A 72,089-nucleotide genomic window follows, 5' to 3' on the forward strand; every position below is an offset into this window, starting at 1 on the left:
AAATTATTAAAATAAAGTTACACTATTATAATTCCTCGAAACTGAGATATTTCATTGCCATGAGCTGGCAGCTGCAAGATTTTAAAATTCCTACAGCTGCTTGTACACTCCAGACCTAGGCAATTTTAAAGTAGTCTGTAATAGTTGCCAAATACAGACTGCTGTCAAAAGCCTCCAATAGTCTGTAAGCAGCTGGTGGCTCAGGACATTCAAATTGTTGTTTCTTAAAATGAAATGAGAGGAGCTGTTTTCTAATACTTAAAAGCCAATTATTGGCCCAAAGTGAAGCTATACTTTTTATATTTTCCATAGGTTGCCTTTCTTTAGCGACACATCTAGGCTTTCCTTCAACAGGGACAACGATTAAGTCCAGTGCCCTAGCCCTGTATTCACATTACCTGCCCAAGTGAGAAGGGATTAATGGTGCCCCTCTTGGCACCCAGCGCCTGGGAGACATTCCTGGCCAGTTCCTTGCTCCCTTTCTTCCTCCTGGTCAGCACAGGGATTTCATGCACCTCTCTAGCATCCAAACTATCCTGTGCAGAAGCATGAAATGTTTTTATTTTTTTTATTCTCAACCACTGCCACTGTCACAGTAGAAGATTTACAGCCCATTGCATCCCCTTAATTGAAAAGTGTTGAAACTTTTTTTTTCTTCTAATTTTAGAACTGTATTACACATCCATTATGAATATTTTTCAAAGATTGGTAAAATATTGCTTTTCCATTCTTACGATTCACAACTCTGTCTGACTTATAATATTCCGATATGTCTAACAGCTATTGTCACTTCTATCCCTTTGCAGCATATGCTTCATAAGTGTCTAAGTAGAGAATATAATCAAGAATAATTTTTGAGTGTTTTATTTTAACAATCTTTTGCCATCAGTCATGAAACTCAGACAGAAGTAATAGGTTTCTAATGCTTTTGGTAGATTTAACGTCAAGTAGACAAAGAATGATTCCTCCAAAATGTATCTACATAAATTGGCCTCATCACAAGCTTAATGCCTTAGGGTTGAGCATATACTTCTAACTTATCATCTTTTAAATATATTGCAGGCAATCATACTCTTGGACCTAGTCTCCTACTCTGAACAAAGCTGCCCAATATCCCTTCAGGGACAAATTTATCTTTACACATGTTGGCTTGTCAGAAAGTATATCTGACACAGTTATGAACTGAATGATAGAGGAAAGATTTTGTAAGATTCCAACTTCCTACTAATAGAAGACACAGAAGTCCACCAAAATATATTCTAGACAGCTTCTAAAGATAGCAGCAAACACATACTGTGCATACATAACATTTTTCTATATATGCAATAATTTTTTTTGGTTTCACGTAATAACATATTGTTAATCATTTCCTATTTCTTAAAATGTAAGTAAAATATATATATTTTTTATGTAAAACAAAAACTACTTTTTAACAGTGTTCAACAGTTCAAACATTAAAGACATTGACTTTAAATTATCCATGCATTTAGGGTAGAGGGGAAAATACAAAATGCTGTTATATTGCACATATAACTAGAATTATTTGGAGGCACTATTAATAAAAGCAAGACATAAGTTGGTGTAGCACTATTACCCACAACTCTGCAGCAGAGGAGATAGATATTACCCACAACTCTGCAGCATAGGAGATAGATATTACCCACAAATCTGCAGCAGAGAAGATAGATATTACCCACAAATCTGCAGCAGAGAAGATAGATATTACCCACAACTCTGCAGCAGAGAAGATAGATATTACCCTAGGCCTTTCTGAGTCTCCAATATGGGAATCTGCAAAATAACAGAATACACTATGCTTGATGAATTGTGAATTGATATTTGATGTACGTTCTTATTAAGCCCATCCCTACGGTTTATAATCGTTTCTCCTAACTATTTCTGATCACAGGGATATCCTAATAAATAAATCACATAGTTGCTGAAAGAGTTCAGGAGCTGGTTGATGAAATATGTTTAATTATTGATAGCAGAAGTGTAGTCGATCATATCACAGCAATTATTCTAGGGTTTCCACATCTATATAAGCTTGTAAGATTCTTGTTGTTGATCCGATATTAAAGAGTTAGTCCGACTGTGATGGCAGGAAGGAGGTGAAGGGAAAGTGAGCCCTAATCTACCCACCGCCCTGTCCCTGCCTACTTGCAACGACCCGCCCTAGGCGACGAGGTACAACTGGGCGGCGGTCCCTACGCTGTCTAAGTGCACAGGAAAACAAACAGGGAACACGCAAGGGAAGGGGCAGTAGCCACGGAACGCCACGAGGAAACGGAGCGGCGAACGAACAGTCAGGACCAGGACGAAGTGAGTAACCCGAGCGGGCACGGAGACAGAAGCAAGCCAGGGGCAAAGCAAAGCAAGACAAGGGGAACTGCAGCAAGGCAGAAGCACGGCAGAAGCAGGCTGGAGCAAGCAGCAGTGGGGCCAGGAATCCAAAAGAATAACAAGCAATGAGGAAGAGAAAACTGCAGGTATAAATGGATAGGGGGCGGAGCTAACTCTGACTGACCAGGCCGCGATAGGCTCTCCCACTCCTGAGCCTGCCACCCTGATTGGTGGGAGCCGGTGTCAGTCTAAGAGGTCTGGCCTCAGGTGTCGACTGATTAACCCTGGGAGTCTCCACAGACGTAGTGCCTGGCAGATCCATTACAGTACTCCCCCTTTTATGAGGGGCCACTGGACCCTTACTAAGAGGACCCGGTTTAGTGGGGAAGAGAAGGTGGAACCTCCTGACCAATACCCCAGCGTGAACATCTCGAGCAGGTACCCAAGTCCTCTCCTCCGGCCCGTATCCTCTCCAATGGACCAGGTACTGGAGGGAGCCCTGGATCATCCTACTGTCCACAATCTTGGCCACCTCGAATTCCACCCCCTCAGGGGTGAGAACGGGAACAGGAGGTTTCCTAGAGGGGGACCAGGACGGGGAGCAGCGTTTAAGGAGGGAGGCATGAAAGACGTCGTGTATGCGGAAGGATGGGGGCAGCTCCAGACGGAAGGATACAGGGTTGAGGACTTCAATGACCTTATAAGGCCCAATAAATCGGGGAGCAAACTTCCTGGACGAGACCTTAAGGCGCAAGTTCCTGGACGACAACCAGACCAAATCCCCGACGACAAACCGGGGGTTAGCAGAACGTCTACTATCTGCCTGAATCTTTTGTGCGCTCTGGGACGCCTCTAGGTTCTTCTGAACCTGGGCCCAGACAGTGCACAGTTCCCGATGAACATCCTCTACCTCAGGATTATTGGAACAACCAGGGGAGACGGAGGAGAACCTTGGGTTAAACCCGAAATTACAGAAAAACGGGGAGACCCCTGACGAGTTACTGACCCGGTTATTCAGGGAAAATTCAGCAAGGGGAAGGAATGAGACCCAATCGAATTGACAGTCAGAGATGAAACACCTTAAATATTGTTCCAGGGATTGGTTGGTCCTTTCCGTTTGGCCGTTAGTTTCGGGATGGAAGGCGGAGGAGAAGGACAGATCAATCTCCAACTTTTTACAAAAGGCTCTCCAAAATAAGGAAACAAATTGTACCCCTCTGTCCGAAACGATATTGACTGGGGCCCCATGGAGACGCAGGATGTGCTTCACAAACAAAGAAGCTAACGTCTTGGCGTTAGGTAGCTTCTTAAGGGGCACAAAGTGGCACATCTTGCTGAAGCGGTCGACTACCACCCACACCACCGACTTGCCCTGAGATGGAGGCAAATCGGTGATAAAATCCATGGAGATATGGGTCCAAGGTCTCTGGGGAATGGGCAAGGGACGTAGTAGGCCCGCAGGTCGGGACCTAGGGGTTTTGGACCTAGCGCAAACCTCACAAGCGGCGACGTAAGCCCTAACATCTTTAGGCAACCCAGGCCACCAATAGTTTCTGGTAATGAGGTGTTTGGTGCCCAAGATGCCAGGATGACCAGATAGAGCGGAGTCATGGTTTTCCCTGAGTACCCTCAGCCGGTATTGCAGGGGAACAAACAGTTTGTCCCCAGGGGCGTTCCCGGGAGCTGCACCCTGATCAGCCGCGATATCAGAAGCTAAATCAGAATCCGTGGCAGAGACGATTATACCAGGGGGTAAAATACAAGCGGGATCCTTCTCGGAAGGAGGATTGGCCATGAAACTACGTGACAGAGCATCAGCCTTAATATTCTTGGACCCAGCCCTATAGGTAACCAAGAAATTAAATCTGGTAAAGAATAGTGCCCACCGAGCTTGTCTAGGATTAAGCCTCCGGGCCGATTCTAGGAAAACCAGATTCTTGTGATCCGTAAGGACCGTTACCTGGTGTCTGGCCCCCTCCAGGAAGTGCCGCCACTCCTCAAAAGCCCATTTAATGGCTAGAAGTTCGCGGTTGCCAATATCATAGTTACTCTCCGTGGGCGAAAACTTCCTAGAGAAGTAAGCACAGGGGCGGAGATGGGTGAGGGAGCTGGTACCCTGGGACAAGACGGCCCCCACTCCCACCTCGGAAGCGTCAACCTCCACAATAAATGGCTCCTCTTGGTTGGGCTGAATCAGCACGGGGGCCGAGATAAAGCACTTCTTGAGAGTCTCAAAGGCCTGGACGGCCTCAGGGGGCCAATGGAGGACATCAGCACCCTTGCGGGTAAGGTCCGTAAGAGGCTTAGCGACGACCGAGAAGTTGGCAATAAATCTCCTGTAATAGTTGGCGAACCCTAAAAAACACTGTAACGCCTTAAGGGAGGCAGGTTGGACCCATTCCGCCACAGCTTGAACCTTGGCAGGGTCCATGCGGAATTCATGAGGAGTGAGGATTTGCCCTAAAAATGGTATCTCCTGTACCCCAAAGACACATTTTTCAGTCTTAGCAAACAGATTATTCTCCCGAAGGACCTGGAGCACCTTCCTGACATGCTCCACGTGAGAGGACCAGTCCTTGGAAAACACCAGTATGTCATCAAGGTACACAACAAGAAAATTACCCAGGTACTCTCTCAGGATTTCATTAATAAAATTCTGGAAGACAGCAGGGGCGTTACACAACCCAAAGGGCATGACCAGGTATTCGAAATGACCCTCGGGTGTGTTGAACGCAGTTTTCCACTCATCCCCCTCTTTGATGCGGATAAGGTTATATGCCCCCCGTAGATCGAACTTAGAAAACCATTGGGCTCCCTGAACCTGATTAAAAAGATCCGGAATCAAAGGAAGTGGGTACTGGTTCCTTACAGTGACCTTATTCAGGTTACGATAATCAATGCACGGCCTAAGACCACCATCCTTCTTCCCCACGAAGAAGAAGCCAGCACCTACAGGAGAAGTCGAGGGGCGAATGAAACCCTTGGCCAGGCATTCCTGGATATACACCCTCATGGCTTCACGTTCAGGACATGAAAGATTAAATATCCTACCCTTAGGAAGCTTGGCACCAGGCACCAAATCGATAGCGCAATCGTAATCTCTATGGGGGGGCAACACCTCGGAGGCCTCCTTAGAAAACACATCGGCGAAGTCCTGAACAAACTCAGGAAGCGTGTTTACCTCCTCCCGGGGAGAAATAGAGTTAACAGAGAGACATGACGTAAGACATTCATTACCCCATTTGGTGAGATCCCCAGTATTCCAATCAAACGTGGGATTATGCAACTGCAACCAGGGAAGACCTAATACCAGATCAGACGATAATCCCTGCATCACCAGTACAGAGCACTGCTCCAAATGCATGGAGCCAACAAGGAGTTCAAAAACAGGAGTATGCTGAGTAAAATAACCATTAGCAAGGGGAGTCGAGTCGATACCTACTACAGGGATAGGATAAGGTAAATCAATACAAGGCATCTTTAGAGACATAGCAAATTCCACAGACATGATATTAGCAGATGAACCAGAATCCACGAAAGCACTGCCCGTGGCAGACCGGCCAGCAAACGAGACCTGAAAGGGAAGCAAAATTTTATTGCGTTTCACATTAACGGGAAATACCTGTGCGCCCAAGTGACCTCCCCGATGATCACTTAGGCGCGGAAGGTTTTCCGGCTTCTTATTCTTGCGCCTGGGACAGGTGTTCAGTAGATGCTTGTCGTCCCCACAGTAGAAGCAGAGACCGTTCATTCTGCGAAACTCCCTACGTTGTCGAGGGGACATGGAGGCCCCGAGTTGCATGGGTACCTCCGAGTCCTCCGTGGAGGGGCGAGGAGGCGGGACCTCGGGGGGGATCGCAGAAAAGTCAGAGGGGAGCACACTGAAGCGTTCTAGCTGACGTTCCCTGAGACGTCGGTCAAGTCGTACTGCTAGGGCCATAACCTGGTCAAGGGAGTCAGACGAGGGGTAACTAACCAGCAGATCCTTCAGGGCGTCAGATAATCCTAACCTAAACTGGCACCTTAGGGCCGGATCGTTCCACTGAGAAGCTACGCACCACTTCCTAAAATCAGAACAGTATTCCTCAACCGGTCTCCTACCCTGACGTAAGGTCACCAGCTGACTCTCGGCTAAAGCAGTCCTGTCAGTCTCGTCGTAAATGAGTCCGAGGGCAGAGAAAAAACGATCAACAGAGGAAAGTTCAGGGGCGTCAGGAGCCAAGGAGAAGGCCCACTCTTGGGGCCCTTCCTGGAGTCGGGATATGATGATACCCACCCGCTGGTTCTCGGAACCTGAGGAGTGGGGCTTAAGTCGGAAATATAGTCTGCAACTCTCCCGGAAGGAGAGAAACGTCTTACGGTCCCCTGAAAACCGGTCAGGTAACTTGAGGTCGGGTTCTAGAGGTGAGGTGGTGCGCCCAACCCCTTGGGCCAGGGCCTGGACCTGTAGGGAGAGGCCCTGCATCTGCTGGGTCAGGGTCTCAAGGGGGTCCATGATAGCGACAGCGTAGGAGAAATGGTAGACTAGGTAAGGGCTTGTTATTCTGTGATGGCAGGAAGGAGGTGAAGGGAAAGTGAGCCCTAATCTACCCACCGCCCTGTCCCTGCCTACTTGCAACGACCCGCCCTAGGCGACGAGGTACAACTGGGCGGCGGTCCCTACGCTGTCTAAGTGCACAGGAAAACAAACAGGGAACACGCAAGGGAAGGGGCAGTAGCCACGGAACGCCACGAGGAAACGGAGCGGCGAACGAACAGTCAGGACCAGGACGAAGTGAGTAACCCGAGCGGGCACGGAGACAGAAGCAAGCCAGGGGCAAAGCAAAGCAAGACAAGGGGAACTGCAGCAAGGCAGAAGCACGGCAGAAGCAGGCTGGAGCAAGCAGCAGTGGGGCCAGGAATCCAAAAGAATAACAAGCAATGAGGAAGAGAAAACTGCAGGTATAAATGGACAGGGGGCGGAGCTAACTCTGACTGACCAGGCCGCGATAGGCTCTCCCACTCCTGAGCCTGCCACCCTGATTGGTGGGAGCCGGTGTCAGTCTAAGAGGTCTGGCCTCAGGTGTCGACTGATTAACCCTGGGAGTCTCCACAGACGTAGTGCCTGGCAGATCCATTACACCGACGAGTATAAGAAAAGAAGGTAGCTGCAGTTAATTTTCTAAAATAACAAACCACCAAATAATGTAGATTGGTGCTCACTTCCACTTTCAAGCAGATCCGTATAACAGCCGGGGGAACAGCAGCAAGTAAAATGATATGTACACACTTCCGTTGCTGTACATTTCAAGCTTTTATATATAGATTCAATGAATAAAACATTCCATTCATAAATATTTTTCAGACTTTTTAGCAGGCTTCTTTTTTTTTTTTTAGCAATATATGCTTACACACAGAGTCCAATGCCAATGCAATCTCCCCTTTGCATTTACTTCCATGCCCTCCAGGGCACGACGGAATATTTTTGGGGTTCTCCCCCTTCCTTAGTGTAACTACTCGTGAGAGGTTTCTCAATATATTATCCATATTCATAAAAAAAACAACCAACCATTACTCACCTGTTAAATCCCCCACAGCTTGAGCACCGATACTTCTGTGGTCCCCGCCGGTCTTAGTTTACTTTTCCTTCTGCAATGTTCTGCTGTACAGGCATGTGACCGCTGCAGCCAATCATTAGCCTCAGTGGTGATGCTAGCTTGTACGGTATGTGACCACTGTGGCCAGCGATTCGCTGCAGTTGCTTTATTTTCTTATACTCTCATACAACCCCCTTAGTTTGGATTCATACATGTAGTATTGATGCAGTTTTTGGTGCAGTTTTTAATGCAGTTTGTAGGCCAAAACCAGGAGAGGATACAAAAGTGTAGAGAAGTAAATTTTTTCTTTACACTTTTCCTTCCTTTTGTATCCACACCTGGCTATGGCTCAGAAAACTGCATCAAATCCTCCTCCAAAAATTGTATAAAAACTGCATGTGTGAATCCAGCCTAAAGTTTTTGGCCAAGATGGGGCTAGGATATTTTTTTTAGAGTTTAACTCCTTAACGCCGAAGGACGGATATATCCGTCCTCAGCAGCTGCTAGTTCGCGCAGGAGGACGGATATATCCGTCCTGTGATCGTGCGGGTACTGAGACTGTACCCACGCGATCAGCGGCAGGAGCACGGCTGTTATACACAGCCTGGCTCCTGCTGCAGCTGCCGGAATCGAAGCGCGCGCCGATTCCGGCAGTTTAACCCATTAAATGCCGCTGTCAATAGTGACAGCGGCATTTAATGTGTTTGACAGAGGGGGGAGCTCCCTCTGTCACCCGATCGGCGCCCCCACAAACAAATCGCGGGTCGCCGTCGGGTTTCCATGACAGCCGGGGGTCTAACAAAGACCCCCAGGTCTGCCTTCAGCATCTGCCTGTTAGGCGATGCCGGAGGCATGACCTAACAGGTTGCCTGTCAGTTTTACACTGACAGGCAATAATGCTTTGGTATACTAAGTATACCAAAGCATTATATATGCGATCGGCACATCGCATAGTGAAGTCCCCTGGTGGGACTAAAAAAAAAATTTAAAACAGTTAAATAAAGTTTGTGAAAAAAAATAAAAATAATTACAGTCAAAGTCAAATAAAACTACTTTTTTGGCCCAAAAAGTGGTTTTATTTAGTAAAACGGTCAAAACAAATCACACATACACATATATGGTATCCCCGCGTTCATAACAACTTGACCAATAAAATGAACATATTAATTAAACCGCCGGATGAACGGCGTCCAAAGAAAACGCAAAAAACAACGTCAAAATTCTCTCTTTTCTCCCATTCCCTCCATAAAAAATAAAATAAAAGTTAATCTATAAGTCCTATGTACCCCAAAATAGTACTAATAAAAACTACACATTGGCCCGCAAAAATCAAGCCCACATACGGCCACATCGACGGAAAAATAAAAACGTTACGGCTCTTGGAATGCGGCAATGCAAAAACAAGTAATTTTTTTCTAAAAGGGTTTTTATTGTGCAAACGTAGGAAAAACATATAAAACCTATACATATTTGGTATCCCCGTAATCGTGCCGACCCACAGAATAAAGTTAACATGTTATTTATGCTGCATAGTAAACGGCGTAAACTTATAACGTGAAAATCAATGCTGGAATAGCTGCTTATTTTCAATTCTCTCCTAAAATAAAGTTAATAAAAGTTAATCAATATGTTATAAGCATCTAAAAATGGTACAATTACAAAATACAACTCGTCCCGCAAAAAACAAGCCCTTATATGGCTATGTCGACGGAATAAAAAAAAAGTTACGACTCTTGGAATGCGACCGTGAAAAAACAAAAAATAATCCTTGGTCATTAACGTGCAAAATGGCCCGGTCATTAAGGGGTTAAGGGTATATTCACATGCGGTAGATTTGTTTTGAATTTTCAGCAACTGAAAATAATTTCCAAACATCTGAATAGGATTTTTTCTGCAGTATGCCCATGGATTTCTGCAAGTCCCATGCAGATGAATGAGACAGTCAATGAAAGTTCTGCAACAAATCTGTGTGTTTGAATATAACCTAAATCTTCAAAAACTTTTTGTACTTAAACAAGCTTTTAGGATCACCGAGTAAGAACATTCTATAGACATACTACAAATGTGTATCTAATGTTACGTGTTAAAGCCAAAAATATATTCTAATGAACAATCACTGATAATTTGTATTACATATAAAACAGTAGGTCATGGGGAATGTGTGTGTGTGTGTGTGTGTGTGTTAAGAGTTCTACATTGTGAGAAAATGGTTTATAGGCACAGATGAACACTTTACATTCATTGGGTTCACACATATTGAAGCCCTGCTTTCAATCCATGGTTCCCGATAAAGATGATTATGAATTATCTGAAAAAGAAAAAAAAGACGTTATCCGATCTATTGCTTCTAAGCATACATTTTTCAGAAATGAACACAAGATTTTTAGTACAGATTTTGCGAAAATAGTAATAAGCCTAATTGCCATTTCATAAAGTGAACCACACAACATAACACCTGTAATGGGAACTCAGCTCCTTCTGCCATGCTAAGCCCCTTGACTCTAGGCTAAAACCGCACACCCGCATAGCACCAGAACAAAGACTGGGTACAAGTAGCCTCAATGTACATACCTGGAGCACTATAAACGTAGAGCCAAAAGTAGCAGCCACAACCAAGAACCACACTGTCATGCAGTTTTACCGTAAATCAGTGCAGTATTCAAGTGCTTGTTTATGTCTGTAAAAGGGGACAGACCAGTAAACAATTCTGCAAAAATTATGCTAAGCAACAATAGACCACTGTAAAATATTGGATGTATGGTCCATGTGTGTTTTTTTTGTGTGTTTTTTTAATCATAAATTTATCATATTTTTATTAGTCTTTTTCCCTTTTAAAACTTAGTGTGGCTTAACATTATTGTATTTTAAAGGGGCTTTTGGTCTACAAAAGGTTAGGGACCTCTGCTATAGAGTGTGGGGGAAATTAAAGCATTTGATTTATGAAGTTATTACAAGTTACCATACTTAGATCAAGAAAGTGGAGTAAAGCGAAGAAGTGAATTCAGTCATAGTTAATGCAACCAGGCTTGCTGTTGTCTCTTAGAGTGCCCAAATAACTAAGTTGTACTTGTGCCCCCATACTTCACCCAAGGACTTGTTCATGGCCATTTGTAGGGTATGTAAACAGTTACTGAGCAATGACTGTGTAGGAAAACATTTAGAAACAGTAGCCATGCAGAGTGGTAAAAAAAACAAACATCTCCACATCCGTCTCAACCAACAGGACAGTCCAGTTCCAGTGTTTAGACCAACAGGTATAATGCTGGATCATCACTGCATCCTATTGGTGCTGCTATTACTGTTGGCACAGGGGCTGATAACATTTCTGTGTGGTGAGATAATGTATTTTACTACAGTAATAAACCAGAGACAGGGTCTTCTTCCTTTCCAGCTTCTCATGGATGCCACCAACTATCTCTACAGGAGGTTTTTATTTTTGGATGATCCAGCTGGTTGATTTTGAGACTTCTTGAAGATTGATTATGCTAACTCAGTTAAGATAGAAGATCCCATAATATCACTGTTTCTCCTAACAAGGATATGTCCACTCACCATAGTTATGTTGTAGGGAATGGGGCTCGCTCCCTTGATTTGTCATCCTATTTGGCTTTTCTCGTGTCTCCTCTAAGTAAGCAATGTTGTTGCTCTTCATTTGGGGATACTGAAACTCGTGAATCACATGATGCAACCCTGAAAAGGACCATCTAATGAAGTCTTTAGACCTAAGTCATAGGCTGAACACGTCATCATGTAATACATTCTAAGAACTGCAGCACCAGAAAATGCTTTTTTGTGCACATTGTGGGGTTGTTTAGTGAATGCAATTACGCTCACCAGTATAGCTGTCTAAGTGTGTAGTACAGATGTCCTAATTTAAAGGGGTTCTCAACTTTTGACAATGTCTACTTGCTTGAAGGATCCCTTGACAATAAGCTGATCACAAAGTGTCCCAATGCTGGAACCCCCAGTGATAAGCTGTAATCTGTAGGGAAATTGGGCAGTAACTGTTCAATTTCCCCGCAGCGCTATTGACAGGGGAAAACAGGGCAGGACAAATGCTCTTTGTAACCGGTTTTCACTCTGGCCAAGAGATAAGGATCCTGAACAGGACCCTCCCCCCACTATTAACTCATAATTCCCTTATAGGGTATATGAAAATGGGTTTTCTAAACTGGATAACCTTTTCAAAGATAGGTTCTTATTAGGCAAGGAAACTATTATAGGCTCAGTTTTCTGCACTTAAATGCCACTGTACAAAAAAGACAACTAAATGAATCTGTATTACATTAACTACCCTTTTATTTAAAATGGAATTTAAAATATTTTATGACAAAGAGTCATGAAAAATGATGTGCCATATTGGTGGTCATGCTTTCACAATGATACTACTTTTAGAGTTTTCCTTTCAGAACTTAAAAACGAATAAATGCACAAAGGACTATTTAAAAAAAATTATTAAAAAAAAACTCCAAGAATTGGCACAAACTATTTCTGTTCTGCATTTGACATGGTCATTCTCAATATCCTAGAAAAAAATCCTGGAGGAATACAACTTTTCCCAGCATTTGAAATTAAATGGCTCATTAATACACTGTACGGAACAGCACAATAGAAATTGGGTCTCCTTAGCTATGAAACTACGCAAAACAACTTGATGCTTAGTTAATCTCTACACAATTAGCTGCATTTGCTAATCATCCCTGATACTTTTTCACTATGCAGAGTGGGATTCAAAGATTTTATTTTGCTAATCATCTCAGTTTGATCAGGAGAGATGCTAATCATCTGTAGACATTTGTAATGACCCTTGAATAAAACTGAGTAAAACTGAATCAAAGCCTTGACAAGGGAATGGGAGCGGAAACAGAAGCACTAATTATGGCCTTGTGAAGTACACTTTCCCTTTTCCACTATTTGTAAGAGAATTGCATACTTGTTCAAGAATACTTGTTCAGTGTAACTTTTATGGATTCAACCATGAAAAAAGTAATGCCTTCCAGTCCTTAGTGTAAATTAACACATTTGATGGGTAAAGACCTTAAAGATGGACCTGTGGATTAATAGGAACAGAGAACAAAGAATTAGGTAAGATCTGGCCAGTTAAATTTGGCTAACCTGAAAAAGGGGGAAAAAAAAGCTTGAGAAAGTCCATTATCAGATTGTAAGCTTGAGTGAGCCCCCTTTTCATTTTTTTCTTGTCATGTAAACATTTTTACGGCTTACTGAGCCGCACACCACTGACAAAGACATATATGCAGCGAATAAAATGTTAAAGAAAATGACCGGCAGACAGACACAAAAAAGTGAATAGGAACGATAACTGTTAACTTTCCCACGTGTTTCCATAAAACCAGGTTCATTAATTTCCACCTGTTACAGAGTGCAGAGTTTGGGGAACACTAAACTTTATAGGCTTTGTTAAGAGCAACTTATTAGGCATTTAAGTTTCTATCCATGGAACAAAGGTAAGAAGACATAAGATTTCATTTATTTCGTTTTCGATTTTTTTTGCTTATTTTTGCCATTCTAATATACTTGTGCCATTCTAATATACACATCGTGTTAAGGAGATAATCACCACATTTCCACTGAACCAATAAATACCATTTCTTTTGCAGCAGAAAGTAGCTGGGAATAATGTCAACCAAGAATATCTTTTAAGAGTCCAAACTTGTATGAAAGAATTAACAGCCTAAGAAAGTAATGTGACAGTTCAAAGCAAATAAAGCTAATCTATGTCTCGAGTTTATCTATGGCACAGTTAATTCCTCCAAAAAGAATAATTAACACAGAATAATGTTAAAATCTCTAGGTCTGGGAATATTTGCTTCTCCAGCTATTGCATTTAAATACCCTACGTTTCCAAATCCGGAATACAAGATGTAACAACTAGAAAATCTAGAGGGGGGAATTTTTTAACATTTTAATGTATATAAAGTGAAATTAATTGTTGTTTCTATTTAGCTATGCAACTTGCAATGAATCATTACATTTATTATCTACAACATTGATATATTATTGTGGGCTGTGTGTTGGCAGAATATTTTCTGAATATTATATAAGGTATATTACTGTATGATTATTTTATTTACATACTTGAATAAATAGTTATATATATATATATATATATATATATATATATATATATATATATATATATATATTAGTTTGTTGACATTATCACGTAATGAAAAAAAGTTAATTCAATGATCAACTAATTTATTGCTGTAAGTATATAAAAATAATATGTCACTATGTAATGTAACCAGTCGTACAGTATGAACGTTTATATTTTCGAATATTATGTGTGCTGCATATTCCAGCTGTTGAAGAAAAAACATGTGAAGTAGTTTGAATTGGTGGAAATATTGTGAACATTTATAATATCTAATATCACTTTATAAATGTTTATCTTTCTATCTATGTAATCTCTTTCATATCTATATCTATCTATCTATCTATCTATGTAATCTCTTTCATATCTATATCTATCTATCTATCTATCTATCTATCTATCTATCTATCTATCTATCTATCTATCTATCTATCTATCTATCTATCTATCTATCTATCATCTATCTATCTATCTATCTATCTATCTCATATCTATCATCTATCTATCTATCTATCTATCTTTCTATCTATCTATCTATCTATCTATCTATCTATCTATCTATCTATCTATCTATCTATCTATCTATCTATCTATCTATCTATCTATCTATCATCTATCTATCTATCTATCTATCTATCTATCTATCTATCTATCTATCTATCTATCTATCTATCTATCTCATATCTATCTATCTATCTATCTATCTATCTATCTATCTATCTATCTATCTATCTATCTATCTATCTATCTATCTATCTATCTATCTATCTATCATCTATCTATCTATCTATCTATCTATCTATCTATCTATCTATCTATCTATCTATCTATCTATCTATCTATCTATCTATCTATCTATCTATCTATCTATCTATCATCATCATCTATAGCAAAATGTACACTTTAACGTTAAACACTAATACTTAGAAGTGATGGCACTATCAGTGTTCTGCAAGCACAATTAATGCGGAAACACTGTAAAGAAACTACATTTAAACCCCTCTCACCCACTAGTGTTTAACAAATAATCTGAATAAATTTTGTCACATGTTGACCTTTATTGCACAACGAAAATGTAAATATCTGTTAACTAACTTTGTTACATTAATACTATGTATACAAAGTTGTATATTTGGGGCATAAAAGGGACAGATAAATGATGTATTTAGATGCAGTATGCTCCACAATAGAAAGCAAAATTAGAAGGATTTAAGGATAAAATTAAAAACAGGCTACAGTGTGCAGGAGAAAGTGTAACTACAGCAAAAGAACATTATATGGGGATGTAATGTTTAATGCTTAGCTTGAATAAATCAGAATCAGAAAACATATAGAAATATATGTCATTTCTTAAGCAGTATTCAAATCAATATTTTGCCAATTTTAAATATTTATATATATATAGTATGTATGTGTATATACATATATATATGTGCGTATATATATATATATATATATATATATATATATATATGTATATACATATATGTTATGACTGTAGTACTTTACTGAGTCATGATGATGAATTTTAAACAACATTTCAAAATAATTTTTACAACTCTTTTCGTATCATGCGGCACATATAAATATACTCTTATGATCTTCTCTTCTATATTGCAAATTATAGTTGAACAAAAAAAATAAACAAAATTCATTGATATGTTTGGTAATTTATTTAATTTGTCTTTTGAGACTTGCAGTATGGGACGTGTGTTTGGTGGAAAAAAAATGGAAAGGAAGGAATGTAAACTCATGCAAAAATGTTAACCTATTTTTTTAGCATGCATGTGGTATACTATATATACGCTGGGAAGATCTCCCGACATATACACCGTAATATTTATCTTTCTAGCTATGTAAGCTCTCTCATCACTATCTATCTATCTATCTATCTATCTATCTATCTATCTATCTATCTATCTATCTATCTATCTATCTATCTATCTATCTATCTATCTATCTATCTATCTATCTATCTATCTATCTATCTATCTATCATCTACAGTGTATTTTCTCAAGATAAGCTATACCAGAGGATAACATACATGTTTTAATATCCCTTCATCAATGACATTTAATCCTATGCTTTTAATATTTTTTATCACACTCAACAGTTCACATTTTCTTGCTATCCAGTAATCGCACTTTGATAGTGAATGTGTACATTTCTTTTCTAAAGAAATCTTGTTGGTTTTAGTACATATTTCTGCTGTAGGCCAAAAGCCTGCAAATAGGTGCATGTGAACATTGTGGCCTAAGCAATTCTAGATGAAGAGTATTAGCTTTATTATAGAAATATATATGCTCTTAAACTTCAACTGGTCCTTGTTTATTTAAAAATTATTTTTTTATGCTGCAATAAACATTTTATTTTTTTATTTTGTTAGAATATCTGAGCGTTAATTACCCTTTTATTTATGAATTTGCTTTTCAATATCTAATGTTTCAATGGAAACTATTCCAAAGCCTTTAAGTTTCATTTGCAAAGAAATGAATTGAATTAGCCACAGGATACTTTTGTAGCTATTGGCCAAATCCTAAAATAATGAATTTCCCTTATTTATTATTCTGCAAGTTGTTTTGCAGTTAAGTCGCAATTAACAGGATAGTTGTAAAGTATAAGACAAACTTCTCTGCATAGAAAAACTGCTCAGAAGGGATCAGGCAGCTATCCTATTGGTAAATATTTTAGTTTTTAGATTAAATAAGACAAATAAAAATACCTTAAAATTTAAATCCTTAGGACACATTCCGACGTAGCGGAATTGCTGTTGAATTGCGCTGCGGACAGTCCGCAGTGGAATTCTGCAGCAGCCGTTTTTTACATTTCTTTCTATACATTTTTAGGAAACTTAGTTCAGACGTTGCAGAAAATCGCTGTGTGGAAATCAGGCTGCGGTGCAGAATTTTCTGTCCGCAGCATGCACTGTCTGTTGCGGAGAAGAAGCGGAATTTCACTGCGGATTTCCGCCTTTGCAATGCAAAAACTGAAATTTGTGGCAAGTCCGCTGTGATATCTGCAACGTCTGAATTACCTGTCAAATATGCAAATTTTGGTGCAGATTCGTTGCATAACTGCCCCAAATCTGCACTAACATTTGCAGCAGAAAAATTTTGCACATCTGAACATGGCCTTAAAGGGAATGTGTTGCTAGCAAAAAAATGTATTTTTATTTTTTTAGTTAAACAATTAGTGTGTAGGTGATTAAACATTGTTCTAATTTTTTTTATTTTTTTCACGAGTCAGGAAATATTATAACTTAGATTCTAATTTATAATATTTCCCAGCACTGGTCACTAGATGGAGCAATTCCCAAAATTGCAGCATTGCATGTGGTAAAGCAACCACATTGCTTTATGCTGCAAAATTGGAAAAAAATGCCTCGCTCTAGTGAGCTCTCAGAATCCCCCCCTCCTTTATCCTGGCTAGTGCCGGGAGAAACGAGGGGATTGAACAGTCAAACCTCCTACACTGTGTGTCGCCATTTTTTGAGCTAACACACAGTGTAGTAGGTTTACATACAGTAGTAAACACACACTGAAACACGAACATACATAGAAATAACTTACCTGCTCCTGCCGCCGCCGCTCCCTCCGGTCCATCCGCTCCGTCTGCTGCCGCTGCTCCAAGTGCACAAGTCCGGAAGCCGCGACCGGAAGTAGTAATCTTACTGTCCGGCCGCGACTTCCGGTCTACAGGAAAATGGCGCCGCACGGCGCTCAGTTCAACTTGGACTGTGTGGGAGCGGCGCATGCGCCGTTCCCACACAGACGGCGTACACCATAGTGGATGGAACGGGCCCCGTTCGCATTCACTATGGGACTGTAGCTGCCGTATTCCATGTCTGTATGTGTCGTTAATCAACACATACAGAAATGGAAAAAAAAATGGCAGCCCCCATAGGGAAGAAAAAGTAAAAAAATAAAAAAAAGTAACACACAAACACACAAATAAATATAAACGTTTTTAAATAAAACACTAACCTCAAACTGATATAAAAATTTTTTTTGGGTGACACTGTTCCTTTAAAGGGAATCTGTCAGCAGTATTAAGCCCTCAACACTGCTGGCAGCGCTATATACAGGGTGGGAAGTGTTGTGTAACTATACTTGTGGAGTTGATAATGCAAGTTGCATGACCGAGAAATTTACGTTTTAATGCCCCAGGTGCTGTGACCACAGGGGTCATGGAGGCAGCCCCTTGATTTTCAAGTGCTCCAGGCTCTCCTCTTTGAACGCTGTCAGCCTCTTTCCTTTGCTCTGAGTGACGGCCCTAGCAGTCTCCTAATTGAACGCTAGAGCCATCGCTTAGAGCAGAGGGAAGGGATTGGCAGCATTCAGAGCCTGAAGCACTTGAACATAAAAGCACCCGCCTTCGGAGCGCCAGCTAACGCAGCACCAGAGGCATTAAAATGTCAATTTCTCCACCGGAATAGTTACGCTACACTTCCAACTCTGTATACAGCACTGTCAGCAATATTGAGAGCTGACTGTGTCTATATTTTTAGAAAGGCTTACGGACCAAACATAAACAGAAAAAATGCCATTACTAAATCTGTCATATAATTAAAAACAAATTATCCACAGAAGGAAATGTTAAAAGTACTTGTCACCTTCATGTTTTTGAGCACATTGCAAGAATAGTGCTTGTTAAAAAAAACTAATATGTTTTATTTAAAAATATCAAAGATAAATCTTTTGTAGCTTTACACAGGTGAATGTGACCCGCTGTCACTGAACCCTTCAGTGCCACTGACCTGACGGATTCAGGTCTCAGCGCAAGATACAGCTGCTCTGTATACACAATACAAAGCAGCTGTATCTCAAAAAGCAAATGTAATTTTTAATAAAAAGTAATTAGAAAGTTGCATCAACACACACACACACACACACACACACACACACACACACACACACACACACATACACACACACAAAGATTTCAAAGTGGTACAGATGTAGCCATATTTATCTTGACTTTTAACACATCAAATACACAGTGTCAAGAACTTTTAACTTGACTTTTTTAATTGCTTTTGTTGTGTGATATCACGCTGCAGCAAGTTATCAGAGTCAAGATAAACCTGGCTACATCTGTACATAGCCTTTAAAAAATTGTTAGACATCTTCCCTGAGAAACATTACATATAGGGTTTCTGGTATAAATAAAAAGTGTTAATCTAGGGATCACTCGGATTGGCAGTAAGGGTAAGATTTTTTTTTACTATATGGCAAATTGGTCTATGCCATTCAATGGCATTTTGGCTTGTTCTGGATTAACTGGGTTGTGTACGTTTTAAAGGTTGAATGTGATGGACTTGCATGAAATTTGCAATATATATGTCTAAAGTATTAAAGGAGTTATTTTTTTTTATCTCCACAGCTTTCTTTGAGATTTTAGGACAGAAAATGACAGGCTGACGTTTTTATCTTTCTGCCAAAACATAAATAAAGTCGCTATGAGATTGGTTCACATCCCTGTTATACCAACAGAACCTGTGGTAAGTTACTAGTCATCATGGTTTAGTCACTAGATAATAGTGACGGCAACTAGATCAATAGATTTGACAATTGAATAGCCAAAGCACTATCCACTAACACCGCAGCCGCTTCATAGTTTATCAGGCACAGTGCTGTACACTTTTGTAGCGGCTATGTCTGGAATTGCAGTTACGGTTCCATGCAAAGTGAACAGCTGATCGGCGGGGGTGCCAGGACTCGAAACCCACGAACCGATATTGATGACCTATCCTAAGGAGAGAGGGGCTATAAGGGTGCAGATATAAAAGTCGCACCTCGGTCCTGAGGCCCTATGGGCTCAAAATCTCTTCTGCCACATAAGAAGACATCTGTATTATGAATGTTATATGCAAGGTTGAGACCCTATTATAAATTTTGCATTAATTCCCAAAAGCTTCAGGTTACACCGCTGATCGTTAAGATTCTAAAATGATTCATTCATACCACATTGATACAGACATGATACAGACTGTATAATGCAAAAGTCTAAATATGAAAAAGTCCAAGAAATATGATAATGCAAAGCGTTTGATAAGGACAGTAGTATGTCAACTAAAACTTCAGAATAGAATTTGAAAGGACTTGGTGAAATAGAGAGGGTTGATATAAACTTATCAAGAACACAACGCTCTGCTGAAGATAGAGCCAGTAGACTTATCAGAGATCTAACAATTCCATAGCAGGTAAGTGTACCCTCACTTTTTATTTTAACACTTGTCCTACAACCAAAGCTCAATATGTCATTTTCCGGTGACATCTACATTTAATAAGCCATAATTTAAAAGTTTTACACATACTTTAAAAAAGTGTCATTCTTGCTTATGGGGGATTCCAGTGATATATCAGACTTTTAGACTTATTATAAATCCTTTGTTGGAATTATTGCGGCTGGTTCAATAATTCAGATTAGACCTCATGTTTATTAATGTACTACATCTGTGCAAACAACATGTCAAGCAGAGAGTTTATTGTAATTGCCTGAGCAAACAGAACCTGAAAGAAGCAATTTCCAGTTACAATGTGCTATGACAAGTAATGGGGTAATTGGCATTCTATCCTGATTACTTCCACCTTCCTTTTCATCAGGTCTATATTGTATGTGATAGATAGATTTATAGAAAGTGAAGGTGTTTGATAATATAGTTAGCTGCTTTATAGGGTTAGTGATTAAATACAATAATCATTTTGTCTCAGAGATCTTATTACTTTTAACATTATTTATTCATATGTGTAACACATGGGAGTAGAGTAGAATTCCAGGGAGAGAAAATGAAGTCCTAATGCAAGTTATGGAATGCACCAAGCAAATGCAGCCAATATTGTTACATTAAAGTCCTTCTAAATTATAAAGTGGACAGGTCATCGTGAAGGTTAGCACAATCATCTCCTGAAATATTCAATGCTGATATTACTGTACAATTGTACCAAGCACAGTAATATCATCAGGTGGCTTTTATTACCATGCACAGTGTGCCACAAGTGTTCTGTTAGGGCATGAGTACAGATGGAGTACCACAACGTATTCTGTGCCAATTAAAAGCATGTGCCATTTGCTACAAATACATACTGTACCCGACTATAGAGAACTGGTTTCCGGGTGTTGTATCTCTGAACATACTACTTCTTCCAAATCTATGATCTGGGGATGAACACTGTTAACAGATGGATTTTATAGCCACAATTAAATGCCAAAAAATATACAGTGCGTGCCGAATATGTTGTCACTATATAAGCAAAAATAATGTTTTGTGCTAGGCCAATATTGTTCATTCTATGTTTTCATTCTTATCCACAGCAGCAGGGAATGGTTGCATCACATAAAATTAGTGACCAAGGAGATACGGTATACTTCTTAATATTTTTTTTTCATTATTACTTATTTATATAGCGCCATCAACTTCCGTAGATCTTTACATAGCACAATATTAGGGTATCATATTGCAACAATTAAAAAAGACAGTGTGGTACAGACAAATGAAACAATTGTTTACAAATACATTAGGTAGGAGCCCTGTCAATACAAGCTCACAAGGGCCTGTTCACATAACGTTTTCATAATGGCTTAGCGTAAACATTGGGGAAAGCTCCCTATGTACATGCCAAATATCTTCACAGAGCTCCAGTAGCCCGACAGAGGCTAAAAGAGTATTATTTTGGTATCTGTTGGTCTGCTGTAAGTTGGTATCACTTTTTTTGGATGATGGAATAATGTAATTTAATGCGCTATTCCATCCTGAGATCCCGCAAAAAAGTATACTATCCAGCATATGTTTTTTACCATGGGATCTTACGTGTTACAGAAACTACGGAGTCCCTGGCCAGAGGATCGGAAGTGCTCTGGCCAGGAACTCCGGGACTGGAGAAGCCCCTGGCATTACTGGCATCTTAAAGCTCTGGCCGAGAATTCCGGCATCCTAAAGCTCCTAACGTCACTGTCTCCACATGGACAGTTACGTTAAAGGCTTTCCCAAGACAGAAGTCTGTGGCCACAGCGTTTGCGATGCTGTGGCCAGCGACTTCATAGTTGAAGGCCCTTGACATCACTGTCCATATATGAAACAATGTGGCCAGGGAGTTTAGGCAATGTATTTGCAACTTTGCAAATTTGTAACTTTTGGCCTGGACTGTACAGTGTGGTATGTCACTACCTTCCGTCAGAGGTACATGTCTTGACTCCTCCAGACGTATACCTCCGACAGAAGAAAAAAAAGAGATATGAACGGGCCCTAAGAAATTGATAGTACATACAAGAGGTCAGGAAATGGTCACGGCCAGGTGAGGCGCAGGCCCCCGTCTTGTTAAAAAAAAGTTTATTTTTATTATATTTAAGAAAGATTCCTGAAATGACGGAAAAGCCAACAATGGTACTGTGCAAGGACTAAGTGAGGTGCTGCTGTGCTGTGACCTGCTCCTTCCCTGGCCCGCTCTAATAGCCACTACTGTGTCCTCCTCTTCGCATTTTGGGCATCAGGAGAAGGAGGAAAAGGCCAGGAGGTGGCATATTACTTAGACCATTAGGAGACTGCTTACACCAAGCCCAGCCCTGAAAGAGCAGGCTGGGGTGCAGACAGCACAACAGCGTTGCCCATAGGATGAGTGTCGCTGGCTGGGGGCTGTGCGCCCACATCTCTGCTCCTCAATGTCTTAATTACTCAACTGGAGGAGGAGGAAGACAGGCCAGTGCAGCCGGCGCTGGTCACCAAAAATAGGCAGCTAACCAAAGCCTGAGACTGGGAAACAGGATATGTCCCAGGGAGGGCCGGGGGTGCTGTTTATTGGTATGTGATAGGGAATACCAGTGCAAGTTTTTATCCTTAAATGAAACACATTTTATATATAAGCCTGGTGTGTATATATATATATATATATATATATATACTACCGTTCAAAAGTTTAGGGTCACTTAGAAATTTCAGGATTTTTGAAAGAAAAGCACAGTTTTTTTCAATGAAGATAACATGAAATTAATCAGAAATACACTCTATACATTGTTAATGTGCTAAATGACTATTCTAGCTGCAAACGTCTGGTTTTTAATGCAATATCTACATAGGTGTATAGAGGCCCATTTCCAGCAACCATCACTCGAGTGTTCTAATGGTACATTGTGTTTGCTAACTGTGTTAGAAGGCTAATGGATGATTAGAAAACACTTGAAAACCCTTGTGCAATTATGTTAGCACCGCTGTAAACAGTTTTGCTGTTTAGAGGAGCTATAAAACTGACCTTCCTTTGAGCTAGTTGAGAATCTGGAGCATTACATTTGTGGGTTCGATTAAACTCTCAAAATGGCTAGAAAAAGAGAGCTTTCATGTGAAACTCGACAGTCTATTCTTGTTCTTAGAAATGAAGGCTATTCCATGTGAGAAATTGCCAAGAAACTGAAGATTTCCTACAACGGTGTGTACTACTCCCTTCAGAGGACAGCACACACAGGCTCTAACCAGAGTAGAAAGAGAAGTGGGAGGCCCCGCTGCACAACTGAGCAACAAGACAAGTACGTTAGAGTCTCTAGTTTGAGAAATAGACGCCTCACAGGTCCTCAACTGGCAGCTTCATTAAATAGTACCCGCAAAAAACGCCAGCGTCAATGTCTACAGTGAAGAGGCGACTCCGGGATGCTGGCCTTCAGGGCAGAGTGGCAAAGAAAAAGCCATATCTGAGACTGGCTAATAAAAGGAAAAGATTAATATAGGCAAAAGCACACAGACATTGGACAGAGGAAGATTGGAAAAAAGTGTTATGGACAGACGAATTGAAGTTTGAGGTGTTTGGATCACACAGAAGAACATTTGTGAGACGCAGAACAACTGAAAAGATGCTGGAAGAGTGCCTGACGCCATCTGTGAAGCATGGTGGAGGTAATTTGATGGTCTGGGGTTGCTTTGGTGCTGGTAAAGTGGGAGATTTGTACAAGGTAAAAGAGATTTTGAATAAGGAAGGCTATCACTCCATTTTGCAACGCCATGCCATACCCTGTGGACAGCGCTTGATTGGAGCGAATTTCATCCTACAACAGGACAATGACCCAAAGCACACCTCCAAATTATGCAAGAACTATTTAGTGAAGAAGCAGGCAGCTGGTATTTTATCTGTAATGGAGTGGCCAGCGCAGTCACCAGATCTCAACCCCATAGAGCTGTTGTGGGAGCAGCTTGACCGTATGGTACGCAAGAAGTGCCCATCAAGCCAATCCAACTTGTGGGAGGGGCTTCTGGAAGTATGGGGTGAAATTTCTCCCGATTACCTCAGCAAATTAACAGCTAGAATGCCAAAGGTCTGCAATGCTGTAATTGCTGCAAATGGAGCATTCTTTGATGAAAGCAAAGTTTGAAGGAGAAAATTATTATTTCAAATAAAAATCATTATTTCTAACCTTGTCAATGTCTTGACTATATTTTCTAGTCATTTTGCAACTCATTTGATAAATATAAGTGTGAGTTTTCATGGAAAACACAAAATTGTCTGGGTGACCCCAAACTTTTGAACGGTAGTGTATATATATATATATATATATATATATATATATATATATATATATACAGTGAAGGAAATAAGTATTTGATCCCTTGCTGATTTTGTAAGTTTGCCCACTGTCAAAGTCATGAACAGTCTAGAATTTTTAGGCTAGGTTAATTTTACCAGTGAGAGATAGATTATATTTAAAAAAAAAAAAGAAAATCACATAGTCAAAATTATATATATTTATTTGCATTGTGCACAGAGAAATAAGTATTTGATCCCCTACCAACCATTAAGAGTTCAGCCTCCTCCAGACCAGTTACACGCTCCAAATCAACTTGGTGCCTGCATTAAAGACAGCTGTCTTAAATGGTCACCTGTATAAAAGACTCCTGTCCACAGACTCAATTAATCAGTCTGACTCTAACCTCTACAACATGGGCAAGACCAAAGAGCTTTCTAAGGATGTCAGGGACAAGATCATAGACCTGCACAAGGCTGGAATGGGCTACAAAACCATAAGTAAGACACTGGGTGAGAAGGAGACAACTGTTGGTGCAATAGTAAGAAAATGAAAGACATACAAAATGACTGTCAATCGACATCGATCTGGGGCTCCATGCAAAATCTCACGTCGTGGGGTATCCTTGATCCTGAGGCAGGTGAAAGCTCAGCTGAAAACTACACGGGGGGAACTTGTTAATGATCTCAAGGCAGCTGGGACCACAGTCACCAAGAAAACCATTGGTAACACATTACGCCGTAATGGATTAAAATCCTGCAGTGCCCGCAAGGTCCCCCTGCTCAAGAAGGCACATGTACAGGCCCGTCTGAAGTTTGCAAATGAACATCTGGATGATTCTGAGAGTGATTGGGAGAAGGTGCTGTGGTCAGATGAGACTAAAATTGAGCTCTTTGGCATTAACTCAACTCGCCGTGTTTGGAGGAAGAGAAATGCTGCCTATGACCCAAAGAACACTGTCCCCACTGTCAAGCATGGAGGTGGAAATATTATGTTTTGAGGGTGTTTCTCTGCTAAGGGAACAGGACTACTTCACCGCATCAATGGGAGAATGGATGGAGCCATGTACCGTCAAATCCTGAGTGACAACCTCCTTGCCTCCACCAGGACATTAAAAATTGCTCGTGGCTGGGTCTTCCAGCACGACAATGACCCGAAACATACAGCCAAGGCAACAAAGGAGTGGCTCAAAAAGAAGCACATTAAGGTCATGGAGTGGCCTAGCCAGTCTCCAGACCTTAATCCCATCGAAAACTTATGGAGGGAGCTGAAGATCCAAGTTGCCAAGCGACAGCCTCGAAATCGTAATGATTTACAGATGATCTGCAAAGAGGAGTGGGCCAAAATTCCATCTAACATGTGTGCAAACCTCATCATCAACTTCCACAAACGTCTGACTGCTGTGCTTGCCAACAAGGGTTTTGCTACCAAGTATTAAGTCTTGTTTGCCAAAGGGATCAAATACTTATTTCTCTGTGCAAAATGCAAATAAATATATATAATTTTGACAATGTGATTTTCTGTTTTGTTTTTTCAATAATCTATCTCTCACTGGTAAAATTAACCTAGCCTAAAAATTCTAGACTGTTCATGTCTTTGACAGTGAGCAAACTTACAAAATCAGCAAGGGATCAAATACTTATTTCCTTCACTGTATATATATATATATATATATATATATATATATATATATATATATATATATATATATATATTGCTGAGGGTATTTTTACACTGCATTGTGATATTTGGCACCTGCACTGTTTGATTGGTGCTTCTGGGGCGGTGTTTTATGCTGCACTGGGCTATTTTTTTCCTGCTTCTGTGAAGGTGTCTTGTGCTGCACTGTGGTATTTATTTGGTGGTACTGGGAGGTATTGTGTGCTGCATTTTAGCACATGGCACTGCTGGGGAATTATATTGTGCTGCCCTGTGGTATTTGGTGCTGCCAGGGGGTATTATGTGCGCTTCATGGTGGCATTCCCTTGGCGCTGCTGGGGATAATATGGGTGCTGCTCGGGAGGTATTATGGGCTCAGTAGCATGTTTTCGCTGGTGAGGCCCTGGCATCACCATGGATAGGCTGGTGAGGCCCTAGATGAAAAAGTTTGAGAAATCCTGCTTTAAACTAACTCTATATTGTTTCAAGAACACATTAACTAAGAATTATCAGCTTATACACAAGGAGCATATTTTAAAATATATCAATATTTATTTTAGACATAAATACTCATAAATGCATAAAGTGCTATTTATAAATCTGATTATTTTTTTTAAATCAGCATCTTCTAATGCATCCCTTCAGAGAAAGGTCACTTATGGCTTCAAGAGAAATTAAATATTAAGCTCTGTATAAAACTCAGAAATCTTAGAATTAGACTAGATGCGCTAAATTTATCTCAGTGGCACATGCTGGATGATAAATTTGGTGCACCCTTAGACACTTCTGTCTAACTTCATACCACTTTTTTATTGGTCCACCTCTTTGCGCCAAAATTTTAGCACAATTTCACACATCTAAGTTACGCCCCCTTTCTGACAAGTCGCAAACATCGAATCTTTTTGGCCTATTTCATAGATAAATTCGTCTGAAATGATTTGCGAGAAAAAGAAGGTACAACTTAGGACAGAATTCTGGCAAAACGCCAATAGTAAATTTGCCCCAATGTATTCACATTGCATTGAAATTTATATGACTGGTAGTATTTATTTCATAACTACTCAAAAAGAAAAAAAACAGGACTTCATGGGACAATTTTGGAGGTACAATCTAAATGTATAATAGAAAACACAGATTACCATACTAACCTTTGCAGGTTGTACAACAGACAAGTATGAAAATATTGGTAAGTATATGAGGAGGTGCTGCAGTCTTGTTGTAAATGCTGAACAGGACCACTTCTGCTGTGCAAATGGTGAGATCTGCTGATGCGAAAAGTACATAAATGGACAACAAAAAAATATAGAATACACAACCTTATTTGTTGCTTTTAAAGGTGTTATATTAAAATAATAAAAGGACCCTATGCCAGAATAGTCATCAATTGATCTTGGAGAAGGTTGCACAGGCTGAACTTTCTTTCCATGCATCTCTGTATATTTATTTTTTTACTTTAATGTGGTGGTTACCATTCAATGCAGATATTTATTACATGTGCCCTTTTACAAAATTTTTGTCCTCAGTAGCTAAGTTGCAGAAAAATGCAACCTAACATTTTAAAAACTAATATAATATTCAGTATTTTCTATAGAATTGATTAAGTCTCAATTTGATTTCAAACAAAGCACCAGATGCTTTCATGCTTCTAACTTAGGATATATTATTTTCTGTATATTTCCAGGGCTGCGGATCATTCATTTTTGAGTGGTTAAAGCAACAAATTCTAAAGTTGGATTTAGGTCTTGCAGTATGAATGTTACCAATGGTGCAATAATGATCAATGCTAATATTCAATGGCCCAAAGAGCTACAAAGAAGTTACGTGTAAAGATAATGTGCCACATGTTCCAAAATATGCGCAATAAAATGTAAAAAATGAACCACCGTGGTTTTCTACCTGCGGGTTGACAACACTATGACCACACAATGATTGGCTTATAGGGAATGTATTATACACAATTCTGTCTAATAGGTCAACTTTGATGTGCAGAGGATCAAATCTAAAGAGAACCTTCCCTGGTTAACAGTACTCAATGATGTATTTTTTCAGCAAGGGATGATTTTTTTATATTGTAGTCATTTATTAATTTAGTCAGAAAACTGAATACAAAAGAAAGGAAAGTGATACCCAAGAAATCAGATACACAAATATAAAAATATATCCAAAAAAACAGCTTTGGGGAAAAAGAAAAAAAATAAGATTTTCTGGAAAATGTGAGAATTCCAGGACTTTTTTCGTTTAATGCATATTGATTGCAGGAAATGTAATTTAAGGATTTTTTTTTATATTAGCAATTCTTAAAATATCACAGCAGCTGACAAAAGCAACCCTAGAAACTGTATTTATTTGAATTATTATTTCTGTAAGAATAAGACAAGTTATGACATGTCTGTAATATAGTCAATAATAAGATGTTGAAATGGTATATTTCTGTCAGGGTGGTAGTGTTGATTGAGCTGTGGTGGAAAGGATATTGTTTTAAAAAATTTTTTTTTACAGTTGTATGTTCTTATCCACCAAACCTCTCCTGTGTTATTACACATACAATTGTTATAAGAAAGAGTATATCAAGGATGTCTATAATTGAAACAAAACAAAAAAATATAAAATAATTGATTGCTCAACTCAACTGAAAAGAGTTAGCAGATTGCTTATTAAGCAAGTATTTGAGGGATTGTCGTTTAGCTGTAAGTAATGCTAGAGTATCTGGGGATTGTGAGTTTTTGTTCTAGTTTAGAAATCTCGTTGTATAATGATGTAAGGTTTTTTTTCCTAAGTTTATTTTGGTTTGAACCAATAGAAATTAGATCTCCTCTGATCACTGACTTGTGGAATTCCCAAATCATGTTTATGGAACATTGGTCAGAAGTATTGGTCCCAAAGTAGGAAGTTTGGGCGTTAGCTATACATTTCTTAATAGTGTCTGAGTTAAGTACGTTTTCATTGAGAGACCCTGTCTTAGTTCAAGTAGGGCTCTGGGTTAGCGAGGTACGAAGTAGAGGAGAGTGGTCAGAAGTTACAGTTGTAAGGATCCGTACCTCTATAATATTTGGTAGTATTGACAAAGGTAAGAATAGATAGTCAAGTCTCTGGTAAGAATTATGTGGAGAAGAAAAATGTGTATAATCAATAGCAGATCGGTGCATATGTCGCCAGGTATCCATTAAAGAGAAAGAGTGAAGAGATTTCTTAAAGTGGGAAAGCGCTCTGTATGGAAGGGGGAATTTTTTTTATTGAAGCATGAATGCTTGGATCTAGGGTAACATTCAAGTCTCCTCCTAGTAAGAAGAGAGCTAGACATTGTGATATTTTGGAGTGGGAAATTTTAGCAAATGTACCTTGGGTATCTGAATTAAACAAACAAACATCATATGACATGTTAGATCATTAGAAAAAATTCAAATGGTGAAAAGTATTGTTATGAAGATGTGAAATTAGGCTTCAAATTTGTCTATGTACAAGGATGACTCACAAACTCACCTGAGTGTGTTGAGCTGAACTATGCAAAAGTGTCCATGTAGGGTGGACATGGTTATCCGTTCATAGCACATGTATGTCATAGTCTCACAATAGGACAATGGTGTAGTCGACAAAAAAACTTTGTCTAAGTTCCAGTGAAACAACATCGATCAATAACGCCGAAAGAACATCTAGAATTGTGCTAGTGAAATTCTATCGAAACTTGTAAAAATTTCCTAAAAAGGATTGATTCATGCAAACTCTCTTCCACACTTGGTCAAATCACAGATATATCCAACAGTAGGATGTGTTGAGTAGCATAAGTGTGGCTAGAGAGGAAGGATACATTTGTCCTATCAAAAAAAAACAAAAAACTTTGTTCAACATGATTTCACTACAGGACATTGGTGTATTTAAGCAGGTATGCTTGTCTAGATCAAACATAACCACTACTATAGAGAGAACATATAGAGAGGGCTATACAAACTCTATTTAAACCCGACATGGTTTACTGAAAAGGGTATAACCGTGCACATATTTTTATAAGTGAGAATAGTTACAATTATCTCTGCATAACCCCTGTATACCATCGTTTGAAACAATCACTCTATGGCATAGTGATGTGTTAAGCAAATGAGTCAGTCTAAAGAACATATAAAACTGTATTAAACAATCCCTGTTTAAACTTGAAACAGGTCACTGAAAAGGATATATCTGATCACATCCTCTTGTAGTCACAGAAACAGGATAGTAGTTGTGTAAGTCTCTCTGGGTTCAGGGTGCATGGGACGATGATGAGGCCAGAGGAGTTTTGTGAAGACGATGTCTTACTTTTTGGCTCTTTGGCCTGTGGACTGTTTCCCATTGAGGCGGTTGGGGGAGGTTTTGGATAAGGGATGTACTGTGTATCGTTTCCAGGTTAGAAAAATTATCTAGGGAGATGTTCAAATCTGAACAAATGTTCCGAATATCAGTCGAGGTTCTGACTGTGAATCTTCTCCCATTTGTGGAAATGGATAGACAGAATGGGAAGAACCAGCAAAATTGAACCAGTTTTTATCTTAATGAAGAGGTGAAAGGTTTCAAGAGTTTCCGTTTGTAGAGAGTGGACAGTGCCAGGTCTTGGTAAATGGAAATTTGTGAATCTTCCTAATTAATATATTCAGAAAGTCTACTTTTTAGTATGATGCAGTCTTTTATTCTATAGCCCAAGATTCTGCAAATTACGTCTCTCGGAGGATTTATAGGACACGGCTTTGGTCTGAGTGATCTGTGGGCTCTTTTAATGAGATTTGTAAAATCGTCACGATCTAGAATTTTGTGGAATATTTCAGTCAGAACTTTAGGAATCATCTCGGTGGCAAATGACTCAGGTAGGCCTTTGATTCAGAGGTTATTTCTCCTATCACGATTTTCATGATCTTCGAGGATGGAGTAAATTTTATTGATATGCTCTTCTTGTGACTGGAGGCAGGTGGTAAGTTCAGTGGAGGAGGTTATGATAGTCGTCTGAGTTTTTTCAAGAGCTTCGACTCTGTTGCCAACCTGTAAGAGTTCGTGTTTGATATCAGTTAGGTAATTTGCAATTGGTTCTACTGCTTTTCTTAATATTCTTTTCATAAAGGATCTGGAAACTGGAAGTTCTCTTTCCACCATTTTGTGTTCTTCTTCACTAAGCTGTTCTGATTCTGAATCGCCCCATTTGGGGATGTCACTTTGAGGTGAAGATGATTTGGGTTGGGTAGATTTCTCTCCTTATCTTTTAAAACATGTATCCATGTCTGCTTGTGCAGGTTGAGGCTGAGCATGTGCTTCTGTACCTTGGTTCTTTGGGCTTATTTTTACCATGATAGCAATGAGGATATCTTTGCAAATTAATTTTCTATAGTGTAGATCACCACTGCTGTGGGAGTTTTAAATAGTTAGAAGAATTCTCGATGCGTGTTCAAGATGCGAAAAACGTATACACTACCGTTCAAAAGTTTAGGGTCACTTAGAAATTTCCTTATTTTTGCAAGAAAAACACAGTTTTTTTTCAATGAAGATAACATTAAATTAATCAGAAATACACTCTATACATTGTTAATGTGCTAAATGACTATTCTAGCTGTAAACGTCTGGTTTTTAATGCAATATCTACATAGGTGTATAGAGGCCCATTTCCAGCAACCATCACTCCAGTGTTCTAATGGTACATTGTGTTTGCTAACTGTGTTAAAAGGCTAATGGATGATTAGAAAACACTTGAAAACCCTTGTGCAATTATGTTAGCACCGTTGTAAACAGTTTTGATGTTTAGAGGAGCTATAAAACTGACCTTCCTTTGAGCTAGTTGAGAATCTGGAGCATTACATTTCTGGGTTCGATTAAACTCTCAAAATGGCTAGAAAAAGAGAGCTTTCATGTGAAACTCGACAGTCTATTCTTGTTCTTAGAAATGAAGGCTATTCCATGCGAGAAATTGCCAAGAAACTGAAGATTTCCTACAACGGTGTGTACTACTCCCTTCAGGGGACAGCACAAACAGGCTCTAACCAGAGTAGAAAGAGAAGTGGGAGGCCCCGCTGCACAACTGAGCAACAAGACAAGTACATTAGAGTCTCTAGTTTGAGAAATAGACGCCTCACAGGTTCTCAACTGGCAGCTTCATTAAATAGTACCCGCAAAACGCAAGTGTCAACATCTACAGTGAAGAGGTGACTCCGGGATGCTGGCTTTCAGGGCAGAGTGCCAAAGAAAAAGCCATATCTGAGACTGGCTAATAAAAGGAAAAGATTAATATGGGCAAAAGCACACAGACATTGGACAGAGGAAGATTGGAAAAAAGTGTTATGGACAGACGAATCGAAGTTTGAGGTGTTTGGATCACACAGAAGAACATTTGTGAGAGACAGAACAACTGAAAAGATGCTGGAAGTGTGCCTGACACCATCTGTCAAGCATGGTGGAGGTAATGTGATGGTCTGGGGATGCTTTGGTGCTGGTAAAGTGGGAGATTTGTACAAGGTAAAAGGGATTTTGAATAAGGAAGGCTATCACTCTATTTTGCAACGCCATGCCATACCCTGTGGACAGCACTTGATTGGAGCCAATTTAATCCTACAACAGGACAATGACCCAAAGCACACCTCCAAATTATGCAAGAACTATTTAGGGAAGAAGCAGGCAGCTGGTATTTTATCTGTAATGGAGTGGCCAGCGCAGTCACCAGATCTCAACCCCATAGAGCTGTTGTGGGAGCAGCTTGACCGTATGGTACGCAAGAAGTGCCCATCAAGCCAATCCAACTTGTGGGAGGGGCTTCTGGAAGCATGGGGTGAAATTTCTCCTGATTACCTCAGCAAATTAACAGCTAGAATGCCAAAGGTCTGCAATGCTGTAATTGCTGCAAATGGAGCACTCTTTGACGAAAGCAAAGTTTGAAGGAGAAAATTATTATTTGAAATAAAAATCATTATTTCTAACCTTGTCAATGTCTTGACTATATTTTCTAGTCATTTTGCAACTCATTTGATAAATATAAGTGTGAGTTTCCATGGAAAACACAAAATTGTCTGGGTGACCCCAAACTTTTGAATGGTAGTGTACATCTATAGCACTATTAACTCACACCTGAAAATTAAGAGCAGTGCTCTATGAATATCAGAGTGTGAGACAGTGTTCGATATCGTCTGATCAGAGTGAGAGATATTTCAGTAATGACACTATTCAGATGACCAGAGACAAAAAATTGGGTAAGTGGCCCCTTAAGAATTAAAATGTAATAATGCAGTTCAATGTATGTTGGTTTGTATCAGTCGCTTATGCATATGTAGACGACAATTGTGTTTTAAGGTACCAAACTTCGGTATGTAAGTTAAGGAGGGAGAGAGTTTCTCTTACTCATGTGGCCCTTGAATGGCGGAATTGGCGGTCCTGTGCTAGGTCAGCTTTCAAGAATCCTGGTGAGTATAACTTTCAGGCTGAAAATTTTGTTAGGCCGTCCTCTATTCTCACGGGAGGATTGAAGGAATGGTCTTTGCCTATAAATTGTGCCTCTAGTGAAATAGTCACCCTCACGAACCTGGTTTTGCGAAAATCTAGGACGCGGCTCAACTTGTGTGGCTAGGCCTCAGATGCGGTGGAGTTGGGACAGTTCCAGCTCGTGTATCCAAGTGGTCTATACAAGGAGCTTATTAATAATCTAGGCCGTCTTCAATCGTTTTGGGAGGACTGAAGGGATGATCTTTGCCTGTCAGCTGCGTCTCCAGTGTGATTAACACCTCTCGTAGTTAGGCCTCAGAAGCAAAAGAGACGGTTTTTATATGCGAAAATATTGCGGTTGTAGGCGTTTTGAAACTATTTTTATGTAGGGGGTTCTAATACATAAGTTTTCAAAGCCACTTTAGAACTGAATTGGTCCCTAAAAAATATAGGTTTTAGAAATTTTCTTGAAAATAGCTTCTAACTTTATAAGTTTTTTAAGGTTCTAAAAAAATTAAGACATTAAAAAATATGTGTGGTTTAACCATCTATCTTTCAAGCAGAGTAGTTAAAATTGAAATAAATGAAAATTTTACCAAATGTTCGCAAATTTTTGGTGTTTATCGCATATAAAAACAAAATATATCAACCAAAATTTACCACTAACATAAAGTACAATGTGTCGCAACAAAACATTCTCAGAATCACTTAGATTAGCGAAAGCATTACAAAGTTATTCTCACATAAAGTGACACGTCAGATTTGAAAAATGGACTGTGTCCACAAGGCCAAAACTGTCCTTAAGAGGTTAACAGACACGAATAAAGAGATAAATAGATATGTTGGTGGAAAAGTCACAGCAGGTTCATGATCAAAGTTGCTTTAATTTTTTATTTTAAGCTGTATAGTTGTAAATGGCATCTTCGTTTCGGCAATGGGGGGGCATCAGCACATGTCTCTATGACATCTCGAAAGTTTGATGAAAGCGTAGTTACTCTTTGAGGCTAATCTAGTGGAATCTATATTTGGTCCGTGTATGAAATAGAGAGAGAGAGAAAAAAAAACATAGTAAGACAACAGCTGCTTTCCAGAAGATTAAAAATAGAAAATAAACTTTGCGTGTGCTGAGAGATGTCCATGTGCAAATCATACTAATGGAAATATCCACATTGCCTCGACAGAAAATACACTTTTATTTTTATCAACTACACTATATACCTTTCAGTGCCATAGGGTGAAGTAAAATTGGCTTTGAAAGTTTCACTTTTCTGTTGCCTCTCAAAAATGGGAATCACTTCGATTCATTTTGAATGTGGAACTTAAGTCGATTCTATCATCATTCTTCGCAACCAAATACAATTTTGAATATTTTATGCCAACCAGTGATCAGCAGAATAGAATTTGTTTATTTTTTTTTGTGGATGAGAAACATGGGGGTAATTGCAATAGGTAATTGAGTTAAACAGAGAACATGGGTTGGTTGGTTGGTTGGTTGGTTGGTTGGTTGGTTGGTTGGTTGGTTGGTTGGTTGGTTGGTTGGTTGGTTGAAGATGTAGGGAGGTGTAGCATTGGTGAGAGCCTTGTTTAGGAATAACCAAGTCATTCATTTTATTCAATAAGGAACGTAACCAGTTTAATGACTGAAAAGAAGAGGGTTAAATTTAATGGACAGGGATGGGAAGATAAACCTATTTCTTTAGCATAGAGTAAAGTGGAGACAGTGGAAAGTGGGCAGCAGTAAAAAAAAAAGTTAAAAAAACACCAGTGTTGCCATATGTAAATATTCCAATGCAAATGGTCCAAATAATTGAAGCCGCAATTGCAAATATTCTGCCATGCTCAGATTTTCTATCATAAATGGATTGAAAAATCAAATAATCGCTACATGTAACTACTTGTTATACTTTTACTAAGCTGTTTCTGTCACTACACAGACTTCAATATAGAAGAGACAGTTGTCTCCTTCCCTTATGCCCTGAGTTTCAGAGCTGTCAGAATACTCCTTTAAGGGGCTTTCCGGGCACGGGGCAGTTTTTCATACTGATAACGTATCCACAGAAATATGACTAACCTTCTGGATGTTTTTCTGACATCAGGACATATTATTGTGCTAAAAGCCAAGTCTGAGTTAAAATGTAACCTAGAAATTTTAGCATAAACCCTCATTTGCTGATTGGTGGGGGTCCAACCACAGGGGCCCACATCGATTTCTAGAATGAAAAAGCCATGGCACTCTTCCATCTAAATTTTTCCTTTTCAAGTGCCACTCTACAACAGGCACTGTACAGGTACTACAAATAAACCTAATTCACTCAAATTGGGATAAAATGTAGTTCTCTGCGAACTCTACAGTCAAACCCCCGACAATCAAAAAATGATGGCATATGCAAGTGATATGCCATCACTTCTTCTAACTAGAATACTCCTTTAATTATTAATGTTGCATTTAATCAGTGCTTTACTTAATCTGTTTTTTGCAAGATTTAGATAATCTAAAATGAACTAATGAGAGAAAGTCGGGAGCACTAAATGGATCAAAAAATGGTCAAAACATACATGTTGAACATACAGAAGATGTGATGAAATTAGGTGCAAATGTAAGTCGATACAATTTGGGGAGTTTGCAAGCATGCCATAGGCATGTGCGGTGGCTTGTCTAATACAAAGGACTGAACATGTTCTATTGTAAATTTTTAGATTCAATTTGACCTTTCGAAAAGAAGGTAAAATCTAGGAAAACTCGTTGCTCTGTTAAAATACTGGGTAGTAAGATTGTAGCTTGTTACATTTTACTCTCCAGAGTGTAATTGCACTAAGATCATTTCGTTTCCATTTGGAATGTGAGTGGCAATTACTAGAATACAATGTATCATGCATTTGCTCACAGGATATAAAATGTATATACTAATTCGCAATAAAATGTAACAGCTGTCAGTGTATTTTCTGCTCTGTTACTTCAATAAATTGGAAGTCTGACGAGAAAATGGGAATATTGCATTTTAACACACTATATAATGTCTCTACTTTTTACAAATACAATTTATTTATTTTTTTCTAAGAAAAAATTGTGGTTTGTTATTACGGCTAGTGGATAAACATTCATATAACCAGAAGGAATAACACACCGCAAGCAGAAATGCAATATTTTTTTTACATTTATTACAACCTATCTTTATGTCTTATCTTTAGTAAACAAATGCACTTAACCTACTTCTGTCTGTAACACCAAACAATATATTTACAGTCAAATAGTAACGTACACTGTATGTTTTTCTTTCAATCCCTTGCTTTTCAACTGCAATGTGAAATTGAGCAGAAATATTCTTGTATAACAGTCACATCTGTGCTGGGATTTTCCCGTGTTTGTATGTGTATTTTATACTATTTTTGTAATAGTAGTCTTTTATAGCTAGTACCATTGTGTAATTTGACACAAGTATAACCCGGAGATTCAGTACACTGTACGATATTTCTACTGGAAGTCAGATTTTTCACAGATATCTAGCCTTTTACACACTGTGAAATCAACCTGCATTGGCTATTTGGCTTGATATTTTGTTTTACTTTTGTATTTCCCTTATGGTTTACGTGCTGAAATGCTTCAAGCTGAAAAGGATGTCTCTTTGTGTTGCTAATTACGCTCTTGCATATCTATTAATATTGGAAACAGGAAGAAGAGACAGACACAAAAAATAGCGGTGAATTCTGGTTCTGTGACAGGAAGCTAGTGCTAGATTAATAAAACGTGCCTGTGCCAATATCACAGAAGATAGGAGCATTCCTTGTTAAGGATCATTTATTAACTGAGATCATCTTTTAGTTCGCCTTGGGGTAATGACTAATGTCAATGGCAAATTTCACAGTTGTCTAGAGAAATGAATTAAATTTGTAATAAAATGCCCTTCGGCTTGTTGTACATGTTCATTTATTGGAGTAGTTGAACTAGAAGAACTGTAAAGCAACCAAGAACATCATCTTAATTTTCCTTACATATAATGGTGGCCTTTAGCACTGTACTGTAGAACGTTACCTACGATGAACCAGTAAATTGAATGAGAAGTCCTTTTAATGCAAATGAAACTAGGTGACTCTATTAAACTGAGAAGACCTTTAACGCTCACTTAAAACATAAGACATCAGTTTTAGCTGTTTAGGCCAGAAGATAATTTTTTTCATTAGCCCTTTACTGAATTTCACTGAATGAATTACACATTCAATTGGACCTATACTGCTAACTGACTGATTTCAGTCATCAAAAGCTAATGTTAAGAACATCCCATTTTTAACTGTTATAGTCCAAAATTTGCACTGTGCTTACAAATATATTTTGGTCCAGTTTATAATTTCATACTCTTCTCTAAGTATATCAATCATGCCCGGGGATTGGAAGGGCATTCTATATCTAACTATATACATCCTTATTAGATGTACTAATGCAACAATTGTTTGGGAATCACTGCATCTACAAGGTCGTAGGAGTGCAATGAGTCCTACGCCCTAGCAATCAATAGGGGTTCCCATCTTCGGACATGTCTTAAGGACATAAATATGAATGATGTTGAGGCGATAGAGAGTATTTCATTTTTAGAGTTGCAGACCTCTTAAGAATCTTCAGGGGCACCAACTGTTGGATTGTTTTTGTGTAAGGCACATAAACTTTCTATTTCAAGGAAATATGGGTGCAATAAATAATCATTTCAAAACCTTTTACCACATTGCCATTGAGAGTGTCATTGTCTGGTTTGGCAGTCTGACATGTCATGCTTAGAATGCTTTACAAAAGGTGGTCAGCCTGGCAGAGGTTATCGTGGACAGTGCCATTCCATCGATAACTGACATCTTTATGGGCAAAAAAGATCATTGCTAATTCCGCGCGTTCCACTGATGATCTGTTTAATCTGTAAACAATGTCTTAAAAGGAGTTAGAAAAAAAGGTCTAAGTGAATGGGTCTGATATGCAATGGACACATCCCTTGGACAAGCGTGTTCCTATTTCGGAGAAAAAATGTAACACTATTGAAAATGTCATACAACCCTTTTTCCACCTGCTGTGCATAGCTTAAAAGCACCCTGATTTTAATTGGTATTTTTACTGTATGCTTATTTACTTCGTCTGCTGTGACCTTTTATGTGTAATAAAAATCCCATTGTTATGAGATTTATGGCAGCATTCAATTACAATTCCCATGCTTACATATAGTAGCGTTCATGTTTTCACAGAACAGAGTACAATATATATATATATATATATATATATATATATATATATATATATATATATATATATATATAGCTGTTTTCCATAGAGGTTGCACAAATATTTACTAGACTTTTTGCATGCGCTCACATACAATATGTTATTAAAAATAAGTGTGCCTTTTTAATATTTTTAGTACATGGAAAATCCAAGAAGATAGCAGCAACCACATAGGTAACCAGCTGGCACTGTACGGATGTTAAGAATATTATAACAAACTACTGAAAGTTGAATAGATATAAAAGAAAACTCATTGGAACCAATGAAGCTCTAAGGCATATTAGCTGTAACTAAGCCATAGCAGCTATAACTCAATTGCTTAGCATTATATAATCATGGATGATGTCATGGAAACAATCTAACAAAGAGAATTCAATTGTGGGTAGTTCACAGAAGCTATTCATTAATTTTCAGATACTTCCCATAGAATGTTAGGTACTAACATAACTCAGCTCAGTCTCCTTTTGATTCCTTTACAATTGGAAAAAATGTTGACATTTGCAATGAATAAGAAAAGGAGGGGCTTTTTAGCAATGACCCCTGTGTGATTTTCTGTGAAAGGACCAGTGTTTTTGTGTGCGATATAATACTTGGTTAATTCATCAAAGTTCTAAATGTAAGCTCTTCCATAGAAAGTGGTATATCTTAATTACTACACCTAGGAATCTACGAAGCAATTATGATGCATAGTGTTTTAAAATTCACATAATGATGCAATATTTGATATAATGTATAATGACAATTTAAAATATAGTAGAAACTAAAGAAAAAACTTTTTTAAACATGTTACATAACATGCCATACTTAAGATCTAAAAGGTTAAGTGACTTGGTAAATACTTTAGATTTTGGAACTACATGATGTGTCTATTCCAAATTATACTGGTTTCTTGTTACCTGAGATCATAACATTGTAAGACCTCAGATGACAAGCTCCATTCACACAAAGCAGATTTGCTGAAGATTTCCCATCCAGATTTGTGGGTGGAAAATCTGCAGCGGAATAGAGTAGCAGCAAAGTGGATATGATTTGAAAAAATCTTTTCTGCTCGCTGCTAAAATAACTTAGAAATAGCTTTGAAATTGACCGGTGGTGTCAATTTTTAAATCTTCAGCATGTCAATTTCTGAGGCGGAAAGTGCACAGATTTGTTGTGGATTTTCCACATTGTGTTCAACTAGGAAGTCAAAATTCGCAAAAAAATTCAAATTGTTGCAGATTTTGCTGATCTGTAACAAAATCTGTGAGTCCGGATAATTTAAAATAAAAAAGCAGTTTAAAATAAAAAAGCAAATAACTTTCTATACTCACCTTCCCAATCTTTTGCCTCTTCCATTGTAATTCTAGCATTGTCCCCTGCCGGTCTCTGTATCCTAGCCTCCACTGATAATGTGTTATGAGGGCACATCATTGCTGCAGTCAATCACAGTCTGCTAATCGAATAGTATACCTGATATATATCAAGGTTCCTGTAATCTGCTGTCCAACCCCTGTTGTCAAGCAAAATCCATCACTAGTTAAAGAGCAGAGGAGACAGACTGCAGGAAGTGGGGATGTGTCTCTTCACGGCCTGCCCATAGACGTCTATGGAGAAAAGAGAGGGAGCAGAGAGAGGAGACACAGATGCAGCCCATACAAGCCAATGGAGAGTGGAGGGGGGAGCAGTTAGAGAAATACACAGACACACTGACATAAAAGTCTATGGAGAAGGGAGGAGGGAGTAGGGAGAGAAAGAGACAGACACGCTGCCCATATAAGGCTATGGAGAGGGGAGGAGGAGCAGAAGGAAGGAGCAAAGAGAGACACAAAAGCACTGCCCATAGAATTCTATGGAGAGGTGAGGGGGGAGGAGGAGCAGAGAGGAGGCACAGGCTGCTGGTAAAAGATATAGGTCACCCCAGTGCTGGATTCTCAGCTACACTGCTCATTAGTGCTGTATAATCTCCTCTATGCTGCTGCATATTATATCTATCTATCTATCTATCTATCTATCTATCTATCTATCATCTATCTATCTATCTATCTATCTATCTATCTATCTATCTATCTATCTATCTATCTATCTATCTATCTATCTATCTATCTATCTATCTATCTATATATATATATATATATATACACACACACATATATGTGATAGCTAGAGATAGGAGAGCAGGATTGTATGTTAGCAATTAGGCTCTATCCACTAGTCCAGAGCAAACTGAGAATTAGAGATAGAGCTTGCAAAGGGGGAAAACTAATAAAAATATGTAGAATACAAGTCATATAATGGCCAGAAATAGTGTTATTCCTCTTGTACACACACATGACAGCTTATTATGAAAAGTCACTTGAAAAGTTAGGTATGCTATAAACTTTGTTTTACACTTTAACACTTTTATAAAATATTTATGATTTTACATAATAATGTTCTTACAAGTATACATAAACGCAAGTTCTTTAGCCTTTGTGTAAAGCATTGAAAGAGGGATCACTCCTTTGTTTTCCACTTGTATGCCGCAATCTGCTTTGATCGTGGCATACAAGGGATTCAAGGATGAAGCGCTAAATGATGGAGATCAGCCGTGGTCCTGCTACTGATCATGTGGGCACAGTGCCCATTCAATCAGAGACGTCCCTCTGTGAGCACCTACCTGCGCTGTATTACATGAGGTTACGTTTAATAAAAGTTATTTGGATGGAATAACTACTCTTTTGAACAGTTCAAATTATTTCAGTTCTATGCAGTTTGTAAAAACTCTAAAGCAAATGTGCTTAAGAATCCGTTACAATAAATGATTGCACCCATAGTTCAAAGTCTACTCCTTTTTTAGCTACGATAATTGTACACATTTCAAAATCTCTAGTTAAGTAAATGATATTCAAAGGCTACATGCTGGAAAACCTTTTATTTTGTACAGTAACCCCTGCCCCTTTCACACATTTGATGCAAAAGGATGACATTTTAAAGTCACATTCTTTGTGCGAAGAACTGTTCAGAGTATAAATATTTTGGATACTTGTTAAATTTTAACTGAAGCAAAAATGCACATTCCTTTAGGCAAATATCCATGTGATATTAGTGTTTTTTTTTATAATTTTTTGATATATACCCTTTTATTGTGATATTGTGATATATAATCTTATATTGTGTTGGTGTGAGATATATTTTTGTATTGTGATATCGTAATGTATTCTCTTATTTCTCCATTTGGACTACAGAACATCTTTGAAAATGTTTAAAAGGGTTTTCCAGGATTAATAAAATGTATCAATTTGGGCTCCAAATTATACAATAATAAACTTTGCCATATACTTACGTTACCAATTCCATACTGGTCTCGTGTCGATGGTCTCGTGCATCCTTCACCACTCCTGTTGTTTCTCCATGTGTACTGACCTGACATCCATTGGAGTGGCCAATCGCTGGTTGCAGTGAATGCCCATCACCTGATGTGTTGTCTCTATGAACATAATGTAACAAATGGACAACTGGGGTGACAGGGCACGCAAAAGAGGTGAGCGAGCAGAGTGGAATTGGTAAAGTAAGTGCAGCAAAATGTCTTTAAACCAGCTTCATTGAGATCTTATAGTTGGCAGGTTTTCAGATATTCTAGATTATTGGACAGTCATAGAAGAGTATATAAAACTTTTCAGACAGAAATATACAAGAAAAATATTAACACCAACTCTGCTACATTACCTTTGTAGACAGTTCTTTAACTAATTCTTTCTACTCTTACTTCTGCAACTGGACTTGTGAAATTTTATAAGATACCGATATGACTTTTCACAGACCGAACTCCCTTTTGCATGTTTAGAAAATTAATCAGAAGTGAAAAATCAAACTAACATTTGCTTATGCAGTAAATGGTTAGTCGAATTACTGGTTTCTTTATAAGTTGTTCACATAAAGGGAGGTACATTCATTCCACAGGTCACCACATTATCTCTGGCACATGTAGGTAGTGTAAGTCCTAGTTCCAAAATGAAAATTGTCTGCTCACTACTATCCTGCCAAACAGTTGAATATCCATGTTTCATGTGTATGCTATAGCAGCCATAGAAATACAAATGTGAAGTACACAAAGCAGCACTACTAATCTTGTCTTAATTCACAAATCCAGGACAAGCATCACGTAATATTGCTTACACTGAGTTCTTAGTCATTGCTGTCACTCAGAACCCAGAGTTTGTTTGAAACATCTGAACGATATTAAGTGACATTTTTAATGGATTTGTCAATAAAATGTAAGCTCTTTGTGTGTAGCATCTCCCTTAAAATATTTCTATGACTCTGAACTTCAGGTGATGGAGACCTACATAATGTGGACATCGGGAGGAATTTATTATTACTGTTTTTTCATATGCTAGACTTAATATAAAATAAGTTGGAGTAAACTGCGACACATTTATTAAAAGGTGAGCTCCTCTTAATAAATGCATTGCATCTTTCAGCCGACCGGTGCACCACAATTGTGGCACAATGAACATGGCCGTGAGCCATCCATTCCCTCCATCCCATCGGATAGTCCATAAAATAAAGAATAAGTATACTCAACTCATCGCATACTTCTCCCCTCCAGGCCCCTTCAGGCTCCCTCAGCATGCTGCGGCTCATAAAGGATCCTGATGCAGAGCAGCTTCAATGGCCTTATATCCGCTAAAACACTCAACTTCATGGCACTTACCATACAATGCGCCGGCCGGTGCTGCTTGGCGTCAGGACCTTGTATGAGCCACAGTATGCTGAGGGAGCCTGGGTGGGTGTCGGGTGGGTGGGGGGGGGGGTAGTCTGATAGGTGGGCAATGCAAGAGGTCAGGAATGAACCTCTACCCTGCTATGCCCCACAGGGTAAAATCTACGCCAGCTTGGAGCTGTCATACTGTAGATTTCCTCCATGATTGTTGACAGTTTTCTGGTGTAAATTAAAATAAATTTGTTGGATCACTGTGGCCCTGTCCCTTTTGGGAAGCCATGCCCCTTTTCACAACAGTGCCAAGGACAGCTTAAAAAGGTAAAAAGTCCAAATTTGCAAAACACAAATTGCGACTCTTAGGCCCTTTCGCGACTTTTCTACGGCAGAAAACTGTCGTAAAGAGGTAGGTAAATTTCCCCATTAGTAATCTAGTTAATGAAGCCCCTTTAGGTCTCTTCCTTTTGAAGAGAGATTTTGGAAATCTGAGTAACTAAACTGAGGCCATGTGTAAAGCACAAATGGTTTCTGGGAAATCAGACCTAAACCTAATTATAGAGCAGTTAGATTGCCAAGATAAAGGCCAAATAGAGTAGCTTCATAAAATGACCAAAGCCTCCTTTATAGACAAGACCTTCTTGAATACTTAATAAAAAGGTCAAGGAGCTATTGCACACAGTATATCCATTTGGGCTTTGAAGAATTGCTTTCTAAGCTATGCTGCAGGACTTTTGATCGAAGGATAATGCTAATGCCACTAACTACTTGTCTTGGAAAAAAGGAGATGGCATATAGGTGGGGTTGTCCATTCTTTACCATAATGACCGCTTAGGGTTGCTAGGAAAAAAAACTTTACCTGTGGTTGCTTTTATATGTTTTTTCCTGGTTGATGGGACCAGGGTACATGCTGTATTGGTAACTGGATTGGACGTTTCTGTTTTAAAGTCCACTGTCATATGCAAATTAATGCTATTTAATTTCTTTGACTAAAATGACCTGTATGCTTGGCTCCTTTCTGGTCCAAAATGCCCAATTCTGATGGCTTATTTGGGTTAACCCTACACTAAGATGATACACAACATCTAAGAGATTGAAATAATTCTCTCCAAATTTCAGCTGGTTTTCCTACAGTACTATTAATATCAGGTAACTGTAGTTAGTGGTGATATGGGTGGTATCAGAGAGGAGGAAGGACATGGCAGGGCTGTGCCTAAGTATCTATCATCACAATGATTGTCAAAATCTGTAGAGCTGATAATATGAAACAGAAGTACTTAAAGGGGTTGTCCCAAGATTAAAAATTATTTTCTAACCACAGGATAGGTGATAACATGCTGACCGGTGGGGGTCCGACCGCTGGGACTCCCACCAATCACAAGAAAGGGGGTCCCGTTCCTCCGAATAAATGGAGCGGCAGGTAGCGCTTGCGCCCTGCTGCTCCATTTATACTTTAAAGCACTTCCGGAAATAGCCGAGCGGTCGGACACCCACTAAGCAGCATGTTATCACCTATCCTGTGGTTAGAAGATAACTTTTAGGACAACCCCTTTAAGAAAAGATAGATACTGTAGAATGTTAGACACAGAATTTTCTCTCAATATAGATAGTGCTTTTATTATATATACCCTTGACTTATATTGACTTTTGAAATAAATAAGTAAATACCTCTTTATTTTAATAATGCCAATTTTCCACTGCAAGATAACAGCTTTATTTATTGTATGTTAAAAAAGAAGAATTGGGCCTTACTGTTATTATTAATATTATTATTGAAATCATTATAATCATAATCATTATCATTACTTTGTTAAATTCCTGCTGTGTTTCATGAGTTATATAAAAAAAAAAATCTCTTTTTTTTTGGTGTATAATAATTATTATTCCATACAATCCTTTCTGATTGCATTGATGAGGAAGGTGGGAGGTATACTTTTCATCAAGATTTGCACAGACTAGCATGACTTCTATATACTCATATGAGAACAGAATTAGCCTATTTAAGAACTTTCTCTGTTAAGTCTTGACATAAGTGCAAAATATCATTTGCTAAACAGGAAGAGTGAGAACACTTTTCCTGCTGTGCACAGTTGTACCTTTAAGTTATAAAACAGCGCCGGTTGGAAATAAGAGGATAGAGTTCAAAGAGCAATTAAGATGAGTGCATACAGCAGCATGGTTGAACTACATTCTGCTTACCTATATAATCAATAAATCAAGAAGCGGATATATTTCTCTATTCAACATTTAAATGAAGATTATGCTCTCACACTAGGGTTTCAATGTATAAGAGACTGACACACTGTACAGGGTTGAGAGACAAATTATGTAAATTGCCATTTTCCCAGGAAAATGTAACAAAAGCCTTCAGCGAGTCTATAGTAAGTTTACATTTGCAGCTTTTATAACAGGAGTTGCTTACCTGATGTTATTATAATAACTTTTAATAAGGCAACAGTTTCGACAGAACCAGGAAAGAGGGATTTTATACAAACGTTACAGTGAGCCCTACATAAAAAAAGGTAAATAGATACATGGCCATACATTCATATTAAAGGGAAATTTCACTTTTGACTTCATACTTCGTGGATTTATCAACTGTAAGTCCACTTTTGTGGTGTATGTATTTTTTTTGCCCATGCTGCTATTTTTATATAGGGAAAACTATACAATTTCTATCCGCTCCTCACGTGTTAACCTCTGCGACATGTCAATGGCTGTAAACATAGAGAAGCTTGTAAATAACTCATGAAAGAATAAAGTAACGTTAAAACCAAGCACACCATTGTTTTTCTTGTGAAATTCTCGATAAGTTTGATGTGTCACATGACCCTCTTCCCATTGAAAAAACTAAAGTTGGATACAAAATGGCCAACTTTAAAATGGCCGCCATGGTCAACACCCAGCTTGAAAAGTTTCCCCCTCCCATATACTAATGTGCCACAAACAGGAAGTTAATATCACCAACCATTCCCATTTTATTTAGGTGTATCCATATAAATGGCCCACCCTGTACAATGCCTTCACATCAGATTTAGAGAGCATTGTAGGTCTATAGTGACAGGCGAGGGATCACGCAGATTAATAGAGCATGTCAGAAATGGGCATAGAGGGAACTCAAACATACTTTTGTTTGCAGGGATAGAAAGAGTGGAGATTCCACGCACAGGTGTGGTTCGCCACAAGTTACTACTCCAGAGAGATTCTCGGTGGATTATCAGGACAAATGCATTAGGAAGTCTAGGATTTAATGATTGCAGTGATTTGAGTTGATTTTTTAAGAGTGCCTGTTTTTTTAAATTTGCACTGTGTATACAAGTTTCTGTGGAAACTCTGCATGGTGCACGCTCATATGGGTCATGATCCTGCACTGTGTCATTTGTAGGCTTGAGACAGCGTATCGACGCAAAGCAGCTATTGCTTGTGTTGTACTCTATGTTTTTACCTGCTTTTTCTACTAATGGTCTCAACGCGGTTGTTCTTAGAAGAGGCGTTGCTATATCAAAATCGATAGTGCATATTTTTTTTTTAAATAGTTAAACAGTGTCAAATTGTAGAAAAATATCTTTGAGCTGAGAATTTCTGGTAATCATTTTTTTGGTTTTCTTTAAAAGCAAAAATCAATGTGTACTTAGTAAAACAATAAGACATGATTATAAAATTGTTATGCCCAGTTACAGCTTCCCTTCAAAGAGTGAGCTTAGTAGAAAAATGTGTTTTTCAAAGAGGGCTTTGTGGTGGTCTGTCAGTCTAGCAGTGTCAACATTGTATCATGTTTTCTGAATTCACCGATATTATTATTAATATTAAACCTCCATTACAAAGGACAAATCAGGAGCCAGAACTAATCTGATTCATTTTTAATTTTATAATTCGTAATTCAACTTGGACAAATATGAATCAATTTCTACATTTATTTTTCCATGACTGCTCCATCCCATATTTTATAGCCTTTTTTTTATATTTTCCTATTCAGTCCTTATCTCTATCCTCCATATATACCATCTCACATTCTAATTTAGTTATGCCCTTTATTTCATTTTTCACATCGTTTTCCCACTGCATCTTTATGGTACGAGCTACAATTTTACATCAACCCACAAATAACATCATCCAATGCTTAAAATAGTTTCAAACATGAGATATGTGATTACAATTACATCATTATGATCAGCATACATACAAAAAACAATATTCATTCATAGAATTTAATTCTACAAGAATTGCAGCTCAATAAAAAAAGCTGGAGGACAATCATTTCCAAAAATTTGCCAACAATAATCATTTTTAGGTATGAATGACCGATCTTCGACGGTGAATGATAATTTTATTATGTAATTATTGTTTTGATCATTTGGAAATATTTTTTAATCAATTATCTAATCTCTCACTTGTTTCTCTTACTCTCTCCAATCTGTACCTTATTCCATCTCTTGCTCATTCTGTCTCTCACTTTCTCTGCATAGTCATACTTTATTGCAGAGAAAGCTGTTATGTACCGCACTTACTGTATAAAAAGCATTGCTTCAACCGGCTTGACCTTTTTTTCCTGCAAATTAACACAGAAAATAAACTGTAAAGCCAAACAATGCTAGAGATTTTAGATGGACATTTTCTGAATGACATATTGTTTACGATTGATCTGCGAAGATTGTCATTCTGAATGACAATATCTTTAGTTAAAATGACACATTGAAGCCAATTGGCAGATTGATGTCTGCTTGCTCTCCAACCTGGGTTGGACTTCTATAATGGTTGCATATCTGTCATTTAGAATGACTGCGCGTGATGTTAACTCACAGATATCTGCCATCCATTGGAGTCGGTTATGCCCCTCTGTCATGTACAGACACAGACGGGGTGCAGAAAATGATTTAAATTGGCCATTTTGGGCATCTGAAATTTGTAGTGTGTGGCCTGTTTTAGCCATCCAGCCTCCTTCTAGCTGCCATTGTAAAGGCTTACTAAACAGCAACACAAACAAAAAATGACTGGCCACACCAGTAGTGACAGAAAGTTTTCATGAGCAACCTGTACCTGCTTCTGCTACATAGACAGCTTATAACACAAGTGCCAACTGTTGCCTCATAGCCCAAGACCAGGATCGCTGATGGCGTGGGAGGCCACAACTTTCCCCTTACTCCAGCAACAAGGTCACCACCAAACCCTTGATAAGTAAAGAAACACTTTCCCCACCGACACGTTTTGGTTGCTATAACATAATTGTGATTTTGTTTTTTTAATTTCTATCTAATTCTATTATTTCTAGCCCTTTTAATTAGGATGTTTATATCTTTTAAAAAGAAGTTCATGTATTCACATGACAAGCCAATATGTAACGGGTCTTATTTATAATAATAAATTCAGAAAGAGGCTTGCATTGTTTTTATCCTACTACTGATATGTTCATACAGATGCATTTGAAGTTTAAGTTCTAACATAATATATTTTCTGAGCTAAACATTTCCTGTGGCAAAACCCAGAATCTCCTAAACCAGAACACATGTAAAATCTGCTTTTTATAGATATTCATATCATAGAAGTATTTGACGGCCACTAGTTTACATTGTTTCCAGATGCAAAAAATGTGATCATCCAAAGTAACTTTGTTTACTATTTATTTTACATGCAGTTTTTTGCTATTGATTTTTTTTCTTTTATCAAATGTAAATTTTTAAATAAATTATCAGTTTCACCAGTATTGTACTTACTCTGGCAGATTTACTAAGACTGGCATTTCAGACGCCCGCCTCTTAATAAATCACGTATTCTGCTCTTTATGTGCCAGTAAAGGTAATCTATGCCAGCTATGAAATGGTGTAGAATTCTGAAATAATTTTCTCTAGTTTCTGGCCCTGCCTTCTTCCGCTAAGTTCCCCTTCTGATTTTAAAAGTGCCACACGCCATAATTTGCTTTTTTTAAAGTCAGAAAACTGGCATAAAGCCGTTTAGCTTCTAGTGTCTTACTGTCTCCCCCAGTACTGGATTCACAGCTACACTGACCCTTACTGCTCTGTAATGTCCTCCATACTGCTTCTACTAAATAGAATTCTGGCACAACAACAAAAGCATATATATCCCATAGAATTGTCCCAGATCTACCTATTACCTCATTGTATAAGACTTTTTAATGCTCATATTCTATGATGGAAAAAGAAAGTACATTGAAATCTATTTATCTAAAATAGCAATGTGATATTATAAGTGTTTTATACTTTCAGTGTATAATACACAGAAAATATAATAGTATTTGTTTTGTCAACATACAACCTATACTGCACTTGCTAGATATTGGCATGTAACTGGTGTACAAAGTTCTAATTTTTATGGTTTACGGCTCTGCATTAACCTCTGTCTTGTGTATAATTAAATGTGTTATTTTCAGATTCAATTTTTGATAAATACGTTAATAATAAATAGCAAGGTTGTAAGTTATTACAATTAAATTAACAAAACTGGCAGACAGGCACATGAACTTCACAAAATAAAAGTCACATGATTATTGAAACCCATTAAATATTTTTATCTGTGTCTTATGCCGAGATCCAATTGATGAGAAATCTTTTAATAAAATCAAATGCAATGCTTAAAAGGTTAAAAACTGCTGAGTATAAGAAATACAGAAAACTTGAATATATTTAAATTAACGGTACTATATTCCAATGGCAGTTTAAGAAGAAAATTGTTCTCTAATAGGGTATTTGACATTTAAAATACAATTGTAATGATTTATTTGCTGTATATACATGAATGCATTTATTTGCTCAACCCATAATGAATGCAGTTGTATTGTAACGTTAATGGCTAATTTAAATATGAGGCTTTCTAAGACATTTTCAAATGATAAAAGGCACAAAATACAATTGGGAATCCTAAGACATTTACATTTGCAAAAAGTAACTTAAACTCATCACTATAAAGACTCCTCAGAGATTTTTTTCAGAGAAAGAACATAAATATCTTACCTATATACAGTTGATTATGAGTAACGTGCAAACCTGAAATTTCTATTTCTTCTGAAAATAAATTGCAAATCTATATCTTTCTATTTATGGCAAGGTTCAGTATATGTACAGAATCAGCTGTGATAGTTTACCATACCATCATACTTTTTGAATTTTACTCATTGGTAAAAAGCAGTTTTGTTCTAAAGTTGTAAAATAATTCCAGGGGCTTAATAATTCTTCGTGCAAGGCCTCATACACAGAGGCATACATGTATGCAGAGTCACGTACATCTCCACTATACAATGCTCTGTCAGGTGCCTATGTGATGGACTATTCTCTCCATATTTATATGGAATTTCAAAAAGCATTTAGAACATATATGCATATAAATGCCAATACATACAGTTGCAATCAAAATTATTCGACTCTATTCTGTCTATTAGCAACATTTACAAACTTTCAGCTTTTCTCAAAAAACAATAAAAAATAACAAATTTAAATAACTCAACACAACTAATATAACAGGTGGTTTCTCCAAATTCAATATGCAATGAAACTTTTACCCCCTTCCGAAATCCACCGTATTTATACGGCGGAGTTTGGATGGGGGAGTAGGGAACGAGCTCACAGGCTGAGCCCGCTCCATAGAACGAGCGTGTCTAACAGCCTTCAGTGTAACAAGCGGGATCCCACTAGTTTAACTCTTTAGATGCCGTGGTCAAAAGCGATCGCGGCATCTAAGCGGTTAGAAACAGGTGGGGCGGTCCCCTGGGATGTTGCATTGTCCCCCGATGGTTGAAGGCCCCATGCGTGCACTCTTGGTACTCCTTTCATAGGAGACTCTCAGTATAACGATATAGTGCAATACATTATTATTGCAGTATATCATGCAAGCAATCTAACGATAGGGGGACTAGTAACAAAAAAAAAAGTTAAATACTGTTAAAAGTAAAAAAAAATCAATTTCCCATTTTCTCCTAAGCACAATGTAGAAAATATGAACATAACTGGTTTCGCCGCATCTGCAAAAGTCCAAACTATTACAATATAACATTATTTAACCCGCATAGTGAATGCCATAAAAAAATTAAACGCAGGAATCACAGTTTTTTGGGCACTTTATCTACCACAAAAATGGAATAAAAAGTTATCAAAAAGTCTCATGTATCCCAAAATTTTACCAATAGAAACTGTAGTTTGCCCCACAAAAAAAAGCAGTCATACTGCTCAATCAACGGAAAAAAAAAAAGTTAAAGCTCTCAGAATATGGAGACAAAACACTAGTTTTATTTTTAACAATCAGTTTTTTTCTTGAAAAATTAGTAAAACATAAAAATCTATATATAAATTTGGAATCAACATAATCGTATTGACCCTCAGAATAAAGTTAACATGAGTTTTTACCGCACGGTAAGAGCCGTAAAAACAAAACCGAAATGAAAATAAATGGAGGAAACGCTCGTTCATCGGCTGATCGTATCAATGATGCAGTACAAAATATTATCTTTGTGGGCAGCCCATCTCCCTGTGCAATGTAAATGCATGGGGACAAGCTATTGTAGTACTCATTGCTCGTCCCCATACATTACTGATCATAGCTCCTTGAAGGAAACAGCAGTGATCAACGAGCTGTCTCGTTGAGAGGCGCTCGTTTTTACAGCCCAAAAGGACCCTTAGAAATATGGCTAAGTCTAGAGACTGGTGCAAAAAGTTAAGAGAAGAGATCATTGCCTTGCACAAACAAGGAGAATGATAGAAAAAGATAGAAAATCGCATGTCCTAGAGATACAGTTGGAAGCTATCACTGGCTGTCACCAGATTCCTGAGGAAGCAGGTGGTCAAAGACCCTCGAGTGACTGCAAGGACCTGCAGCAAGATTTTCATGCCTGAACCCCAAGACGTACACCTCTACTGATCCAAAAGCACAAGAAATGTTGGCTCAAGTATGCTCAAAACCATATGAATAAGCCACAGAAGTTTTTGGATTCTGTTCTGTGGAACGATGAAATAAAACTGGAACTTATCGGGTCTATGGTTCAGCAGTATGTCTAGACGAGGAAGAATGAAAAATCCGCTGAAAGGAACACCCTGCCTACAGTGAAGAATGGCAGTGGCTCAGTGATGTGCTAGGGCTGCTTCGCTTTCTCTGGCACTGGAAACCTGTAGCATGTGGAGGGCAATCCAAAAAATCCTAGGAGAAAACGTCATGCCTTCTGTGAGGAGGCTCAAGCTTGGGCATCATTGGACCTTCCAACAGGACATTAATCTCAAGCATACCTCAAAGTCCCCCAAGGTTTCAGAAGAAGTCCTGGTAGATTCTGGAGTGGCTGCCACACTCGCCTGACTTGAACCCCATAGACAATCTTTGGTGGGATTTGAAGAAGGCCGGGCAGCATGCAAACCCAAGAATATTAGTGTACTGGAGGTCATTGCCCTGAGGAATGGGCTAAGATTCCTCAGCAATGCCGCCAGAAGCTGGTGTCTGGCTATGCTCCACTTTTGTAGCAGGTCATAACAGCAAAAGGAAGCTCTACTAAGTACTAACAACGCTTGTCATGAAGGGGTTTAATAATTCTGAGACTGCAGTAGTCATAAAAAGTGGCATTTGTGTTGTATTTGGAGAAACCATTTATTATATTAGTTGTGTTGAACTATTTCAATTATTTAATGATTATTTTTTGCAAACAACTGAATGTTTGTAAATTTTGCTAATAAACCTAATTTGAAATGGGGGTAGAATAATTTTGATTGCAACTGTATATGAAGTAAAGGTTCCATGCACTTATATGGGTGCCCTATTATGCCTTCGTAGAAAATGAAGCCATAATAAGGCCATGTTTATGAGGCCTAAAACATATTGCTTTATTGATTCAGCTGATTTGTATTTTATTTATATTTTATAACTTAATTAAACCGGTTTTCCTGTTCTGATGAAAAAAACAAAAAAACAAACCTGTTATCGCTACTATTTTGCTTAGTTCCAAATATGCTGTAACATAACCTCCTGTGGTCCATACTGCACACCGTGCAGTACCAATACCATGGCCTCGGTGCATGATGTTACATTAATCATCACTACAATTCATCTTACATTCGTTTGTTACTTTGCCATTTTGTTAAAGCCTTTTTGTAAGATTTTGAAATAATATTTAATTTTAATAATTCTAAATAATTTCCTGTCATCTTCAAAAATAGACTCTTTACTAGGGTTGAGTGAAACATTGACATTTAGAAATATATCAAATCTAAAAATATTGATCAATTATACAACTGCATTGACTTCTATGAATCTATGAGTATATTAATCTTTAATGTGGATCTGTATTCCCCTGAAAGAAGACATATAGAAGTCATTGGAGTCTAAAATTATGGAGTCATGTATTTTATTATATTGCTTATTATGGTGAATACAGATTCATAATACAGTATATATCTGTACTGGCCCTATAGAAACCAATGGTGTCTAAAATACAGATCCATATATTATTAAAGGGAACCTGTCACTGAAAATGCAGCCTGAGCTGCAGCCAGCATGTTATAGAACAGGAGGAGCTGGGCAGAATAATATATATTTTTGTGGGAAACAATTCAGTATAACTTGTCATCTATTGATCTAAAACTTTGCTCATTTGGGCTTAGGAGTCCAGTGAGCGGTCCTACTCAGTGATTGACAGTATTCCCTGTATAAGTATGCATACAGAGATAGCTGTCAATCACTGAGTAGGACCGCCCACTGGACTCCTAAGCTCAGATTGAGCAGCGGTTTAGATCAATAAATGGTAAGTTATACTGAATCTTTTTCCACAAAAATATATTTTAATCTACTCTGCTCTTTCTGCTCTATAATCTCCTGCCTGCAGATCAGACAGCATTTACAACATGACCGGTCCCCTCGAACTTCTAAAAGGAGAACAAGGATACGTATTATGGATTTATATGATAGATTTTAGTGACGTTTATAAAAATTTACTATAAATCTATTGTTTCCCTATTTATCAGTGGTAAATCATAAATTATTCAATTCATGGCAATAATTTCTACCCTGCTCTTCCGCCCACCAGGTCCCTAATAAAAAACATTTAACCCCTTTCCTCTGCAGCCTTTTTTTAGTTTTTAATTTTCGCTTTTTCTACCTCACAATTCAAGGGCCATAACTTTTTTATTTTTCCGCCGATAAAGCTGTATGAAGGCTTATTGTTTGTGGGATGAGTTGTTTTTCACGGCACAATTTATTGTACCATATAATGTGCTGGGAAACTGAATTTTTCGAGGGGTGAAATGGGAAAAAACTGTGATTCCTCCCTAGTTTTTTTGAGTTTCATTTTTACCAGCATTTACCATGCATTAAAAATGACATGTTAACTAACTTATGCAGGTCAATGCTATTACGATGATACAAAATGTATATAGTTTTTTTTTATGTTTTATCGATGTTTTTTATGTTTTATTGCTTTTACAAGGAAAAAACTAATTGCTAAAAATAAAATTTATTTTGTGTTGCCATATGCTGAGAGCCATAACTTTTTATATTTTTCTGTCGATTAGGCAGTGTGAGGACTTATGTCTTGTGGGACGAGCTGTATCTTTTATTGATATATCTGACTTTCTGATAACTTGTTATTCCATTTTTTGACCAAAAAATAGCGCTTGTGCAATTTTAAAATTTGTTTTCACTGTGTTCCCCGTGCGGGTTAAATAATGTTATATTGTAATAGTTCGGAATTTTACAGATGCGGCAATGCCAGTTATGTTCATTTTTTTTCTTTTTTAACGTAGCTTTTGGGGGAAAATGGAAAAGGTTTTTTTTTTAACTTTTATTATTTCCTTTTTTATAAGTTAAAAAAATCTTTATTTAGCTGTATTTAACTTTTTTTTTATTAGTCCCCCTACGGGTCTTGAACCAGTGATCGCTATACTGCAATACTAATGTATATATCATGATATTTACTGGCAGGGCTTAATTGGTGCACAAAGATGACAGACCTGGGGGCTTTCACTAAGCTCCTAAGCTGCCATGACAACCATCGAAACCCCTCCTTCTAACAGCTTAGATGCCGCGGTCGCTATTGACCGCAGCATCTAAGGGTTTAAACAAGCGGCATACAGCTCGAGCGGAATCCCGCTTGTTGCAGGGAAGTGTTGGCTGTATCATACAGCTGTCACACACGAGTTATGGAGTGGGCTCAGTCTGTGAGCCCGCTCAATAGTTTTCCTCCCGGCCTCCAAATGCCGACAACAAGAAAGTGTTCAATTAATTTGGCCCAATATAAATCCTTGTGGATTTAGCCCATTTTCAATTATTAATATCAGTAATTATTTGGAACTACCCTTTGTTTTTTAACCTAATCAAAGAGACAATGTTTTATCACAGAGACAACACTTCCCGAGATCGACGGTAAACAGCTGATTTAACTTTTTGGATTCATCACCTGTAGTATTGCATGGCCACCATTTAGATGACTTGCGAGCCACACACCACTCTGGTTCATATAAGGAAGTCTTGATGTCCATATGTCCTTAATTCAGGAGGTTCACTGTACACATTACATTAAAATAATTATCCTCACACAGTGTCAATTTTATGATTACATAATTTTTTTAATAAACTCTACTAACAATTTCCAACTTTGTATGCAAAAACAAATAAATACATTTTTCTAAACTGTGATTTTAGCCACTAACACATTTAAGTTATGTACAGTAATATTTGCTTATTTATTATCCATCACTATAGATGTTTTTCAATCCATATGTGCAAATTGTCTCAGCAAAGAAATTTGAAAAGATAACATGAAACTACACTGCAATTATGGAAGAATTAAAAACAATGAAGCACATAGATTTTTTTTTAGTCTAAAAATTACAGTAACTTGGCCAAATAAATATATTTTCTGAATGGAATATATATATATATATAATCTGTGCTCATTGGGAATGAAGTAATGACAAACACACATTCTTCAGTGATACAATAGAAGGCTCCTCCTCTCGGCTAATATGCTTTTTGAATGTTAGAAGAAATATCAAGCAAAATGAAAAAATATAATTGCTGGAGCATCACAAAGACGCTAACTTGGAAAGAAGCACTGCTATTAAATTAGTCTATCTCCTGTGATGTTATTATAGTAATTACAGAGATTTTAATTTGGAACAATTCCCAGATGTTATTAGTAATCTTTGTTTTATTTATCTAAAGTGTTTGCTTTCCAAAGAAATGCTTTGTGGAAGACACTGTGTTTAAGATTGATATGTGTGGGTACTGTATATGAATGTGAAGGGAAAAACATTTTTCAAATAATTTTTAACATTGATTTGCATGGTTCTGTACAAATTAAAGTTTATATTACAAAGCTTCAGCATATGAAGTGCTGTCACTAGGCCGCCCCGCAGTAGCGGAGTAGCAGCTGGTCAAACTACAGTCAATAACAGTCTCTGGTGTAAGAGTATCTGGGAGGATGTTCAGGCAGATACTCGGTGTAGCAGACACGAGGCACAGGTGATGCTTGGCATGTCAGATAACACTAGACGTGGCAGATGACACCAGACATGGCAGATCATACCACGCACGCTGGCCCTTTGAGGCAGGGGTGAGCGCGCGCGCACCCTAGAAGCAGGAGGAAGCGTCTCCTAGGAGGGAGATGCTGACAAGCTCTAGTGTCCTGCGGTCGCGGCTGCAGGTAAGTATAGCGTGCTAATGCTTTGTAACGAAGGTGTGAAAACAGGTTTACAACTGCTGTGATATCACATGCCGGTGATAAATAATATAGAATTATATAAATAATAATAATAATAATAATAAATAAATAAATGCAAGTTAATAAAAAAAATGTTTTAGGCTATGTGCACATCAGCGTTGTTTTCCATTCATGGATCACGTTGCAGCATTCCGTCGAAGGAACCCATGAACGGAAATGCAAACAGAAACCATAGCTTCCGTTTGCATTACCATTGATTTCAATGGTAATGCTTCCATTGCAATTGGTTACCGTTTGTTTCCATTCCGTAACATTTCTGTTTTTTTTAGGAGAAACAATAGCATAGTCGACTACGCTATTGTTTTCGCTAAAAAAAAACAGAAACCTTGCAATGGTTTCCATGTGTCTTTCCGTTCATGGGTTCCTCTGACGAAAAGCTGCAATGGAACTCATAAACGGAAACCAACGCTGATGTGAACAGACCCTTACGTATTGTAAATGCCAATTGTAAAAATGCAGGAACATTTACAGTATAAGTAACTAAGTACCATGCTTTTCCAGATCTTGTCTTATTTTTTTATATTATAGCTTTATTAGATTCTGTATGTAATTGAAAAAGGTCTACCAATGTGAAACACTAGAAGGTTAAACAATGTAGAGTACAAGGTTTAGTTGAGTAGATAAACATATATTGCAAGCAGTGCAAACTGAGGACATACTATAAAGACGGGTCACACAGGATATAAAATTGATTTGGAAGCACAAATACAGAGTCTGAAAAAAAAAAAATTACAGTGTGCACACACATCATGTAATGTCCAGTCTTTATGTAAGTGATAACATCTGGTTAGGCATAAGTAAAATTGGGTTGCACATAAAATTGGAGATTGTTACCCTCTTTATGACTCACCATTCTTTGATTAAACTGAGAAAAAGTCACCATACAATTGGCATTGCACAGTAGTACATGTTTTCTTATGTACATAAAGAGTTGTTGTTCTGTTTATCATAATGCATTAATATATTATGCTCTCTGCTGTAATTTTATTTTCTGCCCACCATGGTTGTACTTGCTAACTTAACGTATAAAAGAGATAGAAGACAATTATAACCCATTTAAAGATTTAAGAAGCTAAACTGGTAGAAGGTTCAAAGCATAGAAATTCATAGTTTTGTCATGGAAGGACAAAACCTTAGTCCATCATTTAATTTATTAAATTTTTTCTCACAATGTGGTTGGGGGGGGGGGGTCTGAATTGATTTAAGGGTTAGGTTGGTGATCTGAATTAAATTTGTCATCTTGTCTGGTGTCTACGCAGGCGATATGGGTGTCGTGTCTGAGGAGGGGGACACTTTATTAAGGAGTGCTGTGGCATTGAAAGATCGTAGAGCCTGCAGTAGTCAGGAGCAGAAGCCAGCACTGAAACTTACTAAGTGACTGTGCTGTGTAAAAGCAGCAGCTTCAGTGCAATGAATTTTTTATGTTGCCCCCTGCACAGCTACTGTCTTACCCTTGGCCCCTGCAGACAACCTGCCCTCTGTCTCCCAGTGCCCATTCATAAGACATCTGTCAGTGTGCATCTCCCTACTGGACACACTCTCACCCCTACCCGTGCTTCTATGCCCTCTTCCCCCACTCACATCTCCATGCCACCTAGTCTCTCCCCCATTTCCCCTGACAGAATCCAACCCACTGTTTCAACCCTGCCCCTCTATAAAGCTCCTGCCAGTTCACATCCCCCCTCTGCCCTCCCTCCCACGCAAGAGTTGGGATTTAAATTTTTAACTAAAGGTTTTCTAATTTGCCAACAAAGATTCAGAGATATACGTACCTAAGTGGGGAATTGGTCGTGGTGTTTCTCACAATGCAAAATAACCCCTCCAATACAATTTTTTACCATGTGGTACTACAACTCCCAGTATGGACTAAACAATGGTATGTATATACTGGGAAGAATGCTGCCAACCATCATCTCCCTTCAGATCATACATCATGACTACAGGACTGATCAGTCAGAAGAATAATAAACAAAAAAACATTAACATTCAGTGACTCACAGGTGACATCTTCTCAGATTGGAGTTTATCTTTTTCTCTTTTCTTGTCCATCTGGTCCAAACCTCCATGATGACTTCTCCTAACCACGGCTCAAATGTCTTTGATTTCTTTATTTTCCAACACATCCACACCTATAAACTAAGACAAAATCCTCATGTGCCACAAATTGTGCCGCTGATTATAACAGCACCATACACTCTGCACTTGAATATACCACCACACACTGTGCTCCTGTAAATAGTGCAACACATTGCCCCCTGTAGAGATGGGCACACAGTGCCCCCTGTAGATTGTGCCACTCTGTGTCCCTTGTAGATAGTGATACAAACAGTGCCCCTGTAGAAAGTGCCACACACAGTGCCTCCTGTAGATAGTGCAGCAAACAGTGCCCCTTGTAGATAGTGCCACATAGTGCTGCCTCGAGAAAGTGCCACACACAGTGCCCCCTGTAAATAGTGCCAAACAGGGATACACAAAGTTTACCCTGTATAAAGTGGCTCACACAGTGTCCCAGTAGATTACAGCACACACAAAGCACCCTGTAGATAAAGCCACACACAGTACCCCTGTAGATAGTGCCACACACAGTGCCCCATTTAGATAGGGCCTCACACAGTGCCCCTGTAGAAAAAGCCACACACAGTGCCCCTATAGATGGTGCCTCATACAGTGCCCTCTGTCATTAGTGTCAATTACAGTCTGCCCTGTAGATAATGCCACACAAAGTGGACCCTTTAGATGGTGCCACATACAGTGTCCCATGTAGAAAGTGCTACGCACAGTGCCCCTGTGGATAGTGCCACACGCAATGCCCCTGTAGATAGTGCCACACACAGTGCTTCCTGTAGACAGGGGAACTGGTATTTCCCTTGCCTTGCCAGCGCTTGTTAGACTGCACATTACAAGTAAGCGCATGGGAACCGGGTCAGGTTCCCGCTTCTCCCCGGTTAATTTAGCAACCGTTATGGAGAATTGGGAAAACGTTCTGGATACCACACCTGCTTTTGCCATGCTCTTTTGCCATTACTCTATCCCCTAGTAATGGGTGGGCCCAGACACCTTAACTGTATAGCAGATATTTATGATGGTTGCCTTGAGAATTGTAAACAACCTGGCTAAGCAAATAAATGAAGGAGTACACTACTTCTTATATGGATTGCGACAAAGAAGATGGGGTTATTTTTGGCAGCTCAATTTACACATAATCCAAAAATGTAAACCTTTTTTTTATTACTTAACTCCAGGAAAAGGGTTAATTCATATGAACTATATTGACTGTGCATAGCCAGGTTGTGTACAATACCTATGCCAGATCTAAAAAAAGATTTCTGATCAATTCATAAAGAAGGTACAAATAGCGCTTTTTTCTTTCTGCAAAAAGTATGTGGATTTGATTCCGGTTGTGTAATGATTTGGGTTTAGCAGCCTTTCTAAAGATTTTCCGCAATATAAAGTTTTTGCTTTGGATGCTGTCCATTCCTCTGCCTATACTGTCCATATATGAAGAGTTTAATTTCAGTCTGAGACGCTTAGCCTCCCAGAGACATAAATTGCGTATATTAAATTGGGCTAACTTATTATTAAGTCATTTTTAATTAAGTTAGTTTAGTTTTAGTTTAGTTTATTCTGAAGTCATTTATACTTCAAGGGATATCTACCAACAGTTTGCCGGTCTTTTATTATTCTAACTTGTGCTACATTATGTCCTGTGTTGTCCTTTAGGATTCCCATCTCTTTCCTTAAGTGTGAGGGATTAATATGTTTTTTCATAGTTATACAGTAAATTGTATATTTTTTTATAATTTAAGTGTGGATTATAGATGAATCTCAGCTCACAGTTTCCTCTCAATATGTTTTTTATGAAACATTATTACATTAGCAATTTTTTAATCCCTATATATTTATTATCAATTTACTATGTGGCATATTGTGTTTTACCTTTTAATTCGGCATAGCCTATATATTTTGAGAGGTTAAGATACAATGTACTTTTCTTCAAAAGAAAGCTCATATGAAAATCTTGGAGAAAAAAAAATCCCATGGTTTCTATTGCCCTTAATCCAACCCTTTCACCCTTGCTCCTGCTGTGCATACCCACTTGTCAATGACCCTAGCCAAGTTCTATTATCTCTCGCTGTTGAGACTGCACATGTGCAACAGTGCTGAGCGACAAACTAATTGTATAACAATGTCTAGGGCAAGCCATGCAGAAACTTGACTGCTACTGTGCAGGGCCATTGCTCTCAAGGACAGAGATTTCTTTATAGGTGGTAAGCATAGAAACTTAGTCTTAATAAACATAATAGTGTATATGTCTGACCAACAATATTTGGTGGATAAATCTAAGAAAACATGTTATGTAATGTGATTGTTGTTTTACTAGTATAAGTGCATATTAATAACATTTTAATATTTATTTTCTATTATTTTATTGTGTTACTTTATTCAGAGCGTTTATACAAAATGTAAAATTCTCCTCCATCTGGAGAAAAAAAGGTTCAATCTCCAGAGACGACAAGCCCTCTTTACCATAAGAACTGTGAATCTGTGGAATAGCCTACCACATGATCTGATCACAGCAGGAACAGTATATGGCATTACAAAAAAAATAATTTCTTGGAGCAAAAAAATGTCAGCGCCTGTGCCAATGTATAGAATTCTTCTTTAAATGTTGGTCCAGTTGGATTTCTGCTTTGGATCAGGAGGGATTTTTTTCCTTTTTGGGGAAGCCTTATGCCTAATTTTTACATTTCTTCTTTCTTTTTTTTTTTTTTTTTTTTTTTTTAAATCTACCTCTGGATCAGTAGAGGTAAAACAAAGTTCTTTAGTTTCTCCCAACCCTTCCCTCTCTCCCATCCCTTGGTTGAACTTGGTGGACATAAGTCTTTTTTTATCTGTACTTACTAATAATAATAATAATCTTTATTTATATAACTCCAACATATTATGTAGCACTTTACAATTCAGAAGAAACATGTACAAATAATATCAAATATTACACAGTAACAAGTGAGGACCCTGCTTGCAAGAGCTTACAATCTATGAGGAAAAAGGGGTTATACAAAAAGGAAAAAGTGCTTGTTTAGTAGAATGGCCCAATAATTTATTATTTTCATAGGGTAGTACACATAAAGCTGCAAGTCACTAGCCAGTATCTGTGTGTGACACAGACAAGAGTGAATCAGAGCAAAAGTCTCCACTGTAAGGGCTCATTCACACGACAGTGAAAAAAAATGTACATTAAAAACTGATCAACTGTCAGTTTTTCATGCCCATTTTGCATCAGTTTGTCTCCAAATTTTCATTCATTTCCAGTCCGTCTGTCCGTTTTTAATGGCCGTTTGACATCCATTTTACATCAGTTTTTCATGGCCGTTAAAAAAACTGATGAATTTCATTGGTCAGGTTTTTTTTGTCCCAACACCCTGAAAACACCCAAAGGAATGTTCACCTAGACACTATTTACAGCGCCCCTGTATATGATGTCACACACCTCCCTGTATATAATGCCACACACCTCCCTGTATATGATGCCACACACCTCCCTGTATATGATGCCACACACCTCCCTGTAGATCATGCCACACACCTACCTGTAGATCATGCCACACACCTCCCTGTAGATCATGCCACACAGCCGCCCTGTAGATCATGCCACACACCTCCCTGTATATGATGCCACACACCTCCCTGTAGATCATGCCACACAGCCGCCCTGTAGATCATGCCACACAGCCGCCCTGTAGATCATGCCACACCAGCCTCCCTGTAGATCATGCCACACCAGCCTCCCTGTAGATCATGCCACACCAGCCTCCCTGTAGATCATGCCACACCAGCCTCCCTGTAGATTATGCCACACCAGCCTCCTTGTAAAGGCCACATCAGCCTCCCTGTAGATGCCACACCAGCCTCCCTGTAGATGCCACACCAGCCTCCCTGTAGATGCCACACCAGCCTCCCTATAGATGCCACACCAGCCTGCCTGTAGATGATGCCACATACTCACGGGTGCAGCGTCGTCTCTTGTCTTCTTCAGGAGTGGTCACTCGTCTGCACGGGATCTGGCAAGGCAGCGCGACGGGGCGATGACGTCAAAGCCGTGAAGACGAGTGACCACACCGGAAGAAGCGCTGCAACAGTGAGTATGCCAAAGATAGCCAGCAAGGGAACTAGTAGTTCCCTTGCCCATCCCCATGTAACAGATCCGTTTTTAACGGTTGTTACATGTATTGACAGCCGTTAAAAACGGATCCATTGACTTCTATGGGGGCCGTAAGGCCGTTAAAACGGGCCAAAAATAGGACATGTCCTATTTTTTGACGGCCATTATTCACGGGCCATTAAAAAAACGGCTGTGTGAATGCACCAATATAATATTATTGCTCTGAAAACGGCCATGTGAAAGCCGTTAAAAGGACAGCCATCACACGGCCGTTTTTCACTGTCGTGTGAATAAGGGCTTAGAGAAGGGCAGATTCTGGAGATGTTTTTAAGGTTAAGGTGACAGGAGCGTTAAAGTGATTGAATAAAAGAAGTAAAGAAAAGATCTGAGCCAAAAATAACCCCAAGACAGTGGATGTGGTGCCTAGGACTTATGGTAGTATTATGCACTGATATGGAGATATCAAGTTTAGGTAGGTTAGTAGATGGTGGAAACACAAGCAACTCAGTTTTAGAAATACTTAATTTTAGACAGAGAGAAAACATGATGTTAGACAAAGTGGACAGACAATCACTGGTACTTTGTTTTAGAGTAGGGGTGATGTCACAGGAAGAGGTATATAATTGGGTGCCATCAGCTTAATAATAATAATTTTTATTTATATAGCGCCAACATATTACGCAGCACTTTACAATTTAGAGGGAACATGAAACAGCCAATATCAGACATTACATAGTGACAAAGTTAATTTACTATTCAAACCAGAGGAGCGAGGAAATAAGGGAGACACAAAGTGTAACAGTTTTTGTTCTGTACAATAGTCCAGCCATTTTTTATACACATTGGGTGGTACACATAAAGCTGCATGAGCAGGTCACCAGCTAGTATCCGTGTATGACAGACATAAAGAGAAGGAGTGTGAGGGAATCTTATTCTGATGACTAATCTAAAAGGGGGGCCATGGAAAGGAGTCAGATAGGCCTGTCAAAAAATATGTGTTTTCAGGGCACACGTTTAAATCTGTGGATATTGGGAATTAATCTGATTGTCAGGTGTAGCACATTCCAGAGGACTGGTGCAGCACGAGAAATATCTTGGAGACGGGAGTGGGAGGTTCGGATTATAGAGGATTTTAATCTAAGGTCGTTGGCAGAACGTAGAGCCCGAGTAGGGTGGTAGACAGAGATGAGGGAGGAGATGTAAGGAGGTGCAGCACTGTGGAGAGCTGTGGAGAGATTTTGGCTGTTTCCTGAGTTAGAAAAGGGGGGATTCTGGAGATGTTTTTGAGGTGAAAATGACAGGAGTGTGAAAGTGATTGAATTTGAGGAGTAAAGGAAAGATCTGTGTCAAAAATAACCCAGAGACAGCGGGCGAGCTGCTTAGGAGTTATGATAGTGCCACACACTGAGATGGAGACATCAGGTTTAGTAAGGTTAGTAGATCGTGGGAACACAAGGAGCTCAGTTTTAGAAAGATTCTGTTTCAGATAGAGAGAGGACATGATGTTAGAGACAGCGGACAGACAATCACTGGTGTTTTGTATTAGAGCAGGGGTGATGTCATGGGAAGAGGCATATAATTAGGTGTCATCAGCAAAGAGATGGCACTGGAAGCCAAATCTGCTGATGGTTTGTCCAATAGGGGCTGTGTAGAGAGAAAAGAGGAGTGGTCCTAGGATTGATCCCTGACGAACCCCGATAGCAAGTGGATAAGGAGAAAAAGTAGAACCAGAAAATGACACACTGATTGAGCGGTCAGAGAGATAGGAGGAAAACCAAGAGAGAGCAGCGTCCTTGAGGCCAATAGAGTGGAGCATGTTAAGTAGGAGTTGGTGGTCTACAGTGTCAAAGGCTGCAGAGAGATCCAGAAGAATCAGGAGAGAGTATTTACCATCCGATTTAGCCACCAAGAGATCATTTGAGACTTTAGTAAGGGCAGTTTCTGTGGAGTGTAGAATGCGGAAACCAGATTGTAAGGGGTCTAGAATGGAGTTGGCAGAGAGATAGTGAATAAGGCGAGAGTAGACCGAGCATTCCAGGAGTTTGGAGATGAAGGGGAGATTAGAGACTGGTCGGTAGTTAGCAGCGCTGGATGGGTCAAGAGTTGTTTTTTTCAGTAATGAGTTTATAATGGATGTTTAAAAGTGGAGGGAAAGAGAGAGGTTAAATATTTTAGTCAGGTGACTAGTGACAGCTGGGGAGAGGGACTGAAGGAGGTGTGAGGGGATAGGATCCCTAGGGCAGGTATTAGGACGAGGAGAAGAAGAGAGGAGCCTGGAGACTTCTTCTTCTGTTATTGGGTCAAATGCTGAAAGTGAAGAAGAGGGAGTGCTGGAGGGAAGGGGATCGATGTTACTAGGGGACTGGGAGATAATATCATGCCGGATGTTGTCAATTTTAACTTTAAAATAAGTGGCCAGGTCTTCAGCACAGAGTGATATGTGATTGGCGTCTGCACTTTAGGACTAAAGAGGGAGTGAAAAGTATCAAAGGGGTGTTTTGGATTATTAGATAGTGTGGAGATGAGAGAAGTGAAATAGACTTGTTTGGCACGGTGAAGGGCAGAGTTTTGAGCATAAATTTGTAATGGAGGAAGTCTGCAGCCAAATGCGATCCACAGTCGTTCGGCACATCTCAAGCACCGCTGAAGAAAGCGGGATTGATGCGTGTACCAGGGTTGTCGTGGTATTTGTCGGGTGGTTCGGAGTGTAGGAGAGGCTGTTTCATCCAATGCACTTTTTAGAGTGTAATTGTAAAGTTTGGCAGCCAGATTGGGACAGGAGAGGGAAGAGATAGGGGACAATGAGGACTGTAGACTGTCTATGAGTTGCTGAGTGTTAATGGCGTGTAGATTTCTGTATGTCTGACAAGTAGGCATGCCCGTCTTCATGTGTAGGAGAGTTAGTAAGTTGTGACAGATCTAGGGAGGAGGTTAAAGATAGTAACTGGGGAGATTGGGTTATCAATGGGGATGTTGAAGTCACCCATGATGAGAGTGGGTGTTTCAGAGGATAGAAATTGTGGAAGCCAGGCAGCAAAATGATCCAGGAATTGGCGGGGTGAGCCAGGGGGGCGGTAGACAACTGCCACTCACAGGGAAAAAGGGTGAAAGAGTCTGAGGGTGTGGACTTCAAAAGAGGGATATGTGAGCGAGGGTACTGGGGGAAGGACCTGAAAAGTGCTGTGTGGGGAAATAAGTATACCTACTCCTCCACCCTGCCTGTTCTCAGGTTTGGGGGCATGAGAGGAATGGAGACCACCATAAGATAGAGCAGCAGGGTATCAGTGTCCGACAGCTGTAGCCATGTTTCCATAAGAGCCAGAAGGTTGAGAGAGTTAGAAAGGAATGTCATGAATAAAGGTGAGTTTGTTGCACACGAACCGAGAATTCCAGAGAGCACAGTTAAAAGAGACAGGAGAAGACATACAAGAGATAGTAAGAAGATTTGCAGGGTTTCTATGTGTGGCAAGTATGTGGTTGAGCTTGGCAGAAGAAAGGGGAGGACCAGGGTTGGGAGAGATGTCCCCTGCAGCTAGTAACAGGAGAATGGAGAGAGACAACAGATGGTTCTGTGATTTATGAGAGCGATTTTTATGTTGAGCAGGGGGATGAGATGGGTTAAGGTGACTGAGGAAAGTGAATAGTGCATGGGAGCTGTACATGGGCGAGGGAAGCAGAGATGGACTGATGTGGACTGATTGTTCCCAGGGCCTAAATGGGCAGTAGGATTGTAAACCAAGAGCAGCTATAATGATGAGTGTGGTAGTGGACATGTTTATTTGTATTTTGTTTGTAAACAGGTAAAATATTGAATCTAATAATTAGAATGTGTGCTAGTTTGTTTGGTTTGGTAATGCACTTACACTGTCCAACTGCCATGTATAACTGCAGGGCCACTTTGACAATATGACACATAGACAGAGATAACTTCTGTTGTCGTGCCCCCCTGCACGAGTGCCTTCCCCTTATGCTACATCTAAATTTATGGGGGAGTAGATGCTCAGATCTAGGCCTAATTAAGCTCATTCAGCTATTAATCAAATCAACTAGACACATGAGGTGAAAAGCTATGCAGAGATAAACAAACAAACTAGCTGGTCTGGATGATCGTATCCAAATCTGCTGATAGTTTGTCCAATAGGGGCTGTGTAGAGAGAAAAGAGGAACAGACCTAGTGTCACGATCTGTGGGTATGTGGACCCACTGGGCCGTACCGCCGTAGCGGGATAGCATCTGGCCAAACAGTGTACCAAGTCAATGTCTATATGGTCCAAGCACAAGGGTACCTGTAGAAGTTCAGACAGTAGTAACGGAAGACTCAGATGGGACCTTGGCAACAGACACCAGGTGTGGTGTAACACAGCAGGCATGACCGATGGCACAACACGACTCTAACTTTCTAAGGCACAGGGACAACGATAGCACGGGATACAGGATACATGTAGCAGGTACGGGAACTCTGGGAACAGGATAACACTAAGGGACCATTTGCAAGACTAACACGGGTAAACACAACTACGCTCAGGTAATGAGTGAAAGGGCAGAGCCCTTCTTATAGTCCAGATTGATCATGGGTTAATTGATGATTATTTTCATGTGCGCGTGCTGGCCCTTTAAGGCCAGGCACGAGCGTGCGCGCGCACCATACGAGACACAGCAGAATGGAGCGGAAGTGAGCGCAGGCGTCTCCTGGGGAGGAGATGCAGGCCAGAGCTCACAGATCCATTGCAGCCGTTGAGCCGACTGGAGATAAGTACGGTTCTTGTGGTTGGTGTATATCAGGATGGGGTGGGCTGCGCCCTCTAGCAGATGTCTCCACTCCTCCAGAGACAATTTAATGGCCAGTAACTCCCAATCCCCAATAGAGTAATTGCGCTCTACAGAGGCAAAAAGTCTTGAGTAATAACCACATATCATTGCCTTTGCTTTGAGGCCTCCCTGGAACAGAAGTGCATCTGCACCAACAGAGGAAGCATCCACCTCCAACGAGAACTGTCTAGAGATTCTGCCTCTAAAGTCCACACCTCGGCGTTCACATCCTTCTTGGTAAGGGCAGAGATGGGAGACGTCAATGATCAGAAGTTTGGGATAAACTGGCGGTAGAAGTAGGCGAATCCGAAAAAACGCAGTATGGACCGCAGGCCCTGAGGACATGGCCATTCCACGACGGACTTTACTTTCTCAGGATCCATCTTGAGACCTTGATTTGTGATGATGTAACCCAGGAAGGGCAGAGAGTTCTTTTCAAAGACGCACTTCTCCAGCTTGGCATACAGACGATTCTCCCTTAATTGCAGTAGACATTGACGAACATGCCTCCGATGAATCGTTGGATCTGGAGAGATAATCAGAATATCATTGAGATAGACCACAACACAGACAGAGGATCTCAAAAGATATCATCGACGAATTCCTGTAAGATTGCGGGAGCGTTACACAGACCGAAGGGCATCACCAGGTATTCGTAGTGCCCGTCTCGAGGGTTAAACGCCGTCCATCACCTTGATGGATTCGGATCAAATTGTAAGCCCCACGCAAGTCTTGTTAAGAGAAGATCTTGGCTCCTCGTATACGGTAATATATTTTGGAAATTAGTGGCAACGGATATTTGTTCTTGACCGTGACTTGATTGAGACCACGGTAGTCAATGCAAGGCCAAAGAGATCCGTATTTTTTCTTGACAAGGAAGAACCCAGCCCTGGCCGGGGAGGAGGATTTTTGTATGAAACTCCTCTCCAGATTCTCATTGATATAGACCGAAATAGACTGAGTCTCTGGCAAGAAGAGAGGGTATGCCCGACCACCGGGAGGGAACGCAGTTGGAACCAGTTCAATGGGGCAGTCATATACCTGGTGTGGAGGAAGCGTCTCAGCCTCCTTCTTGCTGAAGACATCCGCAAACTGAATGAAATGAGGGGGTATCCTGCCAATGATTGAGGCAGACGAGGCTGGACAGGATGGATCTGTAACAGACAGCGGCTGCGACATTTGGAGCCCCATTGGAGAACTTCTCTGGAATTTCAGTCCAGGACTGGGGCATGTAGTCGGAGTCAAGTCAGACCCAGTAGGACAGGACTGACGGCTTTAGACAAAACAAGAAGCACAATTACTTCCGAATGAAGGGCTCCAAATTGGAGCTTTAGCGGCTTGGTTTCAGATACGATCGGGTCGGGCAGAGGCAATCCATTCACCGAGGCAACAGCCAAAGACGTCTCCAGAGGGACTGGAGAAGATCCACTAGGTCTTTTTGAATGAAGTTTGCTGCGGACCGTGAGTCCAGATATGAAGACCCGGTGCGTCTTTTCACCAGACACTATGGTCACGGGAATGGACAGTTTCGAGGAGAACTTTCTATCTAGCGCCGTTCCACCTAGGGTTGTCTCTCCAACTAATCCTAGGCATTGGAGTTTCTTTAGCTTCTGAGGGCACATTGAGTCCACATCAAGCAAAGGTGCAATGTTTCTGTCCTACAATAGGACCTTTCTCATGCTTGAGAAAGGTCCTATTGTAGGACAGAAACGCTGCACCTTTGCTTGATGTGGACTAAATAAACTTCACGATTTTTCCTATTGGTGTGCTGCAAGACTTTCTTTACTAATATAAATATATATAGATATCTATTTATAGATATCTGCAGTCATAGGTGTTCTTGCACCTGCATACATTTTGTATCATTTAGTTGGAATGTGCTGTTCAATTTTTGTTGTGTTTATGGGATCCATATATGTGGGGTTAGTGACTGCCTCCACTTGTTGTTCTTGCACTCCTCCCATTCTGCCCTGGGTGATTTTAATCAGTTCAATGCTGGATCCTACCATCCTCAGGTATACATGTAGGCTTAGTCCCAGTTCTGGGTGTATGTGCAGCGTAGGTTCCCACCTTACAGAGGTCGCCTTGTCGTGGCAGGTGGGCTAACACTTTTTGATCAAAATGTGCACTAAGAACCTCCCTATTTGTAAGTAGATTTAGCTTTAGTGCATATTTATTTATATTTAGTGGTTTAGGTGGCATTAGTATCGCAGGGTGCTGTCGCCATTTTTTGTCTGCTGTATATCTGCAGTCATAGGTGTTCTTGCACCTGCATACATTTTGTATCATTTAGTTGGAATGTGCTGTTCAATATTTGTTGTGTTTATGGGATCCATATATGTGGGGTTAGTGACTGCCTCCACTTGTTGTTCTTGCACTCCTCCCATTCTGCCCAGGGTGATTTTAATCAGTTCAATGCTGGATCCTACCATCCCCAGGTATACATGTAGGCTTAGTCCCAGTTCTGGGTGTATGTGCAGCGTAGGTTCCCACCTTACAGAGGTCGCCTTGTCGTGGCAGGTGGGCTAACACTTTTTGATCAAAATGTGCACTAAGAACCTCCCTATTTGTAAGTAGATTTAGCTTTAGTGCATATTTATTTATATTTAGTGGTTTAGGTGGCATTAGTGTCGCAGGGTGCTGTCGCCATTTTTTGTCTGATATATATATATATATATATATATATAGATATATAGATATCTATATATGGAAATCGATATATCTATATATAGATATCTATACATCTATATCTATATATAGATATTTATATATATATATATATATATATATATATATATATATATATATACTGTGTATTTATATATATATATATATATATATATATATATATATATATATATATATATATATATATATATATATATATATATATACATATAGTGAGAGAGAGAGAAAAAAAAGTTTCCGTTTGTTAATGGAAGAGTTGATCTACGTGTAATTGCCAGAAACTCAAATATTATATTGTTCTGAAAACTCGATAAGACCCTTAATATTTTTATTTCTTGCATATTTTGCCAATTTAGGCCAAATGTGTGTAGGATCACTAGATGTCAGGTTAAACAACTACAGTAATAACTACAGTAAAACTAGAGCTGCACATATGTTACATGGAATTACATTGCATTTAACAGTATTAGAATGGTATTCATTATGTATTATATATTTCTTATACTTTTACTATTTGTTCCTATTATTTATATTAAAACAACATATGCCAGAATGCCGTTCAAATAAAAGTATTTATTCACATTGTATCTTATCCTTAGGAAACAGGGAAAAGAAGGCAGGATCCAGCGCTAGGATGCGTTTAAAATGGAAATCGATTTTTCCAAGTTTAATGTCATGTATTAAAAGGAAGTCCAGTGGTATAGGTCCAAGGTATGCATGAAGTGGAGGGAGGGTATCCTCTGTGGCCTACGCGTTTCGGACGACGCTGCGTCCTTAAACTTGGCTGTGGTTAGTTTTCAAAAAGAGCGCGCTGTCTTATATATGTCGTAATGGTGGGAACAGCTGGTGAGTGAGAAGTGATTGCGTTTCATGGTTGTCTTGTAGTGGAACGCAAGCATCGTACATGAATATCCTGCTACCGTGAATAAATGTTCAGTAAGGATTTGTACATTGTAGAAATTGAACTTATTGACTTGATTTTATTATTTCGTCGTCCGAAACGCGTAGGCCACAGAGGATACCCTCCCTCCACTTCATGCATACCTTGGACCTATACCACTGGACTTCCTTTTAATACATGACATTAAACTTGGAAAAATCGATTTCCATTTTAAACGCATCCTAGCGCTGGATCCTGCCTTCTTTTCCCTGTTTCCTACTTGTAACCCGTGTGCC

Source organism: Rhinoderma darwinii, chromosome 2 (assembly GCF_050947455.1).
Source record: "Rhinoderma darwinii isolate aRhiDar2 chromosome 2, aRhiDar2.hap1, whole genome shotgun sequence".
NCBI lineage: Eukaryota > Metazoa > Chordata > Amphibia > Anura > Rhinodermatidae > Rhinoderma > Rhinoderma darwinii.